This window comes from Castor canadensis, chromosome 10 (assembly GCF_047511655.1).
Source record: "Castor canadensis chromosome 10, mCasCan1.hap1v2, whole genome shotgun sequence".
Classification (NCBI taxonomy): domain Eukaryota; kingdom Metazoa; phylum Chordata; class Mammalia; order Rodentia; family Castoridae; genus Castor; species Castor canadensis.
In genome coordinates, this window is record NC_133395.1 from 136,865,656 (window position 1) to 136,937,744 (window position 72,089).

The window sequence follows — 72,089 nt, forward strand, 5'->3', positions numbered from 1 at the left end:
CAAATACTAAATACCGTTATGTCTTAGACACTGTTCTGGGTACTCGGAATGTTACAAATGAGACCCCTGAAGACCATCAGAGTCACAATTGAAGACACAGAAACAGAGAATTGTCTTGGCAAGGCAAAATTTACTTCTGCAGAAGGGTGCACAGGCACACGGGCACAGCATGCACAAAGGGGCAGGCAGTCTGTCCCTCCTTATATTCCTGACATGGTTGACCCTGACTCTTGACCTGGATTTGTCCAGATCAAAAGTTCACAATCTTCTTGATTGGCTGAAATTCTATACTAATTCGGGGGAGTGGTTAAGGTACATAGTGTGGTTGGCAAATTTTGAGGGCAAAGAGGCTTAGCAAGAATCTGGGAGAAGAACCCAGAACTATGGACAATGCAGGTAATTAAAATGGTGACACGTACTTTGATAGAAAAACTGCTTTCTCACAGGAGTATGGTGATAAGATTATGAATGAATGAATGAATGAATGAATGAATAGAATGTTGGATAAGGGAGGCAGTAGGAGAAGGGAAGAGACACAGCTATTTGCTTTTCTTGGATAATGTACAGGATAAGTCTGTGAATCTGCATTGCCCTTTGATCCTTGTACTGGGAAAACAATTTTGATTTTCACCACTCCCCCTTTCAGTTCAAAAGGTTCTGCTGTCATCCACAGTTTTGGGAGTAGTTACATAACCCATGTCTGGTCAATCAAAGCATCTATCTGTTCCCAACAGTGAATGCTTCAGGGATGGGCTGAAAGCTGGGTAAAGGAGATTCAGTCCTGGAGCTTTTCCTAGATCCTGCTGAAAAGGGAGATAAATGGAAAACCTCTCTTAATAACTGCTAGAGTTATTGTGATGTGAGGATTTAGACTTGGAGTTTCCAGAGACCACTATAGGAAGGAGGCTCCTGAGGAACCCAGAGAACAGGTGAGAGGAGGAGTCTTTTATTTTAATTATCATAGTAGTGTTGTATTGGGGGTACATTGTGTCATTTACAAAAGTTCTTACAATATATCATAGTTGAATTCACCCCCTCCATCGTTGTCCTTTATCCCCCCCCCATTCCTGGAATACTTTCAGTAGGTCTCATTTTTCCATTTACATACATGAGTACATAATATTTGAGAGGAGGAGTCTTGGTCATATCATTTTAACTATTAGATCTAGCCATACCTAAAGTATCTATTCCTGTACTTTTTTGCCTGTATTTTGCATTTTTGGTTAGAATCTATTTTAGTCCCTTGAAACTCAAAGGGTCATAGTATTAAACCCAGGGAACATGTGAGAATCAACTAAAACTGGGTCTTTTCTGTCAAAGGGGCTATTGTATAGTATAACTACCATTTTCCAGGTGTCAGCTTAACTTCCCTGAATTGTTGCCTATGTTGTATGCATGCTTAACCTTGCAGGGTTCCTGTCTTTGAACAAAAGTGGTTCCTCCTCCCCTCCTCCTTCTCCCTCCCTTCCTCCTCCTCTCCTCTTCCTCCTCCTCCTCCTTCTTTTCCTCCTCCTCCTTCTTTCTTCTTCCTCTTCTTCCTTTTCCTTCTCCTCCTCTTTCTTCTTTCTTTCTTTCTTCCTTCCTTCTTCCCCCTTCTTCTCCCTTTCTTCCTTCTTCCTTCTTTCTTTGCTGAATAAGTTCCTGTTATCAGATAGGACATCCTGTTATCAGATGTCTTGTCTTAAAAATGCTTGCTTAAGATGGCTATTGCTCAGAGGAATTTCCTTGCTCCCCTGCCCCAAGGTCGTGTGCCCCACATTCCCCCTTTTCAAATTAGTCAGTCATGAAGATTATGAACTCAAACCTGTTCAATCAGGGTGAGGAGCAGACTTGTGTTAGAGATAAAACTTGGGCAAATTGCCTGCTTGGTGTGCTCACAAACCAGACTCTGTCTGTGGCACACCCTTCTGCAGAAGTAAACTTTGCCTTGCCTAGTGACTTCCGAGTTGTGACATCTCTCTCACGACACCCCCAAATCCAAAACCTATTTCTAACAAATATGCATTCAATACCTGCTCTGCCACTTTTGGGCTGAGAGAGCTCCTCTGTAAGAAGGGTTCTTAAGACAAATCAGCAAGGGGAGAGGGTCTGTGAGGCAGCTACTTGAGCCCTTGACCTCAGTAGGTGCTTGGTAGGGGGTGACTGGATCCTAGAAAACAATAGGATGGCAAGCTGATTTCTTTTACCTTAGCCTAATGACATTCATGTTTTGTATTTAAGAAATGTGTGACCAAGTTCCTAATCATAGAATGAATGGCTGTTCTGTTTTACAATCCCTATTCTCAGAGTCCAGATGGTACCATTCACAAGTATGCCAAGGAGAGACATTTTTTCTTTTCTCAATGAAATACAATTACATTGAATTCATGGCATTGATGATATTCATTGTCTCAAATTGCTGTGTTTCCTTGCATTGGCTTGTGAGATATATAATAAGATACTGATAAAGATTTTCTCTTTCTGACTCAAATCATATGCAGAGAGATGATGCTTTCTTAGGGCAACACTTTTTTCTGAGAATTACAGAAGAATCATTCTGCAGCTAATTTACATTGCATTTTTTAAAAAAAAAATGCATCCATCAATTTTAAAACAAACTTCAATGAAGAAAAAAGTAACATTCTTTCAGTCCAGACATCCACATGACTTGGTTAATATAATATGCAAAACAGAGGTGGAGGTGAGAGAGCAGCGCTGCCAGTCTTGGCTGTGCATAAGTGAGTTTCAGGCTAGAGGAGACAGGAAGTGTTTCCTTCAGCTGAGAACAGTCCCCACCAGATTTGGATCCTGACAGCTAGGAAGGGGAAGATGATAGGGTAGAGTTCTGGAGAAACAGTCTGGACTGACTAGTCCTTAGACTCAGGATCTTCCAAGTGACAGAAATAGCCCAGTGGCTCAAGTGGAAGAGTGCCTCCCTAGCAAGTGTGAGGCCCTGAGTTCAAACCCCAGCTCTGCTCCCTCCACCCCCCAAAAAACCCCACAAAAAATCCAAAAACTCAAAAGCTTCTGCATGCACAGTTGATGCAGAGGTCTCAGTTAGCCCTGTGTTACTGTCAGTTGTGTTTAAAGTCAATGTGTCCTGAACATTCTCAGTTTTTCCTCAACAGTGGTTTCCTGGAAACCGTGTACCCATGGATGGCAAGGGTCTCCTATAGAGAAGGCAGATATGTGACTGAGGCCCTAGAGCTAGGAAGTAGCTGTGTTAGAAGCTTAACACAGATGTGCCTGCCTCCAAAGTCTAGCTTTACATCTGCAGGCCAAGGATGGCTGGTTGGAGGCACACAGTCTTGGTGCTTCACTTCAGCACTGAGGTCAACTACTGCTGATAGACCCTACTTCTTTTTTACTTATCTGAGGGTAATAATCAGAATTTTCATTGACATGAAGATCAGCCACTGACTGTAACCAGCTAAGGATGGCTTGACCATAGTCTTGTTTATAGTATTCCATCATTATCTTCTCTTCTTCTTCTTTTTTTTTTTTTTTTGGTGGTGCTGGGGTTTGAACTCAGGGCCTCATACTTGCTAGGTGGGTGCTCTACCACTTGAGCAGTCAGCAGCCCACTCCATGGATGGTTTGGGAGCAATATATTTACCTACCACCTTGAGAATCGTAAGATGAACAGCAGCCCCATTCTTGAGCAGTGATCTCTATTTTTTCGTACCTGAGTTTATAATGCCAATTCCCTTAAAAACAAGAACTACTTCTTATAGGGCCACTCTTTGCACCCCCACCTGTTGTTGGATAGTTGGCCTTTACCAACTGTAATCAATCAGATCTTCTAGCACCAATGTACACCCTGAAGGACCCACCCTTTCAATAGTGCCTGGCGACTTGTATTTTTTTGTCCTGTGTTTTGATTGTTTTAGATCATTTCCTCTAGAAGCAGAGCTTGAGACAGGGATTTGGATATGTGCAATTTCTTTATGAAAATTTTTTATTAACATATATTAATTGTAAAAATAATGAACTTCATTATGACATTTGATCATATTCACCACTATTCTCCTCATTTCCCCTCTTCCTCTCCCTGCTCTTTTCCTCTTCCCTAATAAATCCTCTTCATTTTCATGTATTTTTTTAAAATCTACATTCCACACAGGAGAGAAAACATGTGACTTTTTTCTCCTATTCAGGGGATTGAACCCACTGCTACCTTTGCCTGGGCAGGCCTAAACTTGTGTTTTTTCTGCCTTTGCTTTCTGAGTAACAGGGATTACAGGCATGCACTACCACACCTGGCCTCAATGTTTGTCTTTTTGAGTCAGGATTATTGCACTCAATGTAATTATCTCCTTTTGCATCTATTTTCTTGAAAATGACATGATTTCATTCTTCTTTATAGCTAAATAAAACTCTAATATACTCCAATATCCATCTGCTGATGGGCACCTAGAATGATCCCACAACTTGGCTGTTGTGAAAAATGTTGTGATAAACATGTCTGTGCAGGCATCTCTTGTGTATGCTGACCTTAATTCCTTCAGGTATATACCTAGGAGTGGTATAGATGGATCGTATGATAGTTCTAATTTTTTGAGGAATCTTCAGACTCATTTCCATAGTAGCTAGACTAACTTAATTTTTTTTCACACTAACAGAATTCTGTGTGTTTCTTTTTCCCTGCATCCTCTACACCATTCTTTGTTTTCTTGTCTTTCTATTTTTTTTCTTTCTTTTTTTGGTGGTAGTGGCGTTTGAACTCAGGCTCTACCACTTGAGCCACTCCTCAGGCCTTTTTGCTTTGGTTATTTTTGAGATAGGGTTGTCCCCTATTTATGCTTCCCACAGAGCTGGGCTGACAGGCCCATACCACCATTCCTAGCTTTACTGGTTGAGATGGGGTCCTGCAAACTTTTTGCCTGGACTGTCCTCAAAAAGCAATCCTCCTGATCTCGGCCTCCTGAGTATCTAGGATTATAGGAATGAGCCACCCTGTCTGGCTTGCTATTTTTTGTTTTCTTGATGATAGCCATTCTAACCAGGATGAGATGGAATTTCACATACTTCTGATTTGTAGAACTTTTAAAAAATGTATTTATTGGCCATTTGTACTTCTTTTGAGGACTGTCTGTTGAATTCATTTGCCCATTTATTATTTATCCTTTTGTGCTAATTTAAAAAAATGTATTCTGGAACTCAAACCTCTGTCAGATGAATAGCTGGCAAAGGTTTTTTTCCCATTCAGTAAGTAGGTTGTCTCTTTACTCTGGTAATTGTTTCTTTTGCTGTGCAGGAGCTTTTTTTTGGTGGTGGTACTGGGGTTTAAACTTTTAAACTCAGGGCCTCATGTTTGGTAGGCAGGCACCCTACCACTTGAGACACACTCTCAGTATCTTTTTCCTTTAGTTATTTTTCAGATAAGGTCCGGTGTTTTTGCTCATAGTTGGTCTAGGACCCTGATCCTCCTACCTGTGCTTCCCAGGTACCTGGTATCACAGACATGCACCACCACTGCCTGGCTTGTTGGCTGAGATGAGGTCTCACTAACTTTTTGCCTGGGTGAGCCTTGAACTGCTATATAATCCATCTCTGATTTCTGAGTGGCTGGAGTTATAGGAAGACACTACTGTTTTTCATTTGGTACAGTCTCATTTGTCAGTTCTTGCTCTTATTTCCTGAGCTGAGTCCTATTCAGAAAGTCATTGCCTATTCCTATTATCTTGAAGTGTTTTTCTCTAGTAATTTTAAAATTGTAGATCTTACATTAAGGCCTTTATCCGTTGTGAATTGATTTATGTACAGGGTGAGAGATAGGATATAGTTTCAATCTTCTATATGTGCATTTCAAGCTTTCCCAGGATCATTTCTTAAAGAGGCTGTTTTTTCTTCAGTGTATGTTTTTGGCACCTTTGTCAAGAATTTGATGGCTGCAGCGGTGTACATTTATTTCTCTGTCTTCTATTCCTTTGGTCTACATGGCTGTTTTTGTGCACGTACCATGTTGTTTTTGTTATTAATAGCTCTGTAGTATAATTTGAAGTCAGAGATTGTGATGCCCATGGCATTGCTTTTTTGCTCAGGATTGCTTTGGCTATTTGGGGAGCTTTTGTGCTTCTGTATGAATTTTAGGATTTTTTTCTAGTTTTGTGGAGAATATCATTATGAGTTTGATAGGGATGGCATTGAATCTGTAGATTACTTTTGGTAATGCAGCTGTTTCACATACTAATTCTGCTGATCAATGAATGGGGAGGTCTGTCCATCTTCTAGTATGTTCTTCAATTTCTTTCTTCAGTATTTTATAGTTTTCTTTGTGAAGGTTTTTCACCTTCTTGGTTAGGTTTATTCCTAGGTGTTTTACTTTTTGAGTCTATCATGAATGGAATTGTTTGCTGATTTCTTTCTTAGCATGTTTGTTATTAGTATTTAAAAAGGCTACTGATTCATCATGTATTCTGCTATTTTGTTGAAAGTGTTTATTGGATCTAGATGTTTTCTGATGGAGTCTTTAGGGTTTTTAACATGTAGGATTATATTGTTTGCAAAAAGGGATAATTTCAGTTCTTCCTTTCCTATTTGTATCCCTTTTATTCTTTTTTCTTGACTTATTGCTCTAAGAATTCAAGCACTACATTGAATAAGAGTGGTGAGAGTAGGACACTCATCTTGTTCCTGATTTTAGAGGAGATGCCTTCTGTTTTTCCCCACTCAGTATGTTGGCTGTGGTTTGCCTTTATTATGTTGAGGTGTGTTCTGTCTACTAGTTTCTTCAGGACTTTCATCATGAAGGGATGTTGAATTTTTTAAATTTTTCTGCATCTGTTGAGATGATTATGTGATTCTTGTTCTTGGCTCTATTTATGTTCTGTTATATGTTTACTGATTTGTGTATTTTGAACCATCCTTGCATGCTTTGAGTGAAACCAGCTTTATCATGGTGTGCTGTAATTTCATTGAAAAGTTTTGTTTTTTATTTTTGTGGTACCTAGTATTGAACTCAGAGCCTCATGCTTGCTAAGCAAGTGCTCCACCACTTGAGCCATGCTCTCAGTCCTTTTGCTTTTGTTTTATTTTTTTTCAGATAGGGTCTCTTGCACTTTTTGCCTGGGCTTGCCTCCAACCACTATTGTCCTATATCTGTCTTCCATGTAGCTGGTTTTATAAACATGGAACACCATTCCTGACCCTACTGAATTGGTGTTCTATGTCTCTAGTCTGTATCTTGGTTCCTACTTCTACACTATAGATTCATAGATTTATTCTCTTCTGTGTCCCAGAAGTCTTAAATGTCATGGAGATAATTGCTTCTTTTTTCTTTATTGCTATCTGAATATAATAATTTCTCAATCTATTTTCAAACCCTGTTAGTCTCTTCTGTACTTGGTCTGGCCTATTGGTAATGCTTTCCATTGAATTTTTTATTGATTTATTGAGTTCTTCACTTCTAAGATTACTGTTTTTTTTTTTTCAGAACCTGTATCATTTTGCTGAGTTTCTTTTCCAAATTGCTGAATGTCGTGTCCAAGTTGTTGAATTTCTCATCCAAGTCTTGAATGGGCTTCTTTTCTTCATTATTCTGTTTGTTTGAATCCTCTTTGAGATCATTGATCATTTTAAAAATTAGACTTTTGAGTTATTTGACATTTCCACTATTTTGATGTCTAGATTCAGTTGCTGAAAAAATTTGAATATATGGAGGAGAGTCACATTACCTTCTTTTTTCATATGTGTTTTTATGTTATTGTTGGGACATCTGTTGGGATGGCTATCTCTTCTGGTTTTATATGGGAGTCTTAGTGAACAGCCTTTTCTTGAGGACTCAATCACCAGTATCTCTTAGGGAGGAGAAAATAAACAGTGATAAAAGCAGCAACACCAAAATAAACAAGATATACAATAAAAATCAATTAAAATCCAGCAATTACACTACCAATAAGCATAGAAAAGAAAGTGATAAAACAATGTTGAATAAAGTATGAAGTTAAAAATTAATAAAGATAAAAGTAATAATAATAAATGTACAAAATAAAGAAGGGGCAGGGAAGAAAAGAAAGTGGCTAAATAAAAGAAAAGGAAGAAGAAAAAAGGAAAAATACGTGAAGAAGAAGAAGAGAAAAGAGCAAGGGTTAAAATTGGATTGTAATGATAAAATATGTAGATAAAATTAGATCCAAGTAAGAACAGATATAAAAATAAAAACAAAATATTTCTAAAAACAAAATAAGCAATGCTAAAAACATAATAAAAAGAAGAAAAGTTAAAAACAAGAAAAAAAGATTTAGAGGTTCTTTCTAGATTCTGTAATATTACAATCTGCCAGGTGGTGGTGGAGTTGTGAATTCTAGTTGGAGTCTATTGTATTTCCTACTGTTCAGTGTGGTGTTGTATATGGGTTGAGGGCTAGGCTGGTCAAAGGCTGCATTTACTTTAGAAAGTTCCCTTCTTTGCAGACAGAAAAGCTTTGTAGCTTGTGGTTGAAGCAGGTTTCCACTTACTCTAGAGGCCCCATAATTTGTACACCCACAGGTGGCGTACACCCACAGGTGGCAAACATCCAAGCTGAGGGTTGTCCCTGAGTTTGTCAGGGAATAGGGGAAGCAAACAGCACTGAGTTCTGCAGTGGAGGAGAAGACCCGAGAGACTATGGCACTCTGCTTGCTGTTCTTAGTACTTTCAGATCCTGCCCAGCAATAAACAACTCTGCTGGAGGGAGGTAGCTGTGAAAAATTGAGAGATCCATGGAACCTATCTTGGAGCTCTCAGTCCTGCCTGGCAGCAACCCACACTGTGGGAGGCAGCTGCAGAGGCTGAGCAATCTACTGGCCACAGGCTCAGAGCCTCAGTTTCTGCAGTAATCCACAGGCAGTGGGGCTTGCTCCTCACTACAGAGGTTGGAGCCACTGACCACCACACCTTCCACAGCCCGTGCTCACTGCATTAACTTTTCCGTGGGTCCATTGTTGACTCTTCCTTTCTTTGTGACTGCCTCTTGTTGCTGTCTCCTACCCACACACTGTGGCAGGGTGCCTTGGGCTCCCTGACTTATACTGTATTTTCAGGTCCCCCAGAGTTGCTCAGTCTGAAACAATAGTCCTCATTTCAAGGACTCTGAGAAATGGAGAGTGATGAAATGTATATTTCTCCAATGTTGGCTGCCACTCAGGAGGAGTCACTGTCATACCAAATTCTCCTACTGGATTTAAGGCTTGTGAGAATGTGTGTTTCTCCTGTGGCTAGTCTGTTGTGACTTTGGCTTCCCCTCTGGTCCTGGCTGAGACCCTGGTTCTAGAAACTGAAGTTCAAGTTAGGGATGTAAATATCTTCTGGCTGCTTTATCTGTGCTTTTCTAATAAATGTGATCTTCAGTCTTTTTGTTTATATGGAAGATTTTCTAACTTTATTTTTGTGTTTTCGCTGTTTGTATTTGGTGCTTTTGTATGCTCGGTGCTCATTGGTCTCTGGGTCAAGAAAACCATCAGGTACTTAAAATCTGCTTTGTTTCTTACCATTGCTGAAGGCTGTGGGACCAGCCAGGAGAGCATTGGGCTGGTGTCATCTGACTGCTGTTGAAGGTAAAATAGTTGCTTTTCCAGTGGCTCCAGTGATCCTATCTATTGGTATTTACAGGTTTATGGGATCTCCTCCCCCATGTATATGGCCATACTAGCCCATACTTGGGATCCCAAGTAAAGAATAATCTGCTAGTATGGCTCTTGAGGCCAACACACTAACCCACAAATACAGAAGTTTTACAAGACATTTTCACTATTGTATAAATTGCAGTTGAGCCAGGCATGGTGGCACATGTTTGTAATCCCAGCACTTGGAAGACAGAGGTAGGAGGATCTTGAGTTGGAAGCCGGTCTGGGCTACAAAGTCAGACCCTATCTTAAAACAAAAACCAAAGGACTGAGGCATGGCCAAGTGGTAGAGCACTTGCCTGGCAAGCTCAAGGCCCTGAGTTCAAACCATAAAAACCATCAAAAACCAAAACCAAAAAGTGCAGTTGGATGGCAGTGGTGTAGGATCAGGTCTTCTGAAGTTCCTTACCTTTTGTACGGCTGCTTTCCCTGGCCATATGACCCAGTTTGGGGGACAGCTCAGTGTGCCTAGGGGATGCTTGACTTGGTGGTGCTCTCTGACTCCTGAAGCATACTGCAGGGTTCACAGCAGCTTTGTTGTTCTACTTCACTTCACTGAATGATGCAGACAGAGCAGTCTGAAGCAGTTGTCACTAACACGCTTACGCGAATTTGATCACCAGGGGCGTATTTGCACCCAGAAGGACCAGGTATGGATGCTGTCATGGAAAGGTTTTCCCAGCTAATGAAAATATTGGTATGCAGCACATACATTTCATGGATGGAATTGCCCATTTCTGAATTAGATAAAAGATGCCAGAAGAATAATAAAGTTATTTGTGGTGAACACTTGTTATCTGTAACGAAATAAAATGGGGATTGCAGCAAATACAACTCAATCTTCCATCTCTAAGGTTTATTAACTCTAATCATAGAATCTGTAGTAGGATCTGGCAGTGTAATAAAATGGACTCATTTTTCACACTTTTTTTTCCTCAAGGGCTGGTGGTATACAAAGAGCGGTATTTAAAAAAAATCTGTTTAAATTTCCCTTGCTAACTTATGAATGATTTTGTGGTGATTTTTGCAAGTCTGATTGTTTGTGGACATAGTGACTTCTACCTCACTTCAGTTCAGAGCCAGCACAGAAAGTCCATGGCATATATCTTTTCTCCCTAATCTCTTGCAGACATGATTAATCAATGACTGAAATCTTTACCGGTGACTCTGGATGTGATTTTAGAATCTTTCCTTCCCCAGCAGTCCAAGCAGGGGAGAGAATAGGTCAGAAACCTAGTTGCTATCTTTGGATTAGGAACAGGAATTTTATCTGAAGTACAGCAAGATAATTATTCATTTCTCAGAATCACAATAGAAAATGTCCATTTCTGTGAAGGCTGAGCGCATTCTTGTTCTTTTGAAGGCTATTAAGGAGGAATGGTTCACCCTGATGAGCCAGCCAGTGGCTAAATGGTGATATTGGTATTATGGATAATGACAGAAATCATCAGTATGATGATGAAGATACTTCTCAGCTCTTCCACCCCACCTTCTGAGAATTCATTTACTTATATTTTTATAACTAGAGTCCTACTGATGAGACTTGGTCTTGTCCCTTAGCCAAACGCAGCAGAAAGAGCCTTTGTTTCGGATCTTGTGCTGACTCCATTGGTTTCCCTGTGAAACCTTTGGCAGGTGTCCTACTCAAACAGGAAAATAAATTGAGGTAGAATTAATTCTGGAATTTGGGGAAACTAAGGGCACAAGTGTTAGTGAGTGAATTAATGACTAAATGTATATAGTCCAACATTTTCTCCCATGGGTTCCTTGGAACCCTTTTCAAAACGCTCACAGGCATTAATGGTTAGAGGGTTTTGTGATCATCCACATTTTAGAAATGCTGGGTTAAACAGAGTGAAACAAGCTCTTCACTGCGGACTGTTTCAGAACTGGCATATGGCAGTGCATCATATGAGTCTTCTAAAGGTGATTCAATACGCAATGTGTTACAGACTTACTCACCACAGGGTCTTCTTATTCTATGAAAGGTCTTATGAAACTAGAATTCTTTTTTCTCTGTCTTTTTATTGTTGTGCTGGGTAGGGGTACATCATGGTGTTTACAAAAGTTCTTATAATATATCAAATATATCATACTTGAATTCACCCCTTCCACCATTCTCTTTTATCCCCCCCTTCCTCCATTCCTGGAACAGTTTCAACAGGTCTCATTTTTCCATTTATATACATAGTCTTTGCACTATATGAACCCTCCCATGCCCTTTCCCCACCTCCTCCCCCCTCTCATTGGTACCCCCAGGCAGGACCTGATATGCCCTCCTGTTCCCTGATTTTGTAAAAGAGAAAAAAGGTGACATTTTTGTTTGTTTCAGGTAACTACACAGGAAGTATCCTTGTGACATGTCCATGTATATATGTATTATAACTCAAATTGGTTCATCTCCTCTATTTTCCTTCTTTCTACCTTATTCCCTGTCTTATGGTGATTTCAACAGGTTTAAAAATTCTACATTAATTTTTGTGTGGAGAATATGTCAATCGTCAATCATATTCACCTACTTCCTTCTTTTATGCTCCCTCTCTCATATGTGACCTCCCCTTAATGTGAACTGTTTTTCATAATATCGTTTTACTTGTATTAGGTCTATATTCCACGTGTGAGAGAAAACATGGAGCTTTTGGCCTACTGAACCTGACTAACTTCACTTAAGATGATGTTCTCAAGTTCCATCCATTTACCTGCAAGTGACAAAATTTTATTCTTCTTTATGACTAAGTAAAATTCCATTGTATGTAAGTACCCACATTTTCTTAATCCTTTTATAAGTAGTGGGGGATCTTGGCTGTTTTCATAGCTTAACTATTGTGAAAAACACTTCAATAAACATGGGTGTGCAGGTGCCTTTATTACAACCTGACTTACATTCCTTTGGGCATATCCCTAGGAGTAGAATTGCTGGATCATATGGCAGTTCGATTTTTAATTTTGTTTTTTTAAATTTTTTATTTTATTCATATGTACTTACAATGTTTGGGTCATTTTTCCCCCCTTTCCCCCACCCCCTCCCTTAATAACCCCACCCCTCCCTCTCCCCCCAACACTCTTGCTTCCAGGCAGAAACTATTTTGCCCTTATCTCTAATTTTGTTGAAGAGAGAGTATAAGCAATAGTAGGAAGGACCAAGGGTTTTTGCTAGTTGAGATAAGGATAGCTATACAGGGAGTTGACTCTCATTGCTGTCCTGTATATGTGTGTTACCTTCTAAATTAATTCTTCTCAAACTAACCTTTTCTCTAGTTCCTGGTTACCTTCTCCTATTGGCCTCTGTTGCTTTGAAGTATCTGCATTAGTTTTTCTGTGTTGAGGGCAACAAATGCTATCTAGTTTTTTGTATGTCTTACCTATCCTCATACCTCCCTTGTGTGCTCTCGCTTTATCATGTGATCAAAGTCCAATCCCCTTGTTGTGTTTGCCCTTGATCTAATGTCCACATATGAGGGAGAACATACGATTTTTGGTCTTTTGGGACAGGCTAACCTCACTCAGAATGATGTTCTCCAACTCCATCCATTTACCAGTGAATGATAACATTTCATTCTTCTCCATGGCTGCATAAAATTCCATTGTGTATAAATACCACATTTTCTTAATCCATTCATCAGTAGTGGGGCATCTTGGGTGTTTCCATAATTTGACTATTGTGAATAGTGTTGCAATAAACATGAGTGTGCAGGTGTCTCTGGAGTAACCTGTGTCGCATTCCTTTGGGTATATCCCCAGGAGTGGGATTGCTGGATCATATGGCAGATCTATGTTTAGTTTTTTCAGAAGCCTCCATATTTTTTCTTAGAGTGGTTTCACTATTTTGCATTCCCATCAGCAGTGTACAAGGATTCCTTTATCCCCACATCTTTGCCAACACCTATTTTTGGTGGTGTTTTTGATGATAGCTATTCTGACAAGGTGAGGTAGAATCTTAGTGTGGTTTTGATTTGCAATTTCTTTATGGCCAGAGATGGTGAGCATTTTTTCATATGTTTTTTGGCCATTTGAATTCTTCTTTTGAGAAAGTTCTGTTTAGTTCAGTTGCCTATTTCTTTATTGGTTCATTGATTTTGAGAGAGTTTAATTTTTTAAGTTCCCTGTATATTCTGGTTATCAGCCCTTTGTCTGATATATATTTGGCAAATATTTTCTCCCACTCTTGGGTGATCTCTTCAGTTTAAAGACCATATCATTTGTTGTGCATAAGCTTTTTAATTTTATGTAGTCCTATGTGTGGATCCTTTCTCTTAGTTGCTGAGCTTCTGGGGTTGTATTGAGGAAGTCCTTGCCTATACCTATTACTTCTAGAGTATTCCCTGCTCTTTTCTATACTAACTTCTGTGTTTTGGGTCTGATATTAAGGTCCTTAATCTGTTTTGAGTTGATACTACTATAGGGTGATAAACATGGATCTAGATTCAGTATTCTGCAGGCAGATAACCACTTTTCCCAGCAACATTTGTTGAAGAGGCTGTCTTTTCTCCATCATACGTTTTTGGTGCCTTTGTCAAAAATAAGGTGGGCAGAACTGTGTGGATTCATATCTGGGTCCTCTGTTCTGTTCCACTGGTCTTCATGTCTGTTTTTGTGCCAGTACCATGCTGTTTTTATTGCTATTGCTTTGTAGTGTAGTTTGAATATGGGTATTGAGATACCTCCAGCATTGCTCTTTTTGCTGAGTTTTGCCTTGGCTATTTGTGGTCTCTTGTGTTTCCAAATTAACTTTAGGGTAGATTTTTCAATCTCTGTGATGAATGTCATTCGGATTTTGATGGGAATTGCATTAAACATGTAGATTGCTTTTGGTAGTATAGCCATTTTTAGTATGTTGGTTCTTCATGAGCACGGGAGATCTTTCCACATTCTGTAGTCTTCCTCGATCTCTTTCTTCTGGGGTTTGTAGTTCTCCTTATAGAGGTCACTCCCATCCTTTGTTAAGTTTACTCCCAGGTATTTGATTTTTTTGAGGCTATTGTTAATGGAATTGATTCCATATATTCTTTCTCAGTTTGTTCATTATTGGTGTATAGAAAAGCTAGTGATGTTTGTTAAGTTGATTTTGTAACCTGCCACCTTGCTGTAGCTGTTTATGGTGTCTAGGAGATTTTGGGTATTTTTTTTTTTGTTTTTGTTTTTGTTTTTTTTTATTATTTTATTTTATTTTATTATTTTTTTTTCTTTTTTCATTTTTCTTTTATTATTCATATGTGCATACAAGGCTTGGTTCATTTCTCCCCCCTGCCCCCACCCCCTCCCTTACCACCCACTCCACCCCCTCCCTCTCCCCCCAACCCCCTCAATACCCAGCAGAAACTATTTTGCCCTTATTTCTAATTTTGTTGCAGAGAGAGTATAAGCAATAATAGGAAGGAACAAGGGTTTTTGCTGGTTGAGATAAGGATAGCTATACAGGGCATTGACTCACATTGATTTCCTGTGCGTGGGTGTTACCTTCTATGTTAATTCTTTTTGATTTAACCTTTTCTCTAGTACCTGTTCCCCTTTTCCTATTGGCCTCAGTTGCTTTAAGGTATCTGCTTTAGTTTCTCTGCGTTAAGGGCAACAAATGCTAGCTAGTTTTTTAGGTGTCTTACCTATCCTCACCCCTCCCTTGTGTGCTCTCGCTTTTATCATGTGCTCAAAGTCCAATCCCCTTGTTGTGTTTGCCCTTGATCTAATGTCCACATATGAGGGAGAACATATGATTTTTGGTTTTTTGAGCCAGGCTAACCTCACTCAGAATGATGTTCTCCAATTCCATCCATTTACCAGCGAATGATAACATTTCGTTCTTCTTCATGGCTGCATAAAATTCCATTGTGTATAGATACCACATTTTCTTAATCCATTCGTCAGTGGTGGGGCATCTTGGCTGTTTCCATAACTTGGCTATTGTGAATAGTGCCGCAATAAACATGGATGTGCAGGTGCCTCTGGAGTAACAGTCTTTTGGGTATATCCCCAAGAGTGGTATTGCTGGATCATATGATAGATAGATGTCCAGCTTTTTAAGTAGCCTCCAAATTTTTTTCCAGAGTGGTTGTACTAGTCTACATTCCCACCAACAGTGTAAGAGGGTTCCTTTTTCCCCGCATCCTCACCAACACCTGTTGTTGGTGGTGTTGCTGATGATAGCTATTCTAACAAGGGTGAGGTGGAATCTTAGTGTGGTTTTAATTTGCATTTCCTTTATTGCTAGAGATGGTGAGCATTTTTTCATGTGTTTTCTGGCCATTTGAATTTCTTCTTTTGAGAAAGTTCTGTTTAGTTCACTTGCCCATTTCTTTATTGGTTCATTAGTTTTGGGAGAATATAGTTTTTTAAGTTCCCTGTATATTCTGGTTATCAGTCCTTTGTCTGATGTATAGTTGGCAAATATTTTCTCCCACTCTGTGGGTGTTTTCTTCAGTTTAGAGACCATTTCTTTTGATGAACAGAAGCTTTTTAGTTTTATGAGGTCCCATTTATCTATGCTATCTCTTAGTTGCTGTGCTGCTGGGGTTTCATTGAGAAAGTTCTTACCTATACCTACTAACTCCAGAGTATTTCCTACTCTTTCTTGTATCAACTTAAGAGTTTGGGGTCTGATATTAAGATCCTTGATCCATTTTGAGTTAATCTTGGTATAGGGTGATATACATGGATCTAGTTTCAGTTTTTTGCAGACTGCTAACCAGTTTTCCCAGCAGTTTTTGTTGAAGAGGCTGCTATTTCTCCATGGTATATTTTTAGCTCCTTTGTCAAAGATAAGTTGCTTATAGTTGTGTGGCTTCATATCTGGATCCTCTATTCTGTTCCACTGGTCTTCATGTCTGTTTTTGTGCCAGTACCATGCTGTTTTTACTGTTATTGCTTTGTAATATAGTTTGAAGTCAGGTATTGTGATACCTCCTGCATTGTTCTTTTGACTGAGTATTGCCTTGGCTATTCGTGGCCTCTTGTGTTTCCATATAAATTTAACAGTAGATTTTTCAATCTCTTTAATGAATGTCATTGGAATTTTGATGGGAATTGCATTAAACATGTAGATTACTTTTGGGAGTATCGACATTTTTACTATGTTAATTCTACCAATCCATGAGCATGGGAGATCTCTCCACTTTCTATAGTCTTCCTCAATCTCTTTCTTCAGAAGTGTATAGTTTTCCTTGTAGAGGTCTTTCACATCTTTTGTTAGGTTTACACCTAGGTATTTGATTTTGTTTGAGGCTATTGTAAATGGAATTGTTTTCATACATTCTTTTTCCGTTTGCTCATTGTTAGTGTATAGAAATGCTAATGATTTTTCTATGTTGATTTTATATCCTGCTACCTTGCTATAGCTGTTGATAGTGTAGGAGCTTTGAGTAGAGTTTTTTGGGTCTTTAAGGTATAGGATCATATTGTCTGCAAATAGGGATATCTTGACAATTTCTTTACCTATTTGTTTTCCTTTTATTCCTTCTTCTTGCCTAATTGCTCAGCTAGGAATTCTAGTACTATGTTGAATAGGAGTGGAGATAGTAGGCATCCTTGTCTGGTTCCTGATTTTAGAGGGAATGGTTTCAGTTTTTCTCTGTTAAGTATAATGCTGGCTATAGGTTTGTCATATATAGATTTTATAATGTTGAGGTACTTTCCTTCTATTCCTAGTTTTCTTAGAGCTTTTATCATGAAATGGTGTTGGATCTTATCAAAGGCTTTTTCTGCATCTATTGAGATGATCCAGTGGTTTTTGTCTTTGCTTCTGTTAATGTGGTTTTTACGTTTATTGATTTTCGTATGTTGAACCACCCCTGCATCCCTGGGATGAAGCCTACTTGGTCGTGGAGAATGATCTTTCTGATGTGTTGTTGGATTTGGTTTGCCATTATTTTACTGAGGATTTTTGCATCGATGTTCATTAAGGAGATTGGTCTATAGTTCTCGGTTTTGGAGGTGTCTCTGTCTGATTTTTGGATGAGTGTAATACTGGCTTCCTAAAATGAGTTAAGGCAGTTTTCTTTCCCTTACTATTTCCTGGAACAGTTTAAGGAGGTTGGTATTAGTTCTTCTTTAAAGGTCTGATATTATTAAGCAGAGAATCCATTTGGTCCTGGACTTTTATTTTTTGGGAGAGTCTTTGTTACTGCTTTAATTTCATTTTGTGCTATAGATGTATTCAGGTGATTATTGTCCTCTTGGTTCAATTTTGGATGGTCATAAGCATCTAGAAATCTGTCCATTTCTTCAAGATTTTCAAATTTATTAGAATATAGGTTCTCAAAGTAGTCTCTGATGATTTCCTGGATTTCTGTGGTGTTTTTTGTTATCTCCCCTTTTGATTTCTGATTTTACTGATATGGTTTTTTTCTCTCCTTGTTTTAGTCAGGTTTGCCTGGGGTCTGTCAATCTTGTTTATTTTTTCAAAGAACCAGCTTTTTGTTTTAGTGATTCTTTGTATGTTTTTTGTTTCTATTTCATTAATTTCGGCCCTTATTTTTATTATTTCTCCCCTGCTTGTTTTGGATTTTGCTTATTCTTGTTTTTCTACCATTGGCTTTGTAAATCTTCCAGCCTTTCACCCTAAGCCCATGTTTGTTTCTGTCGATGAGATGGGTCTCCTGTAAACAACAGATTATTGGATCTTCCTTTTTAATCCAGTTTGCCAAATGATGTGTTTCGATGGGGGAGTTACTTCCGTTAATATTCAGTGTTAGCATTGATGGGTATGTGGTGATTCCTGTCACTTAGTTGTTTTTGTTGTTTAAGGGTTTGATTGAGAGCAGCTGAATCAATGTTACTCTCTACTTTCTTGTCCTTTCTTCTCCTGTGGTTGGTACTGCCTGTCCTTTCATGGTTTTGTTTGCTTTCATTTTCTGTTTGCAGAATTTCTTGAAGACTCTTTTGTAGTGATAGGTTGGTGATCATATATTATTTTAGTTTCTGCTTATGATGGAAGACTTTTATTGCTTCATCTATTTTGAATGATAGTTTTTCTGGGTAGAGTATGCTAAGGTTGAAGTTATTTTCATTCAGTTTCTGGAATACCTCACTCCATGCTATTCTTGCTTTTAAGGTTTCTGTTGAGAAATCTGCTGTGATTCTGATGGGTTTACCTTTGTGTGTTATTCGTTTTTTCTATCTTATGGCCTTCAATATTCTTTCTCTATTCTCTGTGTTTGTTGTTTTAATGATAATATGTTGTGGGGTAGTTCTATTTTGATAGTCAAGATTTTTTGGTGTCCTGGAGGCTTCCTGTACATGAATGGGCATAACTTTCTCTAGATTTGGGAAATTTTCTGTATTTATTTTGTTGAATATATTGTGAATTCCTTTTGCTTGCACCTCTTGTCCTTCTCCAATGCCCATTGTTCTCAGGTTTGGTTTTTCGATCGAGTCAGTGAGTTCTTGCATATTCCTTTCACAGATCTTGAGTTATTTGACTAATAGCTCTTCACTTTTTCCTTTAATTTCCATTTCATCTTCAAGTTCTGAGATTCTGTCTTCTGCTTGTTCTAGTCTGCTGGAGTGGCCTTCCATTGTGTTTTGTATTTCTGTTTCATTCTTTTTTCTGAGGTTTTCCATATTTGGTCACTTCTTCTTTAATATTGTCAATTTTCATCTTTAATTCATTTATCTCTCTATTTATATTGTTCTCTGTTTCAGTTTGATATTTATTTAGGGCTCCTATGCGTTCATTTATTTGTTTTTGTTTCTTCTCTTATTCTTTGTTTTTGTTGTTTTGGAATTTCTTCAGTGCCTCTTGTACATTTTGGTTGACCATGTCTAGTAATATCTCCATGAAATTTCAGTGATTACTTGCAGGATTTCTTTTTTCAGGATGTTCTTGTGGGCTTTGTTGGGCTCCTTGGCATAGTTTATCTTTGTTTTGTTGGAGTCTGGAACTGGGTATCCATTTTATTTATTTCCCTCTGAATCCTGTATTAATTTATTTTTAGGGGTAGAGTGGTTTTCATCCCCTTTTCATCTTCCCATCGCTTCACTTGGTGCTGTGTACTTATATTCTTGATAGACTATTGGTGGTTTCAGTCACCTGTTTTCTTTTCCTTGGTTTAATTTTGTTTGTGGGTGTGTTGGGTTTTAGGTTAGTGTATGTATGCTGTTTCTGTCACTGGTCTGTGTGTAATTTAGTATTAGCTAACTCACAATAGTAAAACTAACTAAACAAAGAAAGAGAGAGAGAGAGAAAAAAAAACAAAGGAATCAACAGGGAGAGGTGGACAGACACACACAAACAAACAGGGAACAAAACAAACAAACAAACACATAAGAATATTCCAGGTTCAGGAACAATAGGATTTCAGTCTTAGTAGTTCTGGTGTTACTCCTTCAGCATCCAGTCCTGGTGTTGGTATTTAAGCAGAAGCTCTCTCTTAGTCTTGCCAGGTGGTTCAGGATTTTCACCCTTTTTTTTTTTTTTCCTGTCTTGTAGTGGCAGCTGCTCAGTCAGCTCCTCCCTCAGTGAGGTGTGGCTTGCCCTCAGGTTCTGGAGATCAGCTCTGTAGCCCACCATCTGTCCTACTTTGGAGTTGGGTTTTTGCTGCATTTGTTTATCGGGGGCTTGTTTCTTTGCCTTGCCCCCTTTCTCTGGGGCACGGTCAGAGATCTGTCAGTTGGCTCCCTGCTGTCAGCATGTTATGCTGGTTTGCTGATTGTTTTTCAATTTTGCAGCATCACTTGACTTTGGATGTTGCTCACTTGCTCAGGAGATGAGTTTTGTGGACTGCTCTCTGCCCTATTTCAGGCAGGAGCTTATCACTGGCCCACTGTCGGCCCTTCTGCCTTTCCAGTCTTTGTTTACTGAAGTTCCCATGGTGATCAGCTCCTTGCCCCTCCCCTCTTCTCCAGTGCACTTAAAGCTCCCCGCCCCCTCTGCTGCATGTTCCTTTTCAGTTCCTTGTTTATTATTCAGTTTTTTTTTTTGCAGGGCAGGTAGTCAGTCTGTCCAGGGGGCTATGCTGGTTTATCCCAGTGGTGGCTGTGGGAATACCGCGTAACACTTATTTGGTCACCTGTTGGTCTGCTGGATGTTTCCCATTCATGTTTGGAGCTGGTGTCTGGTGGCATGGGAGCCATCCTGTTTTCTCAGTGTAACGTGGCATGGAGAAGCTTTGTACAGGCTGAGAGTTCAGGGTGTTGAAGTTTTGATTCTTCTTGGTGCTTTTTTTTTTTGCCAAGTGTGGCTCCAGCGTCTCAGCAAGATTTTTGATTTATGGAGCTCACGCTGTCTGCTTCTGCACTCTAGTTGCCATCTTAGATCCACCTCCTATTTTTAGTTTTTAAAGGAGCCTCCATGCTGTTTTCCATAGTGGTTGTACTAATTTACATTTCCACCAGCAGTGTATGAGGGTTCCTTTGTCCCCACATCCTCACCAACATTTGTTGTTGTTTGTGTTCTTGATGGTAGCCATTTAACAGGAGTGAGGTGGAATCTTAACATGGTTTGGATTTACATTTCCTTTATGGTCAGGGATGGTGAGCATTTCTTCATGTGTGTTTTAGTCATTCGGAGTTCTTCCTTTGAAAAAGTTCCATTCAGTTCATTTGCTCATTTCTTCATTGGGTCATTGAGTTTTGGGGAGTTTAGTTTTTTGAGCTCCCTGTATGTTCTGATTATTAATCCATTGTAAGATGTATAGCTGGACAGTCGACCTTTGCTTATTATATCAGGTTTTCCTAGAATTTGGTAGTATTTGTTGTGCCTCACCATGTTCATAGGTCAGGTAGCATTCTGTCTTCTTTTTCTGGTTATAATGATTGTGTAACAAGTTACTCTAACAGTGACTTATGCTCATGGAAACTGTGGGTCAGGCAGTGAGACTGGACATGACTTTCTAGGGATGGCTTGTCTGTGTTCTGTGATGTCAGGGTCTTCATTTGAGAAGACCCAGAAGTTGATAGTAATGCAACTTTTAGAGCTGGGATTCCTTACAAGTTCATTTTGGCACATATCTAGTTCCTGGACTAGGATGGCTAGTTTATCCTTAGCCCGTCCATGCAATTTGGCTTTCTCACAGTATGGTAGGCTCAAGGTAACTGGACTTGTTGTGGCTTAGCACTCAAGAGCAAGTGGTCCAGTGAATCACTGGAAGTTGAAGCTGCCTTATCTTTTATGACCTCCAAGCCATGTGCATCAACACTCCTCTATCATGTTGGTTGAAGCACTTGCAACCATGCCTGTTTTCAAGGTTGGGGAGTTAGGTTCCACCTGTTGATGGGGACTCATACCTTAGAAGAGAAGATTGTAGTCATGTTTGGAAAATATAATCTTCCATGCCGCCAAGTCTGGAGTGAGGTGGTTGGGGTTGAACTAAGTGTGTGGCAGCTGTGTGTCAAGTTTCCAGGTTATCTGTTGGTTGCCCAATTTCCTGGAGTAGTGCTGCTTCTGTAATAGAGTGCTTTCCACAGGGAGTTGTGAATCTTAAGTCAATTAGCACACTAGCTAGCATGTAACAATTAGTCCTAAATACTCCTATCTGAGGCATTTGTTAGCCCCTATGAGGCCTTTATAGAAATTAGAAAAAGATGCCCTCTGAACATAGGGTAGGAGGCCAGCCAAGCACTTCCAACCCTCATGAGACTCTTTAGCAGTGCACACACAGCACAACAAATATCATAGTTCTGGTAACTATTGTTGTAATTGATTTCACTGTTTCAAAGAAAAGCACTTAGCAGTCCCCTTGTCCAGGGCCTTCCCAGTGGTTTTCTCCAGCGTTCATTCCCAGCTTTTCTTTTCACTAGACCTTTGTTTTTGCCTTTTTCCCCTTCCTTCTCCCACAATTCCCTAGACACCTGATGCTCTCTAGGGCAGTTCACAAGTTGGTGAGGAGGGGTGGATTCCCAGGAATGCTGGTGGCATACTAGGACTAAATATGCGATTAAAATATTTATGAACAATATTTAATCTTTAATTTCAGATATGTGTATACGTTATATACATTCAAATAAATGATACAGAAAGGCAAAAAAATAGTGACTCAAAACTCTCCTTGTGGGTTTTTCAGCATTATAGTGAATAAAGCAAATGTGAAAGTTCGGTAGAGGGGTGTATGTGTGTGTGTGAGATGTGTGTAAAGTTGCCAAATAAAACATAGGATCCCCAGTGAAATTCAAATTTCAGATAAATAATACATTTCTTTTTAGGGTGGGTGTATATTCCAAAAATGTTTGTCTGAAACTCTAACTGAACTGGATATTCTGTGTATTGTATTTGTTATATCTGGCAATCCTCTGCATGTGATGTGTATATGGGAAGTGTGTGGTGTATGGGCCAGGGGTATCTGTGTGTAGGTGCACATGTATCCATGTGTATATGTGATTGTGTGTGTGTATGTGTGTACTGTGGTATGTGTATTTGTGTACTTACATGAGGTTTTGGGTGGGGATGAGTGGGGGACAACAAGATTGCTTAGAAGAAGAAAGAGGAGATATAGGAGACCTGAAGATGTTTCCTCCAACTTGGCATTGGAGCATTTTTTTGGTTTTTACTTATACTACCTTATTGTAATTTACTGATTTACACGTCTAGATCCCAACTAGATAAGGAGTCAAGGTCTGAGCCTTGTCTGTGCTGCAGTCCATGCAAGGGACTTATGGAAACATTTAGCTCACATGCAGATTTGGATGTTTTCAGACTTCTCAAAGGGCAGAAATTTGGTTCCACTGCCTGTGTTGCCTTGACTACTGCTTTCATTGAATACCCAGTCTTCACTGTGTAAGAGCATAGTCTTGGTTCTCCACTGCTAGGGCATTCGTTACCTGGAGAGTATGTTGAAATGTAGCTTCCTGGGCCCCACCCCTCTAAGAGGTTTGTAAAGCCTGAGGTGAGAGGGAATGAAGTAGAGGAATTGAGCAAACATGTTCACTTTTTCTTTTCCTTTCTTTCTTTCTTTTTCTTTTCTTCTTTTCTTTCTCTTCTCTTCTGTTTTCTTTTCCTTTTTTTGAGCTGGAGTTTTGCTATGTAGCCCAGACTGGCCTAAAATTTGCTTATGTGGCCCAGGTTGGCCTAGAATGATCCTCCTGCCTCAGCCTCTTGAGTGCTGGGAATATAGGCCTAACAAACATTAACTTTTAATGACTTCTTCTAAAAGAAAAGAATGATTGTAATCAGACCTGTAAACCATACTATGCACAACTGAATATGTGTGTTGTACATATACAGTTCTTGCATATATACATACACATACATACATTCACATGAGATGTGAAAAATGAACCTTGGTTCACTGATCGAGTAAGCTCACTTTCTTCATGGATTTACTAAATGTGGTTCTGGTCAAGCATGACCAAAACAAAAGCAGAAACAAAAAAAGTAAAACTAAGGTCTTGAGGGTATGGCTCAAGTGGTAGAGCTCCTGCCTAGCAAGTGCAAGGCCTTGAGTTCAAATGCCAGTACTACCTCCCTGTAAAAAAACCAAACCAAACTAAAATAAAAAAGCAAAAGAAATGTCAAAACCTGACTTGAAGCTATACCACAGAGCCATAACAATAAAAACAGCATGGTACTGGTATAAAAACAGATGTGAAGACCCGTGGAACCGAAAACCCAGATATGAATGCACGCAGCTATGCTCATCTAATTTGTGACAAAGGCACCCAAAACATATGGACAGCCTCTTCAACAAATGTTTCTGGGAAAATTGGATATCTGCATGCAGAAAGCTAAAACTAGATCCATGTCTTTCACCCTGTATAAGTATCAACTCAAAGTGGATTAAGGACCTTCATATAAGACTTGAAACTTTGAAGCTAGAGCAGGAATGAGCAGAAAGTACACTGGAAACTGAGGCATAGGCAATGACTTCCTAACTAGAACTCAAATGGCTCAGCAACTAAGAGAAGGAATTGACTACATGAAATTAAAAAGGTTCTGCACAACAAAAGAATGGCCACCAGATTGGAGAGGCAGCCCACAGAGTGGGAGAAAATCTTTGCTAGCTATACATCTGACAGGGATTAATAATCAGAGTATACAGGGAGCTCAAAAAGCTAAACTCCCTAAAAATCAATGACCCAGTGAAGAAATGAGCAAATGAACTGAATAGAGCTTTTTCAAGAAGTCCAAATGGCTAAAAAACATGAAGAAATGCTCACCATCCTTGACCATAAAGGAAATGTAAATTCAAACCATGTTAAGATTCCACCTCACTCTTGTTAAAATGGCTACCATCAAGAACAAAAACAACAACAAATGTTGGTGAGGATGTGGGGACAAAGGAACCCTCATACACTGCTGGTAGAAATGTAAATTAGGACAGCCACTATGAAAAACACTGTGGAGGCTCCTCAAAAAACTAAAAATAGAACTGCCATATGATCCAGCAATTCCACTCCTAGGGATATACCCAAAGGAATGTAAGTCAGGTTATAATAAAGGCACCTGCACACCCATGTTTATTGTAGCATTTTTCACAATAGCCAAGTTATGGAAATAGCCAAGTTGCCCCATTACTGAAGAATGGGTTAAGAAAATGTGGTATTTATATACAATGGAATTTTATTTAGTCATAAAGAAGAGTGAAATTTTGTCATTTGCAGGTAAATGGAAAGAACTGGAGAACATCACCTTAAGTGAAATTAGCCAGGTTCAGAAAGCCAAAGGCCACATGTTTTCTTTTGTATGTGAAATATGGAACGAATACAAATACAAACAATATTATGAAAAACAGATCATGTTAAGGGGAGGTCACATATGAGAGAGGGAGGGTAAAAAAGGAAGTAAAGAAGGTGAATATGGTTGATGTAGTTTCTATACAAGAATGAATATAGAATTTATAAACCTGTCGAAATCACCATAAGAATGGGACTAAGGTAGGAAGGAGAAAAATAGAGGAGATGAATCAGTTTGTGTTATAATTCATATATACATGGAAATGTCACAGTGAAATACCCTGTATTTTTATCTTAAACAAACAAAAATGTCTTTTTTTTTTTTTTACAAGAATAGAGAACAGGAAGGTCAAAAAACTGGGAGGTTGGTTCCAGTGGGAGGGGGAGGATATAAGGAAAGAGTGTAGGAAGGTGAATATGGTACAGATACTGTGTACACATGTATGTAAGTGGAAAAATGAGACCTGTGGAAACTATTCTAGGAATGTGGGGAGGGGGGATAAAGAATGATGGGGGGTGAATTCAAGTATGATAGTGTAAGGACTTTTGTAAATGTCATAATATACCTCCAGTGCAAGTATAATTAAAAAAGGAAAGAATAAATTTCAAAGCCAAAAATTTTAGATTCTTGTGCATGCATTACACAGCTCATTTTGATGCCAAGAAGCTTTCAGTCAGTCCTGCATTATCGATAGTTATGTTTAAATAATTGAGTGCTCTGCTTAGCATTTTCCTACCCTTAATTTTGTGAAAGTATACCACCCCACCCCCCAAAAAATAGTGCCTAAAAAGCAAGGAGGAAGTTATGGTAATTCTCCCAAGCCAAAAAGGGCAAATAATGTTCTCAATTGAAGTGACAAAGTAAAAATTTTAGAAATGTTTAAAGGCTGCCTGTCTTCAGTGGAAGCTGGGCAGTGTTATGGGAAAATGAGTCAAGCATTTACAGTGCAGTATTGAACCATACTGAACATTTGTGGGTTTTCATCAGTGGCGGTTTCCTTGAAGCCATATACACACAGATACCAAGGGTTTACTGTATTTTCTAAAGATTTTTCTTCTGTAAATTTATGTTGGTGTTGCTCCTAATAAATCATTTGCCTTGGGCAAATGTGAGGCTGTAAAGATCAGTCTGCAATGAGTTGTGCCCAGAGGTCTGTAAGGAAACACAAGGGAAACAAAGATTTTGTATTCTAGCAGCCAAGTTCCAACTATGCTTTCCAGAGTAACTTTAACATAATGAAATTACTTATGTGCTGACATTAGGTTAGGCAGAGAGAGCTTCAACTGTTGGTATGAATTTAAAAATTAAAAGTGAAAATTTACAAAGAAAGAAGGCTTCAGGTGGAAGAGAAGTAGCAGTTGTTTGAGTTCTGTGTTCATGAGGTTAAAAGTACTTTTCAGCTGGTGGAGTGGCTCAAGTGGTAGAGCACCTGCTTAGCAAGTGTGAGGTCCTGAGTTCAAACCCCAGGACCACCAAAAAGAATATAAAAAAAGTACTTTTCAATTTTTCTATAAGGCCTTCACTCCAAAAAGTCTAATTCAAAACAACAGAATTATGGTTACCCTAAAGAAAACCAACTCTGAATATACTAAGACCTATTGAGTTAATTGTGTGCTTTAAACGGGTGAATTGCATGGTTTGTGCATTATTTCCCAATAGCTGTTATAAATTCTATAACTAAGCTTTCTGTAAAAATCAGATTATTTTCACTGGAAATTAACAGATTGATGATAAATCTTAGGGCAATTTATTGTCTAAGTATGACCTTCATGGTAGACTTTTCTCAGAAGATTTTTGTAATAGAAACACATAATAAAAAAATTTAAAAATGCAAAAGAGATGGATGGTACTATTTAAAAATGATAATGGACAATTTGACATCCCAAAAGAGATGTCAAATTGTTCATTACCATTTTTCTTTGTTATCTATATTTAATTTCTTACCTGCTACCCATTTGGGCTTGGAGGAAGGAGAAGGGTGGCTAGGGATGAGAAATAATTGGCCAGTTGGCTGCTGTTAATTTTTTATAAGTCTCATTTGCTGAAATCTATAACTTGAACATGGCTGTTCCATGAAATGCCCATTTCTCTGAATTTCAATCAATTTCTTAATTGTGTAACAACAGCAGGAACCACTGAAAAGCAGACATGGGCTGCAGAAAACTACACATTTCCTTTCACAGGGTATAAAATGTGGAATTTGATGCCTCTTTTACAAAAATGTCAACTAATAACTGCGCACGTGAGTGGCTTGGGAAAGGGAAAGAAAAAATATCTTTAAATGAGAAAAAAGAAAAACAAATGATTATTGTTAGATGAACAACAACATCTCACTATTAGAATCTCACTAGCACCTGAAGGAGGGAAAATTATACTATCCACATTGATAACTTCTTCTCCCTTTTTTCCAAATGATTTATTATTCTGTTATACTACAATCAGCTAGTTTGCAGCAGCATAAATATTTGATCTTGGTGTAACATTTTTTACAACTGCCTTGTGCTATCGGCTGTACATCCTTAATTTTTTTTGCCTCCACCTTTCCTTGAATCAAAGGAAAGTGGCAAATATGAAGTGTGCAGAGTGAATAGAAACAATTGACCTTCAAAATGTCCAAGTGAGAGAAGGGACTGGGAAGAAGGGTCTGAGACTCTCTGTGGGGTATCTACTGCCTCTAGTATATCCTCTAACTCAAGTTCTGTTTTCTGAGGTTGCACAGAACAAATCTGTCCCAGCTTCCATAAGAGATAACCTTTCAAATCCCCTATGTTAGCTGTACTTTTCTGTAGGTTAAATTTGGTTTAACCAGTGCTCCCATATCATAGGTAAAGTCTTTCTATCACCCTTATCACTCTGCCTTGAAGTTAGTGTTCCAGATGAAAATGTTGGCTTCTGCTTGGGTCTGTGGAGAGGAAAAGGGGGCATGGAGAAGAAGGGGAACACAGGGAGTATAGTATTTTCTTCATGGGGTACCACGTGTCTGGCACAAAACCATCATTTAGAACATAGTGGCTATTATTATAATTATCTTTAAAAAGAGAATCACTGAAGTCAATCATGGTGACTGCTGACCTTTCTTCTGTACTGGAAGCCTTGACCTTTTTTTTGTTCTTAGTGGTTCTAGTCCATTCCCTTGCTCTGACCTTGTATTTGTTTTTAATAAACAAGGCTAGATGCTGGCGTGACTCAGTCAGTCTTGCCACTTGCTCTGAGTGATTTACTTCAACTCTTTGAGCCTCAGTTACTTCCTGGAAAAACTGTACCTTCCTTGTGGAGTTGCAGGATGAAATGAGAAAAACTGCAAAGGGGCTGGCATAGAGCAACTCAGTGCATACTAGAGGATTGCTGTTGTTTTCCCATCTTAGGTTCTCCTTATTTTCATTCTTTGCTTCCTTTGTTTATTCTTTCATTTCTCAATCCTCAGATCTTGATTTAAATGTCACTTGTCTTTCATTTAATTTTTCTTTGCTTTCTTATAGGGTCTTGTCCGTGTAGCCCAGTATGGCCTGCAACCTGTGATCCTCCTGACTCAGCCTCCTGAGTGCTGAGATTATAAGTGTGTGCCACAACATCTAGCTTCATATATCACCTTCTTAAGGAGGACTTCCTTGATCACCTTCTTTAAAAAAGTTTCCTCCCTGTTATTTATGCACCATCTTGACTGTAATTATTTATTTGTATTTATGCACATGTTTATTATCCATCTTCCTCATCAGAGTCTTAAGATGTATGATGTCAGAGCATTTCTTTTGTTTCCTGTAGTGCACTTAGTGTCTATCACATATTATACATGCAATATGTACTTATTGAATGAACCATAATTGTCACCAAAATGACAATTGGCTAGAGCATGACTTAAATGAGTTTTCCACTATGAGAAATTTCAAATATAGCATACTAAACTGTGTATAGCTTTAAGCAAACTCCCGAATGTAAGATTCTGTGTTTTTATGACTACAGGGAATTGATGGTTCAACATCTAGTACTTTTTGCATGTAGTAGGATTCTGAAATTTTATTCTCATACCCAAGTCTTCTCTCTTCTAGCACACCACACCCTCTTAAGTTTTATCTTTTCCCCATGCATCCACTTACTACTGCTACTACTGTTACTATCCACTTAATACTATTAAGAATGACTAATATTTATCCGGTATTTACCATGTGCCAACTACCTTACCTTCATATAACTATCCAACCCTTCATATAAGTTATCTTCTGATTCATTGTAATCACATTGAATCATGTGGCCATGAATGAGAGTGTGTGTGTGTGTGTGTGTGTGTGTGTGTGTGTGTGCACCAGGGAAAAGCAAATACTGGCAAGAAGAGAAGTGAAAGATTGAAGTTGGTATGAGAACTGAGGGGTCCCTATACATTGGCAGTTGGGATAAACCTTATTAGAAACAAGTCAAAGAAGCAAAAGTAACCAATTCCAAGTCCACAAAGGTCAGCCAAAGTCAGGAGTCCAGTCATTCCCAGGGATAAGCACCAAAGATAAGCAGTTGTTTTGTGAGGGGGTGGGTGGAACCAGTGGGAGGGAGAGGGGGTGAATGGAGAATGTGATGGTGGGTTAGTATAATAGAAATATATTACATGCATTATGAGAATAGAATAACGAAGCACATTCAGAGTGTAAAAAGTGGAGAGGGAGATAAGAAAGTAATTGAGGGAGTGGGTATGATCAAAGTACATTATATGCATGAGTAAAACATCACAAAAAGCACCATTTTGTAACTAGAAAATAAAAATAAGCAGTGGACACACCAAGACTAAGGCATCTTCCCCAAGCATCATTGACATGGAGATCTTGGTTGTTTTTTGCTGTTCTCATCAAGGCATGTCTCATCCAAAGTTTTTTGGTGATCGGGAGATGAGAGAAACCCATTAGAGGGAAGGCAGGCAGAGGATGGGAACTGACACTGCCCGTTGGTTACCCTGACAGAGGAGGATTCAGTGGTAAAGGGATCTGCGGACATAAAATACATTTTCAAAAGCATCCTCACTAGGGTTGTTCTTTGAAAATGGGACAGAAACCTCTCAAATGTCAAGAGATAGGATTTTGCCAAGGCAACAGAAGGCTAAGGACTGCAAGCAAAGATTCTTATTACAAAAAGGTGCTAAATTCTGGAATTGGGTTTAATTATACCTGAGGTATTTCTGACTTGGTATGTGGGTGGGATGCTCTGCTTCTCTCTATTGCTGTTATTATTTCATGGGTGTACAGCTTAATTTTTCCCACCATGGGACTCCTTAGTCAACTTTTCAATCCCCACCCCAACCCCCTCTGGGAGGCAGCTTCTGGCACAGTACTCAAACACCAACAAAAGTTACCCCCTGAGTCTTTGACTATTAGCTATCAAATTCCCGGTCATAATCATCACATTTAATCATATGTGAATCATTTGCCAGGAAGCCATGGGGGCCAGTTTCAGATATTCCTGAGGCTGAATCTATAGAGCCTATAGATATTTGCTAGAGCAACATGTCTGCTGAAAGTGGTTTTGTGTTGATTGTGGGAGTTGAAGTAAGTGGGAAGCATGGGTTGCACTTCATGCTGCCTGATGTGAACCCTCTTGATGCATTTGCTCTTTCTAAGATGCTACATTTCATTTGACATGCTCCATCTCACAACCTCTCTGTCTCTTCTCCGTTTGTTTTGCTGGCATCTTCTGAATATTTCATAATCAAGTATTTACTAGTGCCTCTGTAGGTCATCAGGTGCTCCATCAGTGGAGTTGTTTTCTCAGAATATCAGTTCATCCAGCAGTGCTGAGCTCTCTGGAGCAAATAAATGTTGTGTTTTCTCTGTTTGAACCTTCCTTCTCATTCAGTGGAAAATCCAATGGCCTTACTGTGGCATGAACCCCTTGTGTGATCTGGCCTCGGGCAATCTCTGGTGTCATCTCAACAATCCCTCTTGCTTTATCCCTGCCATATTGACCTTCCTGCTGTTTGTATCCGTTTTCTGATGCTGTGTAATAAATGACTATAAAGGTAGCATCTCATAACAACAGCTGTTCATTACTGCCACACCATTTTGCAGGTAGGAAATACGGGCAGTGCTCTGTATCCTCTGGTTGTAGTATGGCGAGGCTGAAGTTAATGTGTCATCTGGGCTGGGTGTCCTTACCTGGAAGCTCTGAGAAGACTCCTATGCCAAATTCATTCAGGTTATTGGCAGAATTTAGCTCCCTGAAGTTGTAGGACTGAAGTGCCCTGTTTCACTGCTGGCTGTCAGTTCCTGGAGGCCACCTACATCAGGTGGTGTCCTCCATTTCTAAGCCAGCAAGGGTACAATGAATTCTTCATGTGCTTTGAATGCCTCTGATTTCCTCTTCTGCTACCAGTCAGAGAAAATTCTCTGTTATTAATGGACTCACAATGATTAGATTAGACCCAGCTGGGTAATATTCCTAAGGATCACCTGACTAGAAATATATTTTTTTGAGACAGGGTCTCACTATGTAGTAGAGGCTGGCCTTGAACTCTCCATCCTCCTGCCTCAGCTTCCCGGGTGCTGTGATTATAGGTTGAAACATCATGCCTAGCTTATCTTAATTGGAGATGCAAAATTTCTTTCGCCTATATAATCATGGAAGGAGCACTAAGAGGTAGAGATCCCAGAGCCCCTCTTAGAATTTTTCCTCCCACACTGTACCTCCAACATATTGCCATCAGTCTTCCTGCTCAGGACCTTTGCCTGTGATATTCCCACTGTTTGGAACTCCTCCCCATGTAATCATATGGCTTGTTCTCTGACTGTCTTCAGTTCTCTGCCAAAAAAATCTGTCACCTCAGATTTCTAAGATTTCCATTTGTAAAGGGCCCTGTACTCTCTATCTTCTTTATTCTCTTCTTTTTGCATCATACAGCAAAACTTACAAATTATGTATTTGCATTTTTATTTATTATCTCTCTTTCCTCACTGGAATAGAGCCTTCCTGAAGATGGAGTTTTGCTTGCTTTATTCGTGACTATATTCTCAGCTTCTGAAGTAACTCCTAGTATATCACAGATACTCTATACCTTACACACACCTTTTTTTTTTAACCCCTCTCCTCTTTTTCCTTCTGTCTTCTACTAAGCTGTCACTGAATTTCAGAATTCTTATAAAATGATTACATGATTTTTCTCTCACATACACAATTGATGGAAGAAAACAGAAACCTATATTTGGTCTAAATACAGAGTTTAAGGGGGTAAGTGATTCTGTTTATTAGTCCTTCTTATACCCAACACTTTTGTCTCTTCTTTGCTCTGCAGCTACCTAATGCCCCAGTTCAGGGTTGGAAAGGCCTTAAAGATGTTTGGTTGTAGTTTCCCATTTGATTAGTGATTCTTGTAAACTGAAACTTCCTCTCCCTCTGTTTAAGGTTCAGTGTGGGTCCCACAGGTTCTGTAAGGTCTTTTGCTTAGTAAAATTCCTAGGAAGATTGCTATGATCTGAATTGTGTCCCTTTCAAATTGATATGTTGGAGCCCTAACCTCTTTGTGACTGTATTTGGAGATAGGATCTTTAGGAAATAATTAAGGTTATATGAGATCATAAAGGTGGCTCCTGATCCCATAAGATTAATTTCCTTATAAGAAGAGGCACCACAAAGCCCTGTCTCTCCCCATGTACATGTACTATGAAAGGCCATGAGAAGGCAGCTGTCTGCAATCCAAGGGGATAACCCTAACTAGACATTAACCCTGCTAGCACCTTGATCTTGGATTCCCAGAACAGTGAGAAACTAAATGTCTAATGTTTAACACACCCAGCTTATGTGCTGTGTTTTAGAAGCCTGCGTAGACTAAGACAGAATTGTATGAATCTGTTGTGCTGTCACTTCTTACAAAGACTCTAGTCCTATTGGACGAGGGCTCCATTTTTATAACCTCATTTAATTTTAATTACCTTTTTGAAGACCTGTCTACAAATGTAGTCACAGTTGGGTTAAGGCTTTAACATGAGTTTGAGAGGATATAGTTCTGTTTCCACCAGAGGTCTTTCCCTTTATCTCAACCAGAGACCTTGGGTCCCAATGACTGGGTTAGGTACACTGGTCTGTTTTTCTTGACTTGTATGGGGGGTCATTTAAACATTTGAATCTTCATTTAAAGAGACTGCAGTTAAGAAAGACTCTGGAATCCCCTTTTCTCTTATAAATAGAAACTTTGGCAATGCCACATTCTCAACTGTCCATATGGTAGCAAATGGGGCTTGAATGAGGTTGTCCTGTAAGCTGGGACATGTGTCTTAGTTTGTTCCCCCTGTTGTTTCCCTTTAAATGAAGTCTGAGTGTTTGGTTGCTTTTTATCATCATCCCGTGCTCTTCTCTCTCTCTCTCTCTCTCTCTCTCTCTCTCTCTCTCTCTCTCTTTCTCTCTCTCTCACTCTCTCTCTCACACACATACACACACATTTAATTTTGTTTTTTGCAGTGCTAGGTATCAAACTCGGAGCCTGTGGAATGCTAGCCAACTGCTCTGTCACTGAGCTACATCCCCTAGCCCCGTGCTGATGTTTTTTAAGTAAAGAAATATTTCTCTGTTTTTTTTTTTATCTAAAATTAGAAAATGTATGATAGATCCATTTACCCTACCTCATTGCTTTCCATCACATGCTTGGCCTCTGGGGAGATTTTGAGATTTGCAGTTTCTGCCTAGTTTGTAAGCTCTATGAGGATAGAAGTATGGCTGCCCTCTCCATTTCTGTGTTCTCAGATACTGGAGCATGAACAGTAATCAATGAATCAACATTCATGGACTTAACAAATACCTGGTAACTAAAATCTGTGCAGCTCATGCAGCACTTAGTAATACTGGATTTTATTTCTTTTTATGTATAAATATCCCACCAAATCTGCATGTGTTGTTTTCAATTGGCGTCTTTAAATTCAAAGCACTTATCTGCTTTCCTTTTCTAGGGCTGCTATATAAAAATCTAACATAAACTTGGAGATTTAAAACAGGAGAAATTTATTGTCCCAGTTTTACAGGATGAAAGTCTGATATGAAAATGTTGGCAGGTACATACTATTTCTGAAGGTTCCACGGATCTTGAATGTCCTCCAAAGGCCCACGTAAAAAGGCTTAGTCCCCAGTGTGGCACTACTGAGGAGCAGTGGAAACTTTAAGAGTAGTGCCTTGTGGGAAGTCTTCCCTCACTTGGGATGTACGCTTGAAGGGGATTGTGAAACCCCAGTTCCTCATCTTCCTTCTTCTCACTTTTTAGCTGTGAGGTGAGCAGCTTTGCTCCGCCATGCTCCCTGCCATGATGTGCTGTCATGCCATAGGCTCATGGAGACACATGATCATGGGCTGAAACTTCTGGAAGTGTAAGTCAAAATAAACCTTCCTGCTTTTCAAGTTGATTATCTTAGGTATCTTATTTTGATACAGTAATGAAAAGCTGACTAACCCAGGAAGTCTCCTTCCTCTCTTCTTCAAGTTTGGGTAGCTCTTTGGCTTGTAGCATTCTCTGGTGTATTAGCATGTCTTTCAATTCAGCTGGGTCTTCACTTGGCCTTCCCCTTTGCAGAGTCTCTGTCTGTCTCTTAGAAGGATACATGTCATTGGTTGAGGGCTCACCTAATTAACCCAGGATAATCTCATTTTGAGATCCCTAACTTAACCACATTTGGAGAGACCTTCTTCAAAATGTGGATTCATGTGTTCCAGTTGGACATATTTTTTGGGAGCCTAATAAATTTAGTATAATATCATATACTGTTTTCCATTCCTTTATTTGAAAAATACTAAGATTATGCTGCTTACATGGCTCTGTGTTAGGTACTATATAGGGAGAGATATTAATCAAGTACACAGATCCTTCCTCCAAAGAGAGAGAATAAGAAATGTATATAGGCAACTATTATGTAATGACATTGATGAAGAACACTCTCAGAGTATACAGAGCACTGTGGGATCTCAAAGGAGAAAGATATCAGACAATCAGGTATGATGTGGAAATAAGTGGGATTTAGTTGTGCCTTGAAGGGTGAGTTGAATTTTGAAATATTGGGGAGAACATTTCTGTAAGGAGACAAGTATGAGAAGCCCAGAGGTAGAAAAAAAATGCCACATAGCACAATTACTTATTTTTTTTATTGTTTTATTATTCATATGTGCATACAAGGCTTGGTTCATTTCTCCCCCCTGCCCCCACCCCCTCCCTTACCACCCACTCCGCCCCCTCCCTCTCCCCCCCCTCAATATCTAGAATAAACTATTTTGCCCTTATTTCTAATTTTGTTGTAGAGAGAGTATAAGCAATAATAGGAAGGAACAAGGGTTTTTGCTGGTTGAGATAAGGATAGCTATACAGGGAGTTGACTCACATTGATTTCCTGTGCGTGGGTGTTACCTTCTAGGTTAATTCTTTTTGATCTAACCTTTTCTCTAGTACCTGTTCCCCTTTTCCTATTGGCCTCAGTTGCTTTAAGGTATCTGCTTTAGTTTCTCTGCGTTGAGGGCAACAAATGCTAGCTAGTTTTTTAGGTGTCTTACCTATCCTCACCCCTCCCTTGTGTGCTCTCACTTTTATCATGTGCTCAAAGTCCAATCCCCTTGTTGTGTTTGCCCTTGATCTAATGTCCACTTATGAGGGAGAACATACGATTTTTGGTCTTTTGAGCCAGGCTAACCTCACTCAGAATGATGTTCTCCAATTCCATCCATTTACCAGCGAATGGTAACATTTCGTTCTTCTTCATGGCTGCATAAAATTCCATTGTGTATAGATACCACATTTTCTTTTTTTTTTTTTTTTTTTTTTTTTTTTAAGACTAGTCAAGTGCAGTAGTGAGAAGGGGGGAAAGTGTAACCACATTTTCTTAATCCATTCGTCAGTGGTGGGGCATCTTGGCTGTTTCCATAACTTGGCTATTGTGAATAGTGCTGCAATAAACATGGGTGTGCAGGTGCCTCTGGAGTAACCTGTGTCACAGTCTTTTGGGTATATCCCCAAGAGTGGTATTGCTGGATCATATGGTAGATCGATGTCTAGCTTTTTAAGTAGACTCCAAATTTTTTTCCAGAGTGGTTGTACTAGTTTACATTCCCACCAGCAGTGTAAGAGGGTTCCTTTTTCCCCGCATCCTCACCAACACCTGTTGTTGGTGGTGTTGCTGATGATGGCTATTCTAACAGGGGTGAGGTGGAATCTTAGTGTGGTTTTAATTTGCATTTCCTTTATTGCTAGAGATGGTGAGCATTTTTTCATGTGTTTTCTGGCCATTTGAATTTCTTCTTTTGAGAAAGTTCTGTTTAGTTCACTTGCCCATTTCTTTATTGGTTCATTAGTTTTGGGAGAATTTAGTTTTTTAAGTTCCCTATATATTCTGGTTATCAGTCTGGCAAATATTTGGGCAAATATTTTCTCCCACTCTGTGGGTGTTTTCTTCAGTTTAGAGACCATTTCTTTTGATGAACAGAAGCTTTTTAGCTTTATGAGGTCCCATTTATCTATGCTATCTCTTAGTTGCTGTGCTGCTGGGGTTTCATTGAGAAAGTTCTTACCTATACCTACTAACTCCAGAGTATTTCCTACTCTTTCCTGTATCAACTTAAGAGTTTGGGGTCTGATATTAAGATCCTTGATCCATTTTGAGTTAATCTTGGTATAGGGTGATATACATGGATCTAGTTTCAGTTTTTTGCAGACTGCTAACCAGTTTTCCCAGCAGTTTTTGTTGAAGAGGCTGCTATTTCTCCATGGTATATTTTTAGCTCCTTTGTCAAAGATAAGTTGCTTATAGTTGTGTGGCTTCATATCTGGATCCTCTATTCTGTTCCACTGGTCTTCATGTCTGTTTTTGTGCCAGTACCATGCTGTTTTTATTGTTATTGCTTTGTAATATAGTTTGAAGTCAGGTATTGTGATACCTCCTGCATTGTTCTTTTGACTGAGTATTGCCTTGGCTATTCGTGGCTTCCTGTGTTTCCATATAAATTTCATGGTAGATTTTTTGATCTCTTTAATGAATGTCATTGGAATTTTGATGGGAATTGCATTAAACATGTACATTACTTTTGGGAGTATCGACATTTTTACTATGTTGATTCTACCAATCCATGAGCATGGGAGATCTCTCCACTTTCTATAGTCTTCCTCAATCTCTTTCTTCAGAAGTCTATAGTTTTCCTTGTAGAGGTCGTTCACATCTTTTGTTAGGTTTACATCTAGGTATTTGATTTTTTTTTTGAGGCTATTGTAAATGGAATTGTTTTCATACATTCTTTTTCCGTTTGCTCATTGTTAGTGTATGGAAATGCTAATGATTTTTCTATGTTGATTTTATATCCTGCTACCTTGCTATAGCTGTTGATAGTGTAGGAGCTTTGAGTAGAGTTTTTTGGGTCTTTAAGGTATAGGATCATATTGTCTGCAAATAGGGATATCTTGACAATTTCTTTACCTATTTGTATTCCTTTTATTCCTTCTTCTTGCCTAATTGTTCTGGCTAGGAATTCCAGTATCGTGTTGAATAGGAGTGGAGATAGTAGGCATCCTTGTCTGGTTCCTGATTTTAGAGGGAATGGTTTCAGTTTTTCTCCATTAAGTATAATGCTGGCTGTAGGTTTGTCATATATAGCTTTTATAATGTTGAGGTACTTTCCTTCTATTCCTAGTTTTCTTAGAGTTTTTATCATGAAATGGTGTTGGATCTTATCAAAGGCTTTTTCTGCATCTATTGAGATTATCAAGTGGTTTTTGTGTTTGCTTCTGTTAATGTGGTTTATTACGTTTATTGATTTGTGTATGTTGAACCACCCCTGCATCCCTGGGATGAAGCCTACTTGGTCGTGGTGAATAATCTTTTTGATGTGTTGTTGAATTCGGTTTGCCATTATTTTGTTGTGGATTTTTGCGTCAATGTTCATTAAGGAGATTGGCCTAGAGTTCTCCTTTTTGGAGGTGTCTTTGCCTGGTTTTGGGATAAGTGTAATACTGGCTTCATAAAATGTGTTTGGCAGTTTTCCTTCCCTTTCTATTTCGTAGAACAGTTAAAGAGGGTTGGTATCAGTTCTTTTTTAAAGGTCTGATAGAATTCAGCTGATAATCCATCAGGTCCTGGATTTTTCTTTTTGGGGAATCTCTTAATTGCTGCTTCAATTTCATTTTGTGTTCTAGATCTATTCAGGTGATTAATTTCCTCTTAGTTCAGTTTTGGATGGTCATATGTATCTAGAAATTTGTCCATTTCTTTAAGATTTTCAAATTTATTTGAATATAGGTTCTCAAAGTAGTCTCTGATGATTTCCTGGACTTCCATGGTGTTTGTTGTTATCTCCCCTTTTGCATTTCTGATTCTACTAATTTGGGTTTTTTCTCTCCTCATTTGAGTCAGGTTTGCCAGGGGTCTATCGATTTTGTTTATTTTTTCAAAGAACCAACTTTTTGTTTCATTAATTCTTTGTATGTTTTTTTTGGTTTCTATTTTGTTGATTTCAGCTCTTATTTTTATTATTTCTCTCCTTCTATTTGTTTTGGGATTTGCTTGTTCTTGTTTTTCTAGGAGTTTGTGATGTATCTTTAGATCATTGATTTGGGATCTTTCTGTCTTTTTAATATATGCACTCACAGTTATAAACTTTCCTCTCAGGACTGCCTTTGCTGTGTCCCATAGGTTCTGGTAGGTTGTGTTTTCTTTTCATTGTCTTCCAGGAACTTTTTAATTTCCTGTTTTATTTCATCAGTGATCCATTGTTCATTAAATAGTGAGTTATTTAGTTTCCAGCTGTTTGAATGTTTTTTGTCTTTACTTTTGTTGTTGAGTTCTAGTTTTACTGCATTGTGATCAGACAGTATATACAGTATAATATCTATTTTCTTATATTTGCTGAGGCTTGCTTCGTGCCCTAAGATATGATCTATTTTGGAGAAGGTTCCATGGGGTGCTGAGAAGAATGTATATTGTGTAGAAGTTGGATGAAATGTTCTGTAGACATCAAGTAGGTCCATTTGATCTATTTTAGATCTAGGATTTCTTTATTGATTTTTTGTTTGGATGACCTATCTATTGATGATAATGGGGTGTTAAAGTCTCCCACAACCACTGTGTTGGAATTAATATATGCTTTTAGGTCTTTCAGGGTATGTTTGATGAAATTGGGTGCATTGACATTGGGTGCATACAGATTGATGATTATTATTTCCTTTTGGTCTATTTCCCCTTTTATTAGTATGGAATGTCCTTTATCTCATTTGATCAATGTAAGTTTGAAGTCTATTTTGTCAGAGATAAGTATTGCTACTCCTGCTTGTTTTCGGGGGCCATTGGCTTGGTAAATCTTCTTCTAGCCTTTCATCCTAAGCCTATGCTTATTTTTGTTGGTGAGATGGGTCTCCTGTAAGCAACAAATTGTTGGATCTTCCTTTTTAATCCATTTCATCAAGCAGTGCCTTTTGATGGGGGAATTAAGTCCGTTAACATTAAGCCTTAGTACTGATAGGTATTTGGTGATTCCTGTCATTTAGTTGTCTTAGTTGTTTGAAGGTTTGATTGTGTGTACCTAAGTTGAGGTTACTCATTACTGTCTTGCTTTTTCTTTTCCTGTGGTTTTTTTCTGGCTGTCTTTTCATGGTTAAGTTGGGTTTCACTTTCTGTGTACAGAATCCCTTGAAGAATCTTTGTGGTCACATATTGTTTTAGTTTCTGCTTATCATGGAAGATTTTTATTGCTCCATCTATTTTGAATGATAGTTTTGCTGGGTAGAGTATCCTGGGGTTGAAATTATTTTCATTCAGTGCCTGGAAGATCTCACCCCAAGTTCTTCTTGTTTTTTTTTTTTTTTTTTTTTTTTTGGGTTTTTTTTTTCTTTTATTATTCATATGTGCATACAAGGCTTGGTTCATTTCTCTTCTTGTTTTAATGTTTCTGTTGAGAAGTCTGCTGTGATTTTGATGGGTTTACCTTTGTATGTTATTTGTTTGTTCTCTCTTACAGCCTTCAATATTCTTTCCCTAGTTTCTGAACTTGTTGTTTTAATGATGATATGTTGTGGGGTAGTTCTATTTTGAGCTGGTCTGTTTGGTATTCTGCAGGCCTCTTGCATCTGTATGGGAATATCTTTCTCTAGATTTGGGAAATTTCTGTTATTATTTTATTGAATATATTATGCATTCCCTTTGCTTGCACCTCTTCTCCTTCTTCGATGCCCATGATTCTCAGGTTTGGTCTTTTGATGGAGTCGGTGAGTTCTTGCATTTTCTTTTCACAAGTCTTGAGTTGTTTAATTAATAGTTCTTTGGTTTTTCCTTTAATTACCATTTCATCTTCAAGTTCTGAGATTCTGTCTTCTGTTTGTTCTAGTCTGCTGGATTGGCCTTCCGTTTTGTTTTGCAGTTCTGTTTCGTTCTTTTTTCTGAGGTTTTCCATATCCTGGGTGGTTTCCTCTTTAATGTCTTCTATTTTTGTCCTGAGTTCATTTATCTGTTTATTCATCGTGTTCTCTCTTTCACTTTGGTGTTTACACAGTGCTTCTATGGTTTCCTTTATTTCTTCTTTTGCTTTTTCAAATTCTCTATTTTTGTTGTCTTGGAATTTCTTGAGTGTCTCCTGTACATTTTGGTAGACCATATCCATATCATCTCTATAAAATCCTCATTGAGTACCTGTAGTATTTTTTCTTTTAAATTATTCTTGTGGGCTTCATTGGGTTCTTTGGCATAGTTTATCTTCATTTTGTTGGAGTCTGGATCTGAGTATCTGTTTTCTTCATTCCCCTCAGGTTCCTGTACTAATTATTTGCTGTGGGGAAACTGGTTTCCCTGTTTTTTCTGTCTTCCCGTCATTGTCTTTGGTGTTGTTACTGTCCCTGTACTGTGTGCAAGTATTTTCTAGCTTGTAATAATAACAATGGTGATATTTAGAATGGACGGGTGAGAGGAGATGGAAAGCAAAGAAGTTAAAGACAAAGGGAAAAACAAATAAAGAGACAAGTAGGAAAAAAACAAAACAAAGAATCAAATAAAAAAGTTTCAAAGATATAAACAGGGAGCATTAGTGTACTAATCGACAGTAAGCTGAACAGACATTAGAGAGACAGAGAGAGGATTGAAAATAAAAAATGAAAAGAATAAAGATAAGAATAAAAATAAAAAATAAGTAAATGAAGGAAATATATATATATATATATATATATATATATATATATATATATATATATATAAAATAAAACAAAATGAAAAATAGAAAAAAAAAACCTCCAAATTCAAATGCAATGAAGTTTCAGTCTTAATAATTTTGGTGTCCGTCTCAGCCTCCAGTCCTGGAGATGGTGCATCAGATGTTGTTTTGTAGTTGTCTCATCAAAGGGGATGCATAAAGTAGAACAAAACTTGTCTGCATCTTCCCATGCCGTCTGATCATGGGTGACTGGCAGCATGGGGGCCCTCCTGGTTTCTCTGTTCAACGTGAAGTGGAGATTCTCTGTGCTGGCTGGAGGTGTGGAGGTGTCAAAGTTTTACCTCTTCTTGGTGGTTTTGCCTGCAAGGTGTGTCTCCAGCGTCTCTCCAAGATTTCACTATAGGAGGCACGTTTTCTGCTTCCTCCCTCTAGCCGCCAGTGTAAGCTTCACCCATAAAACTGAAATCCAGAGAAAAAGTTGACTTTGGAGCAGTTAAAATAGCACAATGACTTCAAAATGGTATCCCCAAATGGAAATACTGTCATATAAACAGCTGTCCTCCTCTGAACGACTGTGTCCAAAGGGACCTCATGTTTTATCAAAGTCAAACCCACCACAATGGCTGGAGGAACAGAGAACTGAACAAAACAGTCCCCAGAGTGCAAAGGCTGCCAAGCCGAGTTGCAAGTGCGTGTGAGTGTACCCCACAATTACTTATTTTGATAAAATATCCAACTATGTATCTTCAAGAGCACCTTTTATGTAGCAGGTGCTCTACAAATATTTTGTTATCTAGAAGCACTCAATAAAGCTCCATGTCCTTGGTGCCATGCTATGGACTATACTAAATTGATATGTTTATAGTCTTCTGAAAAATTTCAGTACATGAAGTAGGAAGAGAGATAGGAAATTGGAACAACTGTTAAGTCAATGACATTGACATTATGCACTTGAAGGTAATATTTACTCTCAAAGTCTCAGAAGTGGCTTGCAGGTTGGCATTTTAATCTTTTAAGTACATAGCTCAGCCACAGTGCTCTCCAGTTTTCACATCCTAAAATCTGATTCTGTGGGCTGGAACCCACTGTTTTGTCATTGTTTCCAAATTTGATTAGTGTTCCTGGTTTCATTAGCCCTCCTGGTAGTGAGGTATAATGCCACAAATTATACCCACCAGTAAGTTTCAGGCAGTATAGGAAATTTCTTTTCTAAAATCATGGAGCAGTTCAAAGGAGAATTCCCAAGAAAGGTACTAGATCATATCATAAAGCCAATGCCACCTTGGAGTAGAGCAGAAATGAGTGTAAGGTTATTGCTCCTTAGGCTAAAGGAAGATAATGAAGTGCAGTGGGCAAACTAGTTTTAACAGGAACCAAAGATAATCTTACGTGAGAAAAAAATATTTACAGTGAATGCTGGATACGTGTGTCGAAAAATGCTGGATACGTGTGTCGAAAAATGCTGGATACGTGTGTCGAAAATAATGAGTTTGACCTTCACTGTATTTGTCAACAGAAATTTAACTTCTGTTATGGTTTGGATAAGAAATGTTCCCCTCAGGCTCATGTATTGAAGGCTTATTAGTCCCTAATATAGAAGATTTTAGAGACAATTGGATTATGAAGGCTGTAACTTCATCAATGGATTAAACCATTGATGGATTCACAGCTGAATGGACTATTCGGAGGTGATGGGGCCTAATTGGAAGAAGTAGGTCACTAGGGGTATGCCCTGGAAGAATATGTCTTGTCCCAGACTCCTTCCTCACTCACTTTCTGCTTCCTCTATGCTATGAGGTGAGCTACTTTGCTCCAACACATGCTTCCCACCAAGATGTTCTGCCTCACCATAAATAGTGGAGCAAAGTGACCAGGGATCAATGCCTGTGAAACCATGAACCAAAACAAACTTTTCCTTTTTAAAGTTGTTTTTTCAGGTATTTTGTCACAGAGATGAAAAACTGACTAACCACTCATTTAAATATTGGGTCAATGTGACTTTACTATTCATTAGCCAACTTTCAAAATGTAGACATTTTTATACAATTTTGGACTTAGTAGCTACTTATTTATTTAATGCCAATAATAGGTTTGTTTTGTTGAACCAATAGATATTTGTATAGTCTGTGAGTTTCTGGTTGGTTGCATCCCAGAGAGTTATCTGATACCCCCCATCCCCTTATTTTTTGTGGTGCTGGGAAACAAACCAAGGAATTTGTGTACCTAGAAGGTCATCAAATGCAAATAATATCAGTGTTTCAATCTATCTCTTTACCTGAAAACATCATCTGGCTTGACAATTGACAGGTTTATTTATACTCTAGTGACTGGGTACCTTTTACCTAAGAAGAGAATTGATTCTATAGAATGACATTTTGATTTGTTTTGCTTTTGTTTGATCACAACAAACACATACTTAAAAATATTTGGCCCATTTTTAAAGTGAATAAGCACATTAAACATTTGGCAGAAAATGAAACATTAAGTCTTTTTTTTTTTTTTGCCATTTGTTCCCATGCATTTTTTCAGCATATTTCCTGATGTCTTTAGACTAGTGTGTCTACTCAGTCAGTCTCCCTCCATCACTGACTTCCTCCCTTTTCTCCTTCCTCTTTCTAGCGTAAATGAGATAATAAAATTCACTTGGCTTGTACCTTGCCTTTTAAAAAATGTACTTTGGAGATTACTCCACATTAGCACGTGTAATTCTGTTGAATTCACTTTTGCATTTGTATAGTATGCCATTGTATATCTGTACTATCATTGGTAACTAGCTCTCTATTAATGGCAATAGAGGGATTGTTTTTTTAAAAAAAATCAGGTATTTTATGAATTGTACTCATTGCTTCCATACATATTCTTGGGTTTTTCTTTCTTTCTAAGCCAGTCCCCAGTCCCACTCCTTACAATGTCAGTTCTTCTTTCAATCAATTTAACTTCTTTGGAAAAGTTTTACCAAATTCCCCTTCAGGATTTAGAAAGCATTTTATACACATCTCCATAATAAACTTTCCCTAGGATGTTTGCATGGGTCTGGCCCTCTATCTCCACTGGAAAATCATACTGTCCCTAGAGTAGGCTCTATCCAGTGTAGTCTTGGGTCTGGGTGACATGAGGGCAAATGGGGTTACCCAGACCTCTGCTTTTAGTAGGAACTGGAAAGTATAGGAGGATAGGCAGATTAATCATGAAACACATTTATGACTAGACTTTATTATCAACTTTTAGGACTGGGTCTTGCTATATAGTTTAGGCTGGCCTGGAACTTGTAATCTTCCTTCCTCAGCCTCCTGATGCTCTCAGCCTTGACTAACCTAGCAATTTAAAACTGAAACTAATTAAAATTTATTTTAAAACTCATTTAAAGATGAGTAACACTTAGTCCTCTATCCACTGGGTTGTTTTTTGAGGTGAGAAGCCCATGGTGCTACCCAAGCTAAGATTTAAGCCATAATAGACTATGGCCAATGTATGGTACAAAATTTCCTCCAAAACCTATATTAAAAATGGACTGGACCATAGATTACAATTATTTTCCTTCTGAATATTCTTTGTGCCACAGCTTATCATATGTTTTTTGATGAAGCTTTAGGACTATGGGAAACAGATTTTCCTTTTGCCCTGATTCAATAGTAGAGGTACCCTATGCTCAGGGATGAGGCTAGATAGTTCACTCCCAGTCTTCTCTCCTCTTACTTCTCCTCTAACTAGCAACAAAATTCCTTTTCTGAAAGGGATATAATGTTAGTGCTGTTACCAGTTGCGACCTTGTGAAGAAAGACTCTTGGTATATACTGTGTTGAACTCTGAGTCTAAATGGCTAGCAATAATTAGCTTTGGCAAAGTTAAAAAAAAAGATAAAAGGGAAAGATAAAAGAAAGAATCAAAGCAAATAAGTAAAGAAAAAAAGAAAAGGTAGAAGGAAAGGAAGAAGAAAAGGGTAAAGGAAAGTTAAGAGAAGTTAAAAAGGGAAGAAAATTTCACAAAAGGGAAAAGAGATAAAGAAGAGGCTTCTTTTTCTTCCTGTTTACAGACTTCAGTTAAGACAAGAGCTGTTTGGTTCTACGACTGCAGGTGACTCATTGTACACTCTTTACCTCTGTTTAATGATTAAAATACCATTTGTTCCTAGATCTCTGCTAACATCAATCAATAAGACTATTTCTCTTACCAAGGCACTACAAAATGATAAGGAGAAATGGTAGAGTGCTAACTAGGAGGACAACTATTATTTTTGAGCTTTAATGAGGTACCAGAAAAGAAAGACAGTTAATTTTACCTAATTATCTGATGTGGTCCTTGGAGTTAATGCTATAGGGTTGCATTGCTTTTATTGAACAAGTCTCTCAGCTTGACTGTGTGCTTTGTAAAAAGTCACTGATTTGATTCTGGGACTGCGGAAAAACACGGTGAGGTAGTCATTTTATAGCACTCAGTTTCTAAACTATGGGTGATGAGGAAAGAACAACTATTTATTTTTAAAGAGAAATCGTTTTGAGTAAAGCCAATTTTATGGAGCTTGGAATATGAACAATCAATATGTAAGTGTGTTACAGTTTCCTCAGATTGTCTAGAAAGAGCCCTAGATCACTTTTCTGAACAATGGCCCATTATGGAAGGATACTTGATATCTACTGTCATTCTTCAGTGCCATCAGTCATGCTGGTCATTAAAAGATACATTTAAAATTGTCCATATAAACAATAAAACATACTGGATAACTCTAGATGAACTTTTAAATGTTCGTGACATTGGGAAGAATGAGGCTATGATGGCACACTGATTGCTACTCCCCCTTGTGTAACAAAGCGGACATTGCTAACTGATTAACGCACCTTTTCCATCATCCCCAGATGTGACCTCAAAATTCTTTTCTATATAGTACTCCAGGCAGACACAAGACTGGAGTGTTCTTGTCTGATAATGCCACCTCTCATGTAGATTGTAACAAAAAACTCTTTCTCTTCTTACTGTTTTTTAAAAAATCATCTTATGGAAATGCTTAAGGATAAACAGCCTCAGTCACTTAAGGGCTCATTGCTTGTTATGTCACTTTGAAAAGGGGGCATTTTAGAAGTTCTGCTGGGGAATTCTGACAGGATTGCTGAAGCAAGACTTTATTTTTTGAGCTTTTTACTAGACATCAATGGAGCCAATGCCTGGAACAAATGGAAAATTGTATATTTCAGTAAGGAAAACAAATGAATTATACCAAGTGAGGATCCAGTCTCTTAAGATGGAAAGTTTTCTCTGACGACACATGAATACTAAGCAACCCTGAATGTGCATGCCTGTCTGCTTGGCTTTTCTCATCTCTGCATCTTTAAGGTTCTAGCAAAGACAGGAAAATGACCACTCACTAGCAAAATAATGGGATAGGAAGGAAGATGTGGGCTATAGTTTTCAAACTTGAGAAATGAAATGGTTTCATTAAAGATGCATTATTTATAGAATGAAGAACACAGCTTTCGTCTTCGTCTGACACATGATTATTAGATTCCTAATAATTGTTTTGCAATTGACATAATACAAATGGCATCGAACTTTTTGAACCAAGGAAGCAATTTCAAAATTCACTATTGTAGGAAAAGGAAAACAAATAGGCCTTGTCTGGTAGTATACAATGACCCTAAAACACATAACTGTAATTTATTGGCTGACGTGTGCTATAATTTACTCCTGGTGGTTTACTTACTGAAATTTTAATTCTTAGGACTCTACATTTGACCAATAATGATTTATATGTAAAAACTATTACATAACCTTTCTCAGTAAAGGTAAAGGAAGACAAGGTGATGGGCGTAACAATAATTTCTGTTGTGTGGCTGAGAAGATCAGAGGAGTGTTTGAATTGTGGCTGTGCAACTTGGAGCAAATTATCAAACTTTTCTGGTTCTAGTTTCTTCATCTGTAAATAGGGTAATAACACACGTCTTATGTTTATGAGAAGAAAAAAGATGAGTTAGTACATGTGAAATGCCTAAACAGGGTCTGATACATTGAAAGTGCTCAATAAATTTTGTTATTTTTTTATTATTGTATTATGGCTTTGAATGGAGTGGTTTAGATAGTATTTAGAAATATGATCTTGGGATTGTGAAGTGGAAAAGTTTCTGAAATAGCTATCCTGTGTTTAGATTTTTTATTTTAAACTTCTTCTCATAGCATTCTTTTCATACTTCTTATGGTATATTGCAGAAATGGCCTATCTCTTCCTTCCTTCCTTTATCCACACCCTTTGCCATGTGACTTTGAGTTTCTTCCTTATAACAAGGGGTCACATTTACTTCTTTCTTGTTTCTGAATTCTTACACAACTTACTTTGGTCAAAGAGACTTTATAGGCATGATGCCTATAAAGCATTAAAGGCTTAAAAAAAAAACAACAGAGAGTGTTTCTACTGGTTCTGAGTCACTGCACAGTTAATTCTTCACAGTCCTGATAGAATTCCTACAAAGTACAATTCCAATTGGTGTGAGTCTCAAGAAGCCCAGAATACCAGTGAGTCATTTCTTTCAAAATCATTACTTTTCATGTCAGCACTCTCTCTGGGGTTAAGAAAAAGGTCATCATCAAGAAATGTGGCCAGGTGAAGATGCAGGGATGGTAGTTCACATGTTCTAAAACAAACCTAAGCACAAGACAAATGTAGTTCCATTGGACTTAAAATTATGTGCAATGATATTAATTTCTCCATAAAATGATTTTTTATCTTATCGAAAGAAAAGTAAAAATTCAACATTCTGTAGTAAAAGGAAAAAAATCACACATTTACTATCACCATGAAAATGTCCAGGCTGATCTGCTGGAGGTTGAGAGACACATGAATTGGGCCATGAAATCTCCTAGAACACCTCATGTCTAGTCTGTTTCCAGATAGGTAATCATATCCAACAAAGAAGAGCTGACCATCCCAGCTTCATAAACAGTAACTGATTATTATTGCATGCTACTGAGGTTTTGTGGTTGTTATGTGGCTTATTAAAGCAATCAATAATGGTTAAACTTCTACAACCTTAATTTTCTTGTATTGCCATTATGGCTTATCTATTACCTTCTCTCCAGAAACATTTGGAACTCCTTAAGAGTAGGAATTGTATCTTATTTACCATGTGCCCTAGGGCCCAGCATAGTACCTGGCAAGTAATAAATATTTGACACTTGAGGTTCTGGCTTTAATATGATGTTCCTCTACTCATTGGTTGATTTGTTCCTACATTCATTTTTCACTGTTGAATACCTACTGTCAAAGTGGCTGATACCAAGGTGAAATCAGTTTTGTCAGTCCCAGATAAAATTAGAGTTGAGAAATAATGAAGGAGGATGGTTCAAGCCTGCCTGTCTGAGATAAATACTTTCTCAAGACCCATATAAAGTCCTTCTTGTCTACATGAACTCCATGCTTTCTACATTTCACAGGTATACACCAATTTCTATAACAAAGTTTATCATTACAATTCTTTAAGACTGCAATAATTCAGACAAGAGGCTCTCTATAGAGCATCTTGCTCAGCACTGGCACCTCTCCTAATGAGCTGATACCAACTCTTGCTTCAGGTCTCCAAGACTAATGAACTTTGTGTCTAAGTAGCTGATGTAAATTTCTCCCCTTTTGCCTTTAAATACTTCCCCTTGCCTCAACCTCTTTGCAATGCTCATAGTTCACTGTGGTCCACTTATTTCCATTGCAATACTTTGCTATTCCCAGATAAATAGAATTACTCTTTGAAGACTCTCTCTGGTTGTTATTGAGGTTGACATTACTATATTCCAGGCACTGTGCTGGGTGCTAGGAGTACAATGTGAGCAAAACTGACAGAGTCCCATAATTAGAAATGCAAGCTTTCTGCATACATGGACATTTGCAAATGTACATGACTAAAATAATCACTTACCAAATTCCTGCCATGTGTGAGGCCTGGGGTCCTATGGAGAAGATACTTGAAGTGAGGGGAATGATAGGGGGAAATAGGAGGAAGTGATGGCAGGAAAGGTATATTAGAGCGTTAGTGAGGGTGGAATGGAAGAATTCTTATTGTAGATGAGTGAAAGCATGATTCAAAGTATAATTCTAGATAGCTTTGACTGAGAATTGAAAACTGGAATATTTATGTAGGTCAAGCAAGAAATATAAATGAGGAAAGAAGCCAGGTATAAAAGAAGATATAAGACTGAGGCCTCTGTTCGTATGAAGAGCAATGACTGTCTATAGACGTTGTCCAATACTTAACTCAGTGCTGCTTTTTTTTTTTTTTTTTGAGGCAAGGTCTCTCTATGTAGCCCAGGCTGGTCTCAAACTTGATATCCTCTTGCCTTAGCTTCCTGAATGCTGGGATTATGGTCAGGCACTACAAAGTTCAGCAGTTCTTAAATTTTAATGTGCATGTGAGTGACCTGGAGATCTTGTCTCCAGGTTTTTAGTTTCTACTGGACCCATTTCTAACTGGTACTGGAATCAGTGATACTGCAGAAAGGAGGTCTGCAAAAGGCAGGAGGCTTCCGCCTTAGATAATGATTTGTGTTGTTGCAAAAATGAATTTTAGGATACATCAAGGTAGAGACCAAGAAAATTTACTAGGGAATGGGGCCTGCCTAGCAAATTTGAGGCCCTAAATTACAACCCCAGTACTACCAAAAAAAAAAAAAGAGGAAGAAGAGAGGAAAAGGAGAAGGAGGAAGAAGAGGAGGAGGAGGAGGAGAAGGAGGAGGAAAAGGAGGAAGAGGAGAAGAAGGAAGAGGACAAGGAGGGGAGAAAGTAAGTTTACTAGTAAAGCAAAACAAATAAAGGATAGTATACAATCCAGACATGGGAGTGGGCACATTTGATAACAGGTGCAATGAGTGCTCTAACATCAGATATTTATGATGGAAAAATAGGTTGGGAATTTGGCCCAAATTTACCTTAGGGTAAGTGCTCCCCTTTGTTTTTACACCTGGTATATTTAATAATTATTGATGTTATATTCTTTCATCATTTGAGATCAGAGATATCAAGGTTGGTCTGTCCATTAAATTTGGGTCATAATGACATAGATAACTAAGAATCCCTTTAAACAAAGAATGAATTCTGTTACATGCTCCCTTTAAGACAGTTGTCCATCCTTGAGATAAATATTTTCCTTTGCAAATATTTTTTTGTGCCTAGAGGAATCATTTTCTCAAGTTTTTTTCCCCCCAGGATAATTGTCTTTGTTTAAGATATCCTTACTGAATTCCCAGAGTGCACTAATTGTTTGGGCAAGCAGGCAAGTTCAGGAGAAAGAGCTGCTCCCCACCCCCCTTTTTTCTTTTCACTAAATGTTGCAGCTTGTTGAGGGAGTGTAAGACTTAAAGCAAATAAAACAGTGTCTGTGTTTTTAATCAAGCTATTCATTAATGCAGTATTTAATCTCAAATTCCTGGCTTTTGTTTCCCGTGCCTCATTTCCCCTGATCTATCCTGCATCAAACCAGGCTCCTAGGTGCTGTAACGCTGCTGATTCCCTAACCCACACATTGAGAGGTAAGAGTCTAGTGATGTTGCCATGCAGGAAAGTGGCTCCAGTTTTGCCAGCTCATCATTCTCTTAAAGATAACCTATACATTGGTGTTTTATATAAAATACTTTGACTTTTAATGGTAGTAACTAATGATTGCAAAGATGCCCCACTTTGTTTCATGGAGAACCTTAACTATTCTGATCTCAAATGCCCTACTGATTTCATCATAGTTTGGACTTTGTGTTTCATGGATTTTTCCCTTATAGTTATATATACATTTTGTACTTCTCTAAATGGATTTTAAAGCTTTTTGGAACATGAATGGATCATCCTACTTTTCCACCTGCTAGAATATGTGACAGAATGTTTAGACCCACTGGGAGGTCAGTAGATACTAAAAAACTAACTAATGGAGATAAATGGTGTGTTTCATAAAGCTAGAATGGATTTTCATATATTATCAGTAAGAGTTTTATTTTGGATAAAGCAAGCAGAAAGAGTTGCTTAATTTTATTAATCACCCTCATTTTTTAGAAAACATATTAATAGCTTCAGGAAATCTTGGTCTGCAGAAAAAAGTTTAATATTCCAAGGTGGTAATGACACCATTGTAATTAGGCTATGGGTGAGGAAGGACAGTGCTATCCTTATAAAAGCATGTGAATAATATAAAAAAACAACAAGAAGTCAAAACTCAGTGAAAGGTCCTACATGCTTAATGATTCATGAGCCAGTCCTGAGGACAAAAGTGCAGATTTCCTTGAGAAACCTAATATTGCAGACACAGTGGAACAGAGTTCCTGGAGGCGAGTGCACCTTACTTCAGGGTTCTGAACATCTTTGGAACATCAACCTTGGGCAGATGCCCTTATGATCCTGCAAACCCTGAGGTATTTTCCTTGGAAAACTTTCAACCTTTTGTATATGGCAGCATGCCTCTTTATACACATATGGTGCTCAAGAGTTTACTAACTGCTTCATTAGCTAAATTGACCCTCATAACAGTTCTAGTAGGTCAGCATGAAGATGTTGTCAACAAAAATCATCTGAAAACTTTAAAGAGGCATAAGGGATTATTATTTGCTTTCACAGTAGTACAGATATTTTGGAGCAAATCCTTCCTGGATTATCTAGGTCTACAGGGATGCACACTGTCCATAGATTGGGCCAGGGGTGAGAAAACTGCTAAAGCAACAGCTAGAAAATGCAACCTGCCATTTTGCCTTGTGTGGCTTTGAACTGTCAGGAACAATTAACTCCCCTCATCTTGGAAAAATTTTGTTCACTGGAGGTGCAATTGATTTCTCTGTGGTAGAAAACAATACTCCCAAATATTATAGGTTGTTGTTTTGTAGGAAATTAACTAGTTTTATATCTGTTAGCAATTTTATTTTGTCATTCCTTTAACTGACTATATCACTGTTCCTCATATTCTCTTTTGACTTTGTCATAACACTTACTGGCTCATTAATTAATGAGTTGAATAAAATATTTAACATACATTTACTTTATATTTGCATGAGTGTTGTATGTTTAACTGTTTGAAAGTCCTTCTGTAGCCAAGAGTATTATCTTCTTTTAAGACATTAGAAAATTGAGCCTACAAGTAGGTAAGGGATTTTCCCATGTTAAACCTTTACCTGCCTACAAGTAGGTAAAGGCATTTGAACATAGCTCACCTGTAGATTCCTACAGAAGAAAAGGAAAAATCAACCTGACATTTTGCCTTGTATAGCTTTGAATATCAGGAACAATTAATTCCTCTCATCTTGGGAAAAGAAAACATTTTGAAAGAGAAAGCTTTGTATTTCTAGAAAAGGAAGTTTTGCATTTTTAAAAGGGCTTGCATTTCAAGATAGATCTTGTTGAGTGAGGTCACTTATGTCTATAATCTCAGCATTCCTGAAGCAAAGGCAGGATTGTGAGTTCCAGGCCAGTTGGGACAGATCCCCTCTCAAAACATCAGAAACAAACTGTGAACTTTCTTGAGTAATGTGATGAATGTTCCTCACATGGCTGGGAAGTGTATCAATTATGGGGTTAATTAATGTTGATGGAGTTTTATTAATCAAATGCATCTACTTGTTATGCATTTAGTTAATTAGGTTCTGAAAACCTCTTTTTATAAACTGGCTCCCTGCTAATGAACCCCATGGATCATCTTATTAAGCTCTCAAAGTCCCTACCTTTCCCCTTTGCACTATTAAGCCATATTTAATTTGTTCATGTGGTTCGTAGAGTCAATAACAGTAACTTTACTTTTACACCATGTAATCAGAGTTAGAAATACACTCTTGCTAATTCAGTACAGTGTCTGCATAATGCATGCCATAGAACAATGCTTACTAGAGGATTGTTAAGCACTATAAGGGAAAAATCAAATTGGCATTAATGAACTGTGGGAGTAATATAATGCTAAAAATACTATTTGTGAAAAGAGAAAATAAAGATTTAGGTTTGAAATGTTTGCTATGAAGTAGCATAAGGATAGAAATCACAGTGTTTACATGACATTTATTTCTTCCTCTTCATCCTTTCCATCAATCAATAAATCTTTATTTGGGTTTAATTTATAGACAGTAAGTTCACAGATCTTAAGTATGTAGTTTGATGAGTTTAGAAAAGCCTCGTGCCCAGGCCACCACGGACCTCATCATATTTCAACAGCAGAATATTTGCTCCTGTCTCTTTCCAAATGGTTCTCTTCTTGGAAACATCCACTTTCTGATTTTCATCACCAGAGATTAGTTTTTCCTGTTCTTGAACTTTATGTTGATGAAATTTTACAAAACGTACTCCATTTAGTCTGACTTCCTTCATTCAGCATTCACCTCTGTTCATCTGCTCATAGTTTGGCAATTTTTTGTCTGGCTATTCTATTCTATTGTATGACTGTGCCCATTCTTCTGTCAATGAATTTAGATTTCCTCTCCCAAGGTTTTAAATTTGATGAGTAAATTTCCTATGAACATTCTTATAGATCTCTTGGAGGCATATATCTAGGAGTAAAATTACTAGGATATAGGGTAGGTGTATATAAAACCTTATAAGCCCAGTAGTTTCCCAAAGTGCTGGTACATCATTTGGTAATGTCAGTCTTAAATAGTAGCTGTCCGGCTGTGTGTAGTGGTTTCTCGCAGTATTTTAACTTGCACTTTCTGATGACTGATGATTCTGAATACCTTTTCATGTGCTTGTTGGCCACTTGCACATCTTGCTTTGTAAAATGTCTGTTCAATTCTCCTCCTCCTTTTCCTCCTTCTTTATGTTGGAGTTGTCTTTCTATTTATATATTTTTTCTTTTATTTTTTTTGAGACAGGATCTCACTCTGTAGCCCAGGATGGCCTGGGTCTTGTGATCTTCCTGCCTCAGTCTAGTAACCCCCAGTGTAGGGGTTATAGGCATGCACCACCACACCTGACTCTTAATTTCTTTCTTTTTCTTTTTTTTCAGTTCTAGGGATTCAGCCCAGGGTCTCATGAATACTAGGGAAGTGCTTTACCATTGAGGTATTCACCCAGTCCCTGTAGGAGTTCTTTCAGTGTTTTGAATGAACTCTTTTGTCAGAAACATATTGCTAATATTTTCTCGTATTATATATTTAGCTTTTCCATTGTCATGATGATCTCTCTCTCTAGTTCTCTCTCTCTCTCTCTCACTCTTTTTAGGTACTGGGGATTTGAACTCTGGGCCTTGTGCTTGCTGGGCAGGTGCTTTTCCATTTGAGCTACACTCCTGGGCCTTTAGTTTTTTTTGGATAGAGTCTCTTGTGTTTTTTTTTTTTTTGCCCCGGGATGGGCCTCAGATCGCAATCCTTCTATGTATGCCTGCAGCAAGTGTGTTACTGTGCCCAGTTTGTTGGTTCAGATGAGGTATTGCTAATTTTTTTTTGCCCAGGCTGGCTTTGTATCATGATCCTGTCAATCTCCATTTCCCAAGAAGCTGGGATTATAGGCATGGGTCACTATGCTCTGCTCTTAATGCTCTCTCTCTCTCTTTTTTTAAAGTTTTCAATCAAACTTTTAATGGAAAGATCATAAAATAACAGTTTCTCATTACTGTACATTAAGACTGCACATTTCTAAGTGGAGAGATCAGTGGTCAGTCAATCACTTTTCTCTGACACTGGAGGGCTGCATACCTGCAACTCTGACCTGAATTTATCTAAACTCTGAGGGAAGTGAACTCAATGTGATGAGTAACAACAGCAGTGGTTAATGCTCTTTTTTGATGGGCAGAAATCTTTCATTTTCGTGAGGTAGAATTTATCACTTTTTTTTCTTTTGTGGTATACATTTTTGTGCCCTGAGAAATTACATCAAGGTCATGAAAATACTTTCCTATGTCTTTCTCAGAATTTTTATAATTTTAACTTTTATATTAAGGCTTTTATTATACTTATATTCAACCATGAATTAAATTTTGTTTATGGTACAAGGTAGAGGTCAAGATTAGTTTTGCAATATGGATATCCAATTATTTGATAATATCATTTGTTGAAAAGAGTTTCCTTTCCATATTGAATTGCCTTGGTGCCTTTGTTGAAAATCACTTAACTATATAAGCATATCTTTATGTATTCAATATTCTGCTCCATTTATCTATTTGATTATCCTTAAGCTAGTACCACATGGTTTTGAGAACTGTAGAATGTTATTCTTGAGAAGTATAAGGCCTCCAAATGTTTTTCCCTTTTTTCAGTATTGTTTTGGATGTTCTCAGTTCTTTAGTTATATTTTAGGTTTAGCTTGTCAATTTATACAAAAGCCTGTTGGAATTTTTACATGATTTCAGGGAATTGATGTCTTACAAACACTTTAGATCTATGAGTATGTCTTTCCATTAACTTTGGTCTTCTTTATGTCCCTCAGCAATGTTTTAAATATAGAGATCTTGAAACTTTTTTTTTTGGCTAAATTTATGGATGTGCAACCACTTGTGTCAATTTTGGCAATATTTCAGGTAGCAAAAGTTTTAATATTTGGGTTACTCCACTAAGATTCAGATTCCATGGAGGATTTCTGGTTGCCTGGTTTAGGTAATGGTCCCGCCCATTTCCCAGGTAGGGGCTAGGACCTTGGCTGAAACCTTCACAAGACTGTATACAGAAAGGGATAGGATGATACAAAATTCATGGGATGTGATAGAGGCTTTGTTACCCACCGAACGGGGAACATATTCTAGAGACAAACAGGACAAATATCTATTACCACTAATGAGCTATACACTTTATGTTATCTCTTTTAATCCTTGTACATATGAGGTATGTCCTATTTTCTTTTTTTGGAGTAGTATTCATTTTTTGGTCTACTTATTTATTTATTCATATGTGCATACATTGTTTGGACCATCTCTTTCCCTGCCCACACCGCCTCCTTCTTCCATGCAGAACCTATTCTGTCCTTTTCTCCAATTTTGTTGAAGAGAAGACATAGCAATAATAAGAGCGACATAGCGTTTTTGCTAGTTTGAGATAAGGATAGCTATACAGAGAGATTCCTAGCATTGCTTCCATGCACATGTGTATTACAACCCACATTGGTTCATCACTACCAGACTTCTTCACTACTTCCCGGTCACCTTCCCATAGTGACCTCTGTCAGTTTAAGATTACTATATTATCTCCTGTACAGTTGGCACATCCAACATTTTCAAGTTTTGGGTTTCCTTCCCTTTCCCTGTTCCTCCTATGTGTGTTCTCCCCTTAGTGTGTGACCCATGTCCAATAATATTACTGCATTTATTTTAGGTCTAAAGACTGTATATGAGGGAGAACATACGATTTTTGGCCTTCTGAGCCTTGCTAAGTTTGCTTAAGATGATGGTCTTCAGTTCCATCCATTTACTTGCGAATGTCAAGATTTCATTCTTCTTCATAGTTGAGTAAAATTCCATTGTGTATAAATATCACATTTTCTTAATCCATTCATCAGTAGGTGGGCATCTTGGCTGTTTCCTTAACTTGGCTATTGTGAATAGTGCTGACATAAACATGGATATGCAAGTGCCTGTGTAATAATCTGAGTCGTATTCCCTTGGTTATATCCCTAGGAGTGGTATTGCTGGATCATATGGCAGATCTATATTTAGATTTTTAAGAAGCCTCCATATTGTTTTCCAAAGTGGTTGTACTAGCTTACATTTCCACCAGCAGTGTACGAGGGTTCCTTTTTCCCCTGCATCCTCGCCAACATTTGTTGTTGGTGGTGTTTTTGATGATAGCTATTCTAACAGGGGTGAGCTGGAATCTTTGTGTGGTTTTGATTTGCATTTACTTTATGGCCAGAGATGGTGAGCGTTTTTTCATGTGTTTTTTGGTCATTTGGATTTCTTCCTTAGAAAAAGTTCTGTTTAGTTCTGTTGCCCATTTCTTTTTTGGTTCATTGATTTTGGGGGACTTTAGTTTTTTGAGTTCCCTGTATATTCTGGTTATCAGTCCTTTGATGTATAGCTAGCAAATATTTTCTCCCACTCTGTAGGTGGTCTCTTCAGTTTAGAGACTATTTCTTTAGTTTTTAATTTCATGTAGTCCCATTTGTCCACCCTTTCTCTTAGTTGCTGAGCTGCTGGGGTTCTATTGAGGAAGTTCTTTCGTATACCTATTGCTTCCAGAGTATTCCCTGCTATTTTCTGTACTAGCTTCAGAGTTTCAGATCTGATATTAAGGTCCTTGATCCATTTTGAGTTGATACTAGTGCAGGGTGATAAGCATGGATCTAGTTTCAGTTTTCTGCAGGCAGATAACCACTTTTCCCAGCAATATTTGTTGAAGAGGCTTTCTATTTTCCATTGTATGTTTTTGGTGCCTTTGTCAAAAATAAGGTGGGCATAGCTGTGTGGATTTATATCTGGGTCCTCTATTCTGTTTCACTGGTCTTCATGTCTGTTTTTGTTCCAGTATCATGCTGTTTTTATTGATATTGGTTTGTAATATAGTTTGAAGTTGGGTATTGCGATATCTCCAGCATTGCTCTTTTTGCTGAGTATTGCCTTGGTTATTCGTGGTCTCTTGTATTTCCAAATGAACTTTAGGGTAGATTTTTCAATCTCTGTGATGAATGTCATTGGGATTTTGATGGGAATTGCAGTAAACATGCAGATTGCTTTTGGTAGTATAGCCATTTTTAGTATGTTAATTCTAAAAATACCAAGAGCACAGATCTTTCTACCTTCTGTAGTCTTCCTCAATCTCTTTTTTCAGATGTTTGTAGTTCTCCTTGTAGAGGTCATTCACATCCTTTGTTAAATTTACTCCTAGGTATTTGATTTTTTTTTGAGGCTATTGTAAATGGAATTGTTTTCCTATATTCTTTCTCAGTTTGTTCATTGTTGGTATATAAAAAAGCTAATGATTTTTGTAAGTTGATTTTGTATACTGCCACATTGTTCTTGTTTTTCTAGGAGTTTGAGATGTAGTATTTAGATCATTTATTTGAGATCTTTCTGTCCTTTTAATATATGCACCCATGACTATAAACTTTCCTCTTAGGACTGCCTTTGCTATGTCCCATAGGTTCTGGTAGGTTGTGTTTTCATTTTCATTAACTTCCAGGAACCTTTTAATTTCCTCTTTTATTTCATCCATGACCCACTAATCATTGAGCAATGTGTTGTTCAGCTTTCAATTGTTTGTGTACTTTCTGCTGTTGTTTTGGTTGTTGAGTTCTAGTTTTAATGCATTGTGAATGCAGGGGATTATTTCTATTTTCTTATATTTGCTAAGGCTTGCTTTGTTCCTTAAGATATGATCAATTTTGGAGAAAGTTCCATGGGCTGCTGAGAAGAATGTATATTGTACAGATGTTGTATGAAATATTCTGTAGACATCAGCTAAGTCCATTTGATCTATGGTATGATTTAGTTCTAGAATTTCTTGATTGATTTTTTTGTTTGGATGACCTATCTATTGGTGATGGGGGGTATTAAAGTCTCCCACTACCACTGTGTTGGAGTCTACATGTGCTTTTAAGTACTTTAGAGTATGTTTGATGAAATTGGGTGCACTGAGATTGAGTGCATGTAGGTTGGTAATTGTTATTTCATTTTGGTTTATTTCCCCTTTCATTAGTATGAAGTGTCCTTCTTTATCTTGTTTGATCAATGTAAGTTTGAAGTTTACTTGGTCTGTGATAAGTGTTGCTACTCCTTCCTGTTTTCGGGGGCCATTGGCTTGGTAACTCTTCTTCCAGCCTTTCACCCTAAACCAGTGTTTATTTCTGTCAATGAGATGGGTCTCCTGTAAGCAACAGATTGTTGGATCTTCCTTTTTAATCCAGTTTGCCAAATGGTGTCTTTTGATGGGGGAGTTGAGTCCGTTTACATCTAGTGTTAATATTGATAGGTATGTGGTGATTCCTGCCATTTAATTGTCTTTGTTGTGTAAGGGTTTGATTGTGTGCAGCTGAATCAATGCTACTCTCTACTTTCTTGCCTTTTCTTCTCCTGTGGTTTGATACTGCCTGTCCTCTTGTGGTTTTGTTTGCTTTCATTTACTGTGAGCAGAATTCCTTGGAGATTCTTTTGTAGTGGTGGCTTGGTGGTCACATATTGTTTTAGTTTCTGATTATCATGGAAGATTTTCATTACTCCATCTATTTTGAATGATAGTTTTTCTGGGTAGAGTATCCTAGGGTTGAAGTTATTTTCATTCAGTGCCTGGAATACCTCACTCCATTCCTTTCTTGTTTTTAAGGTTTCTGTTGAGAAATCTGCTGTGATTTTGATGGGTTTGCCTTTATATATTATTTGTCTTTTCTGTCTTACAGCCTTCAATATTCTTTCTCTATTCTCTGTGCTTGTTGTTTTAGTGATAATATGTTGTGGGGAAGTTCTATTTTGGTCAAGTCAGGTACAGGCTTCCTGTCCCTGAATGGTCATAACTTTCTCTAGATTTGGGAAATTTTCTGTTATTATTTTATTGAATATATTATGGATCCCTTGTGCTTGGAACTCTTCTTCTTCTTCAGTACCCATGATTCTCAGATTGGTTCTTTTGATGGAGTCAGTGAGTTCTTGTATATTCCTTTCATAAGTCTTAAGTTGTTTGACAAACAGTTCTTCAGTTTTTCCTTTAATTTCTATTTTATGTTCGAGTTCTGAGATCTGTCTTCCCCTTGTTCTAGTCTGCTGGAGTGGTCTTCCACTGTGTTTTGTGTTTCTGTTTGATTCTTTTTTCTGTGGTTTTTCCATATTATGGGTCTCTTCCTCTTTAATATTTTCTGTTTTCATCTTAAGTTCATTTATCTCTCTACTTATAGGTTCTCTGTTGCACTTTGGTGTTTATTTAGGGCTCCTATGAGTTCATTTATTTGTTTCTGTGTCTTCTCATGTTCTTTATTTTGTTGTCTTGAAATTTCTTGAGTGCATCTTTTATAGTTTAGTTAACCACATCTAGTATCATCTCCATGAAATTCTCAGTGATTACTTGCAGGATTTCTTCTTTTAGGGTGTTTTTTCTTCATTTTCCTCTGAATCTTTTATTAAATTATTTTTTTGGGGAGAGTGGTTTCCATCCCTTTTTCTTCTTCCCATCATTCCACTTTGTACTGTGCATCTATGTTCTTGATAGGCGGTTGGTGGTTTTAGTCACCTGTTTTCTTTCCTTTGATTTAATTTTTGTTTTGTGGCTGTGTTGGGTTTCTAGCTAGGTTGGTGTGCTATCTGTCCCTGTTCTGGGTGTAATTTAGTAATAACTAATTCACAAGGCTTAATACCTGACCAGTAGTTTATATGTTATGTAGATGATCCCTTGGTGGTAATATCTATAACCAGTGGTAGTTGTGGGGGGGTGTTAATGTTTGTAAGGCTAGTTTTAGAAATTTGGGGAGTTGGATAGGGTGGCACTAAACAGGGAGGCAGTAAGTGGGGTGAGTAGGGGAAGCAGTGCAGGGGCTGCTGGTTTTTGTGGTCTTTGTGTGTGTTTGGGTGTATTTCTGTTGTAGTGGAGGGTACTTGTGTCAGGGATTGAAGGGTTTGGGGATGTGTAAAGTTGGTATAGTTGGTTGGTCAGCAAGTGATGAGTGTGTAGGAGGGAGATGTAGGCTGGTGACAGGTTGGGGGAGATTGGGAGGAGAAGGTGAGGGCAGGGGGAGAGAGTGGGTGAGAAGGGGCAAAACGAGTTTTGGGGAGGAAAGCAATGCATTTTAGCACAGGAGAAGGAGGGAGACTGAAGAGGGTAAGAGTAGGGATGAGAAGATCATTGGTAAAGTTGATAGTATAGAAAGAAGAAAAAGATCAGAGGTATAGAAATAAAAATAGAAAACCCACAATAGCACAACAAACAAACAAACAAATGAAATTTGAGTGGGAAAAAATGAACAAAGAAAAACAAAAACAAACAAAATATAAAATTAAAAAAAAGAAAAACACTAGGTTCAGGAACAATAGAATTTCAATCTTCGTTTAAATTCTGGAGTTACTCCTCCAGGATCCAGTCCTGGTATTGGTGAATAAGTGGAAGCTCTGACATGGTCACACCAGCTGATTGGCTTGTAAGTATTGTTTTGTTCTATCTACCAGTTACATTGAAATTGTGAGGTGAGGTAGCTTTGCCAGGTCATGCAGGGTGGTTAGAGCTATTGATTTTCCCAGCTGATAGCTGTGTTACCCTATCAGCTGTGTTATCAGCTGATAGCTGATAGCTGTGTGACCAGCTGCAGCTGCTTGGTTATCTCCTCCTCCAGTGAGGTGGGGCAGTTCAAATTTGATTGCTGCCCTCAGGTTCAGGAAATCAGCTCTATAGTCCACTAGTTGCCTTGCTTTGGAGGTGGCTGTGCTTGTTTACTGGGATTTCCATGCTCGGGGTTTATTCCTTTGCCCTGCCCTCTTTCTCTGGGGCAGGTTCAGTGTTCCATCAGCACCCTCTGCTGTCAGTGTGTTATGACAGTTCGCTGTTTGTTTTTCAGTTTTGTGGGGCAGTTTGGCTTTGGGTGCTGCTCACTGGCTCAGGAGATGAACTCTGTGATCTACTACCTGCCCTGCTTTGGGGAGTGGCTTACTGCCCAGCTGCTCTCCACCTTCCTGCCTTTCCAGATTTTGTATGCTGATTGTTTGCACTGAGATTAGCTCCTTGCTCCTCCCCCTTTCTCCAGTGCACTTTCAGTGTTCCTGCTCCCTCTGCTGTTGTGCTAGATTGCAGTTCGCTGTTTGTTATTCAAAAATTTTTTTGAGGGGGTCAATCTGCCCAGGGGCTGTGCTGGTTTATCCTGGAGATGGCTGGGAAATTCTGCATGACATGGTGCTCACCTGTTTGTTCTGTTGAATGTCTCACAGGCAGGTTTGGAGCTTGTAGCAGCAGCTGTGGCAGTGGAGGTGGTGGCAGCCCCCAAATTTTCTCAGTGTAATGTGTTGTGGGGAAGCTTTCCCCAGTCTAGGGGTTTAGGGTGTCAAAGGTTTGATTCTGGTTGGTACTTTATTTCCACTTGATGGAGGAGGAGAAGAGAAGGAAAGAAAAAAGAAAAGAGAAAAGAAAAAAGAAAAACAATTGCTGTAGGGAAAGACCTATTTTCATTTTACTAATATAGGCACATTTTTTGAGTAGTTATAAACTTTGCCTAAGACCTCTCAAGCTGTTATACTAAGAATCCTTTGCATTTAAGCAAGTAAAAATATAAGTTATTTTTTCTGTTGTTTAAACCTGGTCTCATAGGTTTTTGGCAACACTATATCCTTCATTTTACCTTCATGCAAGTGAAGAGAACTAATATTATCTATTTTATTTTAATTAATTAGTTTTTATTAATTCAAATTAATAAAAAATAAATAAACTCAAATTCAATGAATTTGAGCGAGCATATCTTCATTAGGAATTCAGAGAGCAGCACAGGTGTTTGGCTCTGCTGTGTGTACCCATGCTGCCTTGAGCCTGGTGCTTTGTCTTGCTGCGTCTTAGCATCTTCCTCTAAAATGCAAGAGTTATGGTGCTGGAGGGATTGCCCAGTGGCAGAGCATGTGTTTAGCATGTCTAAGGTCCTGGATTCAACCCCCTGTGAGCATGCTTGCATATTACACATGTGCATGTGCACATACACATACAAATTGAAAGAAAAATTAAAAAGAGAATTGGAATATATCAGTTATGGTAGCAGAACTGTAAAAATGCCCCTCCCCTGCATCCATTCTCATGGTTATGAAATCAAGTCCTGATCCAGCCTTTGGTCTGCATGCTAGACCATTGTTCCACAGCGTAGGTTTTCATAGCAAAGCAGGCCAAGATAACCTTCCACATGTATCTCAACTGTTTAATAGTTTCTAAGGAGGCAGCACTTCAGCTGTCATTTTCCCAGGAAGGCTTGGGTCAGCCCAGAACTGATGTAAATTCTTTTCTTACAGTTAGAGACAATTATATTGAAGTAATATACTTTGTTTTTCATGTGGCTGCTATGAAAAATTAATTCAAGCTTGGTAGTTTTAAACAGCAAAGATCTATTCTTTTGTAGGTCTGGAGATCAGGAGTCTAAGATCAAAGTGTTGTCAGGACCAGATTTTCTCCAAGATCTCAAGAGAGTATTTTTTTGCATCTTCTAGGTTCTGGTGGCTCTAGGTATTCCTTGACCTATAGAAACATGACTCCAATCTTCCTGTCTTTACATGGTGGCCTTCTTTTCAGATTGTTATAAGGACACTTGTCATTGGGTTTAGGGCCTACCCAGAGATTCCAGGATGATTTAACTTTCAGAGAATTCAGGATGATTTAAATTTGATATCAACCTAATTATACCTACAGAGATTATCATTATCATTTTTAATTAAGGTCTTATTCAGAGATTCCAGGTGTTAGGATATAATCATGTCTTTTTGAGAGCTGCCATTCAACCTACTACAGGTAAGCAGTGAGCTTCTTATCACTTTTTTTTCTTTTTTTATTAGTATATGATAGTTATACAGGGGATATCATTGTGACACTTCCATATATACATATACTGTATCCTAGTTTGTTTCATCCCTCCCTTAAGCTCCCTCTTCCCACACTCCCCTTCATGAAATGATTTAGACAGGTTTCAATGTTTAATATTCATACATATATAGAAAGTACCTCAACCAAATTCACCCTCCTTTACCCTCCCTCTCCCACTAGTACACTCACCTTAGCATGACCTGTTTTATATTCCTTTCCTTCTTTCTTTAAGTGTCTGTTCATTGTTCAGTGGGGTTTTGTTTTGGCATTTTGCCTGTAAATGTTTTGTATTTAATCAGTCTAACCCCCTCTATTACTCTTCCTTACCCTTTCCCCTACCCTCTATTGTTCAACAATTTTAATGAGTTTCATTGTGTCTTCCCTTAGTCTCATCTAATCATCCCACTTTTGGAAATAGAAAAAAAAATAAAATAATGCTTGCATTTGTATTTAGAATTATCATCTGCAGATGAAAGAAAACATTTGACTTTTGTCTTTCTGAACCTGGTTTATTTCACTTAACATGATGTTCTCAAGTTCCATCCATTTACCTGTGAATGATAAAATTTCACTCTTCTTTAAGGCTGAATAATATTCTATTGTATATACATACCACATTTTCTTAATCCATTCATCAGTTGTAGGGCATCTGGGCTGTTTCCCTAGTTTGGCTATTGTGAATAATGCAATAAACATGGATGAGTAAGTGTCTTTCTTATTTAATGTATGTACAATCTTTGTAGTTTCAGATACAGGAACATGAAGCAGATAATTCATGCTATAGAGCCAGGAAAAAGCTAAATGACTTAGATACAGAACCAATGACATTGGCCTCTTTAAGCATTGTTCTTTGCACCTCAGAGAAAATTGGACACTGTGGGAAGTTTCATTTTGAAAAATATAAATATGATGTTAAGTTCATCTTTGAATGTTCCATGATAGCTGTTTAGCTGGCCTTGATATGTGAGTGATTGAGTTGACCTCTTGCAGGCCTCCTGATAAAATTGGTTTGGTTTTAGTTTTCCAGGTCTAGGAAAAATAACTTTGAACTTCTTGACCATTATTTATATTTGTTATCATTGTTGATAATTTTCCTAGGAACTAAAAGGGATGGTGAGTAAGTATCTAGGCATGTTTGGAAAAACATTGGATTATTCTGTGCTAGAGGAAGCAATTATTCCAATCCATTCTTTCTAGCCTGTATCTAGGGAAATGAGATTATAGACTTCTTGTATCTACTAATGGCAGTGGGCTGAGAATTACAGAATGGTTCCTCATCCAGCTTTATAGTTAGCAGGGTAGCAGAGTGTTGGTTTATTACATTTCTTCTTAAAAAATAAATGATCAACCCCTTCCATGGAAACTCATTTGGCATTTTAGTCACTAGGCATGCCTTTGTCCTATACTGATGTGCTCGTTTGGTGTGAATCTATGGCTTCATTTTCTTTTCAGTGTATGGTGTAATGTAATTCTCTCTCAGTCTCAATTTTATGAAATAATGGGGCAGAAGAAGATGTATCAAGGTTATTAAGTCCTTCCCAAGCCTTGAGACACACTTACCTTGTACTTTTGTTAATTCATCAAAGTGATTTAGCTGTGATTACCCAAATACGTATTTCCTTGCTTTCACCATTTAGACCTGCCTGTGATTGCCTGCTTAATGAAAAGCAGTAAGTTTAACAATTCCATTAAATTTAACACTTTATAAAATACACAAGTCATTGGCAGCATGAATGCTGCATGAGTATTTAATAACAGGAACGAATACTTTATAGCGCTTCACAGTTTACAAGGCATTTTCTTACTATCCTATTTAAGCTTTGTGAGCTGGGTGATATATCCATTTTAAATATGAGATAAGTAAGGGTCAGCATGGCTAAAAATCTCATATATGGCAGAGCTAGTTCATGCTAGAACCAAGACTTGGACATAGTACCTCCTCTTTTCTTCTATACAGTGTGAATTCTTTTTAATTTAGGCAAAGTTGTTCAGGCAGTTGAAAGCAAGGGCCATGAGTAAATGGTTTGTTTAAACTGTGGAATTTAAAAGATGTTTGGGACCTTAAGGCTCAACTAGTTGCATCACTTTATTTTACACAATGGGGGTTGGAGGTGCTGCTTTTCACAGTCCTTTGGAAACTCTATGCTTAGAGAGGCCTGAGATTGCAAAAACAAATGCTCCAGCCTCTTGCTAAGGAAGAAGAGGAAGCAAGGGTTCAGAGAAGTCAAAGAACTTGCCTAAGGCTACAAAGCTGGCATGTGGTAGGCTGGGAATTTGGATCCACATGTCATATCACCCATGTTCAAGTAGTATTTTAGCACTTAGAGTGAATTTCACATACCAGTTTATTTTAGGATTCACACAGGTTTTCTTTATAGCAATTAAAAAAAATGCTGAAGTTTCATCAACTGTGATACTCTGAACTAATCAAGTACACCAAGAAAGCACTTTGTCCCTGTGGTTTTTTTCCTGATTTCATCACATTATTTACCTGTGTTGTCTTGTAGCTCACTGAGCTTCTTTAGAATAATTATTTTAAATTCTGTGTCAGGTCATTCATGGATCTGCATTTCTTTGGGGATAATATTGTAACTTTTCATAGTCTTTCGGTAGTGTCATGTTTCCCCAGTTTTTCACATTCCTTGTATCTTTGCATTGTGCCTATACATTTGAAGAAGTAGTCAGCTCTTCTAGACTCTATAGACTGGCTTCCGTAAGGAAAGACCTTCAGCCCCAGGGGGAGGTATGGGGGTGTTGAACGAGGTCATGTTCTGGAGTGACTTTTAGCACCAGATCTAGTGGTGTGAGGCTCCATATGTGGGGGTGTGCAGTAGCTCCAGGTCTGGATGGGTATGTTGGCTCAGGCAACAGAAGTTCTGTGATACTGGCCACTGCTTGGCTGTTGGCAGCAAAAGGTGCAAGTTCATGGTATTGCAAGGGCTCTTGGGATTGTGAGTCCCCAGCAGCACTATGGGTCCAGCACACTTGGATATGTTGGGGCTAGGGCTAGTAGTGTTCACACATGGAAATGGGGAGTGGCAACAGGGTTCAAGGTTGACTGCAGGTATATGCATGGCTTCAGGGCTCAGGGGCTAGTGACCTGAATTCAGTGGGGCTACTGCCTGTGATGAGGGCCAGAGCCAGCTGTAAGTGTTTAGTGGCTCCACTGGGTCCTGGGCCAGGGTACTCTTAGCACACTGAGTGGATCATCTCCACTGGGAGAAGAAAGAGATGGAGGTTGTGGCCAGGCAACTGTGTTGTGGGATGGCAAAAACCTAGGGGGCCCACAATGGCAAAAGTTGCACAAAGTCTATGACAGCCATGCTGGCTATTGTTTTCTTCAGCAAAAAATCTGCTAGAGTCTGCTTTGGAGCTTGCTGAAGGATTTCATGATGGTGATCCCCATAGGATCCTTAGTGGTAAAATCTATGCCTGGAATCTGCAGTGGCTACAAGGGCTGTTGTGGTTCTCAGTGGTAAAAGCTGCTGGGTTCTCTACAGAGTAGATGACTGGGAACCACAGTGGGCACCTGCTGTATGACTGATGTTGATAGCTCCCACCTGTCTTTGTTTCCAGCTATCTTCCAGGTTTCTCAATTATGATGGTCTTTATAGCAATCTGTGTGGGGTGCCCTGAAGGTCTGGGGAAGATAGACACTCATCTTGTTCTCCTTTTTCTCCACAAAGGGAACTGAGAAGATCAGCACTGAGCTGTGCAGCCTCACAGATGGGAAGATGCAGGCAAAATGAAACTATTCTTCCCATCCTTTCTATATAGGTATTCTTTATTTCTTCGCTCTGTTGTGTTGCTGCACCATCTTAATTGGACTCCTGAGCTCTCTCAACTGTTTTTGTTCATGGATAGCTATTTTTTTTTTTTGTGAGGGAACAAACTGGGTTGTCCTGTTCTACTGTCCTTTCCAAATCACTCCTCTGACTACCAGATACAGCCTTTTTATTTTGGAAAGAGAAAAAAGCATTAATGCTTAGGAAAAGATATTTTAAATCTGAGAGACAGTATAGTGGGTGCCTTGAAATAATGTGTTTGGGCATAATTCAGTGCTCTAGATTTCATTAATGAAATCATTTTCCAAAGTGAGAACAAAGGATTTATTTTGCTTCTCTGACAATGTGGACATTTCCTCCACTGTTAGTAAAGGAAAGTAATTCTGCAAAAATGGTGCATGGCGTTTGAAGATTGTTGAAAGTGCTTTCTGAAATATTTAAGTGACAGATATTACAAGCAAAAGCACATTAGGCTGAGAAGAGGCATTCCTCAAGGAGGTCCTTCCTTTTAGACAATCCAGATTTGAAATTATCAATTTGGGGAGCAAAATTTTTTAGGATGCATTTTTCTTGCTGCTGCATTACCTACTGATGTATTGATCATAGAGTAATGTACTTTGTAAATTCAGTAAGTAGTTACTGAACACAAACACAATGATAGTCACTGGGGACAGAGCAGAGAGCATGTTTGATATGGTAAACATATTTCACCAATAAAGATGAATTTGCTAGAATTGTAAGTGCTACTGATAAGAGTTGCATTGGGCAATGAAAGTGTCTAATCTAGCCACAGAGGTCACAAAGGACTTTTCCGAGGAGGTGATGCTTGAGATGAGGCTGAGATACGATTTTTTATTTGGAGACAGGGAATGGGTCCTGCTATATAGCCCAGGCCAGCCTTGGCTGGTGATCCTTCTGCCTCATTTTCCCCAATGCAGAGGTTACAGGTGTGTGTCACCATGCCCAACTGAGCTAAGATTTAAGAAGGGATCATACAAGTGGCAGAGAAAGGGAAAGGTATTCATGTCAGAAGATATAGCATGTTCAAAGGTCTTATGATGGGAGAAGCTAGGAGAAGAAAAGGGATGCAGAGAAACCCAACATGGCTGGCATGAAGAACATGGGAAGGAGTAAGAAGTATGAAATGAGGTTTTAGGAAGAGATAGAAGTTAAATCATCTGTGCCTTTCATCTATCCATGAGAGAATATTGTACTATTACTATCTTTAGATCAAAGAGAAAACCATGGATATAGAGGGGTTGACAACATCAGATTTGTACTTTGAGAAGACCTCCTCTTTTGCATTATGGAGGGTGAATAGAAGGGAATTAAGAGATGGTGGAGGTCAACTGAGTAAAGTTGTTATTTTATGCCTGAAGACATCTGGACTGCAAATAGCAGTGGTTAGGGCTGGGATTTCTACTTTCATTATTACTTTGAATTTAGACAGTAAATTAAGCCTTTGAAAATTACCGTTATTGCTATTTTGTAGTAGAACACATCCTACAATCAAATTCTCCAGCTTTATAAAGCATGAAAATGTTGAGCTGCTCTGCATCAGGTGGGGACTGGGTGGCAGACAGAATTCACACCCGATGATTATTTTTATGTGTCCACATCACTGTGTCACAGTGCTTTTGTATTTGGTTCACATTATTCAGGATGTTTCTGTGAGGGTGCTTTCAGATGAGATCAACACTTAAATTGCAGACTTTGGGTAAAGCAGATTGTTTTCCCTAATAAGGGTGGGCCTCTTCTAAATCAGTTGAAGGTCTGCACTATATAGAATAAAGGAATGACCTCCCCTGAGCATGAAGGAATTCTGCAGCAGACATTTTCAGACTTGACTCTAACATCAGCTTCTCCCTGGGTCTTAGTCTGCCAGCCCACCTTGCAGATTCTGAATTTGCCAGCCTCCATAATCATGTAAGCAATTCCTTAAACTCTAATTCTCCCTCCCCTCCTCTTACTCCTTTTTTTCTTTCTCCCCCTTTCTTTATGGAGTCTTGACTAATATGCTATCAATCCGTTCCCCTTCCCACTCTACCTAAACAGAGTGTACCCTCTCTACATTTCTTAGAGGCAAATTTGAAACCCCTTAGTTTAAGGTTTTGAGAGGAGGTTGCTGAAATGAGGGAGAGAAAATTACAGTGGGAAGGTGTAGGAGCTCTGGTATACCTCTTGGAGCAGTTCTGTTTGATCCCTGCCCTTTCATAGTCCTAAAATACAACAAGGAATGATGACTAAAATGGAATTATTTTAAAAATTGGAGTAGGGATGGGCACAGTGGTACACAACTATAATTCCAGCTACCCCAGAGGCAGAGATTGGGAGGAACATGGTTCAAGGCCAGTCTGGGCAAAAAATTAACAAGACTCCATCTCAACTAATAAGCTGGGCAGTGGTGGCACATGCCTGTGATCCCAGCTACTTGGGAGGAATGCAGTCTGAGGCTGGCCCTGAGCAAAAATGTGAGACCCCATCTGAAAAATAATTAAAGAAAAAAATAAGAGTAACAGTAAGTTTCAGTTTTAATCTAAGTATGGAATTGTGCCACAGAGCCTAGCTAAGGAAGAATAGAGGAAATTGACCTCTCTAAGGCTGCAAAATCAGGACTGAGCACCCATTACTTATATTAGAGGTACTTCTTAAGTATTTGGGCTTGGGGCATCTTTAATAATCTGGAGTAGTAAACTTATGAGTCCATTCTTTTCCAAGTGTCTGAAGCATGTTAGAAACTCTTGATTTGGAGAATATCATTTATTAATGCAAATTTGGCTGTTGGTTATTATGATGGAATGAAGTGCATTCTGCACTGAAATTCCAAGACCTGGTTCAAGCTTTAGCTTTAGATTTGAATGATTTTGAGCAAATGAAGTCATCTGAATGAGTTTCAGTTCTTGCAGCTATGAAATGGGGTGATGACAGTTAGTATGGAGGGCCGTCATTGCTATAGAATAGATCAGGTTTGTACAAAAGTTTGCAGACTCTAGAAGTCTGTGTGGATATAAGATGATAGTATCTGCTCACTAGACAAACTTTTCAATCATTTAGACAGTTCTTGCTTGGGGACATGGGTCACAGGGATATGAGTTTGTAAAGGGAAAACACAGATGCTTGGAGTCTTTACTACTGGGGCAGGCACTGGGAGTAACAGAAGTGGGAGCAGACAGCAGGCAAAAGAGAACACAATAATATACTGACAAAAGGCTAGAAAGAAGCAAAAAGCTAACTTATTTTTCCCTTATTTTGTATTTAACTGGTCATGGTTCAGTTATTTGCCCATCTAGAAATATGGGCCTGGGAGGGATCAGAATGAGCAGATCTGAGATTTTTCAGTTCCGTGGGATAGAGTAGGCCATAGGATGGGTAGGTCTTGAGGTTTCATTGTATCCAAAACATTGAAAAATTGACTGAGAAAAAATCAGTAGGTATTCCATCTATGTTTCCTGAGGGTCAGAGAATAGAGATGTCAAATGAAACAGATGTTCTTACTGAGCATTGCAGTGATCCTCTCATGAGCTTCCTTTGGGGTTTTTTAGGGCTGCTGGTCTCCAGCTTGAAAACGGATTTCTGCTTCTCAAGGAGCTTTCAGGCAGGTTACCATGTTTGAAGCACTTGCAATTAGTTTCTGTCACGATTACTTCATGAATCAGAGATCTAAGTATGAGATAGACTCACCTGTTCAAGACCACATTGCTTACAGAGGCCAATAGCAGAAGGGGACTAGGAACTAGAGAAAAGGTTAGTTCAAGAAGAATCAATTTAGAAAGTAACACATATGTACATGGAAGCAATGTGAGGAATCTCCCTATATAGCTATCCTTACCTCAACTAACAAAACCCCCTGGTCCTCCTTATTATTGTTTATACTTTCTCTTCAACAAAATTAGAGATAAGGGCAAAACAATTTCTGCTTGGAAGCAAGGGGGTGCGGGGGAATGGGAGAGGGTGGGGGGAAACGGAGGGGGCGGGGGAAAGGGGGAAATAATGACCCAGTCATTGTATGCGCATATGAATAAAGGAAATTAAAAAAAAAGACCACATTGCTTGCTTAATTAGAGGTGTTTGTCTAAGTCCTTCTCATGAGCTTTTTACATTGTGTGGACCTGTGCCTTGAGAAGTCATGTGGTGCAGTGTTAAGAACATAGACAAAGCAGTGGGCCTGTCAAATCCCAGCACCCACACTTGGCACATGCACAGTTCACTGCCACACATGGTCAATCCCACCATGCCCTTCGACATTGCCATTGATGATGAGCTCTTGTGCCTCATCTCCTTTGAGTCATTTGATACAGAATTCCAAAGACATAAGAAAACTGTTGAATTCTGAGCACTGGAGAGAAAGGACTTGGTTTTAAGGGCTCCTGCTTTAACAGAATTTTATAGTATTTATGTTCCAGGGTGGTGACTTCTTATGCCACAACAGCATTGGTGGCAAGTCCATCTACAGGGAGAAATATAGTCATTAGTACTTCATCCTGAAGCATACATGTCCTTTCATTTTGTCCTTAGCAAGTGCTGGACCAAACACAAGTGGTTCCCAGTTTTTCATCTATACTGCCAAGACTGAGTGGTTGGATGGCAAGCGTGTGTTCTTGAGGAAAGTGAAAGGCTGTGAAGATTGTG

At 38.4% G+C, this 72,089-nt stretch overlaps 1 long non-coding RNA gene and 1 pseudogene across 1 annotated transcript; both read left to right on the forward strand.

The window, feature by feature from the left end:
• The first annotated feature begins 737 nt into the window (after nt 1-737).
• LOC141411351 (uncharacterized) lies at nt 738-34,505 on the forward strand. The gene is made up of 3 exons (XR_012436113.1): nt 738-929; nt 12,187-12,337; nt 34,403-34,505. It is a non-coding gene; the product is annotated as an uncharacterized lncRNA (long non-coding RNA).
• Nucleotides 34,506-71,815: 37,310 nt separating this feature from the next.
• The window catches only part of LOC109699284 (peptidyl-prolyl cis-trans isomerase A pseudogene), a 455-nt pseudogene continuing 181 nt past the window's right edge, over nt 71,816-72,089 (forward strand).